This window comes from Grampus griseus (assembly GCF_964374135.1).
Source record: "Grampus griseus genome assembly, chromosome: 8".
Lineage (NCBI taxonomy): Eukaryota > Metazoa > Chordata > Mammalia > Artiodactyla > Delphinidae > Grampus > Grampus griseus.
Window position 1 is genome coordinate 55,666,304 of NC_139002.1, and position 71,353 is coordinate 55,737,656.

Below are 71,353 nucleotides of genomic sequence, written 5' to 3' on the forward strand. Positions count from 1 at the left end.
TAGAGCTTTTTTATGAGTGAAATCTTCATCAAGGAATAGAGCTCTTTGTTTTCAAAGTTTTGTATGTACTGTTAGAACCAACCCTTAATTTTTATTTGCTGGACACAACAGGAAGCAAATCATGCAATTAATGTGAAAAAACGTTTCTGTCAGTAATTTGCAATTTCATATCAAAACCTGACTCTCTCAGCCTTGCTACTGTTAACTGTGATTTTGGCCAAGTCACTTCCCCTCTCTGAGCCCCAATTTCTAATGAAGAAATTAGATCAGATAATTCTTGAGGTCTAAGACTTTTAACCCTCTGTGATTCTGTTATTGCTATGATTCATAAAAGGCACAAATAGGACAGATTTGATTGAAATGAAGCAGACTTGAAACACTTAACTAGTTAGGAAGACAGTTTTGTTAAACAAATAATATATTCTTGTTTAGGTATTAAAACATGTATCATCTCAGTTATTGGGATAGACATAAACTTGATTTGAAGGTACACTATATATTGTTATGCAGCAATTTATTTTGATATTTTTTTCAGATACATTTTGCAGAGGCATCAGAAAACTAAAGAATGATTGGGTTATTTTATTTCTCAAAATTAATTGAAGCAGATACTTGTGAAGTCATTGGGAGGTGAGCCAATTCCGGTTCAACAGTTTAATCACAAATATTTGAGGGATATTTTTGCCTTGCTTTGTTAAGAGGGTAATAATGATCAAAATAAGAGATTTCATATGTTTAAAAGGCAAACTTTATGTTCTTGACATTAAGTAAAAATATCCCAAATTATTTAAAATACACAAGCCGTATGCATTTTTACATTTTTATTTTATTAATAAATATGGTCTCTTAATTAGTTAATTCCAATAAGACTAATGTGAGAAATATAAAATATAGTTTACTCATATTCTTGCTTATAGTTAGAGGATAGAACAGAACTATTTTCGCTTTTTAAATTTCTACATAATTCTTTAATCTTGGATCAATTAATGCAAATGTGAGACATTTTCTTTCTACACATGTAGAAGATATTGCTGTTAAATCTGGATTATCTAATACTTATACCCAGATGTTTTAAGAGTTTTGACTTCATTAGTTTGGCATTTAAGATCTCCTCAGTAAACATTTGTGGCTAGTTCATCAAGAGCCAGATATTATCTTTGATGCTAGAGTAAGATCATTACTTTATGCTCAAACCTTAAATCAGCTTAATAAAGATTAAATCTTGATACTGAATAAAAATTATCATGCACATGAATTGAATATAACCCTTATTGGCATGTGTACTTATAAATAGATGTAAAAAATTGCATGTTTTTTATTCATATATTGTTTTCTGGTCTATAATATCTTTCCTTGGTAGCAAATTAATTTTATTTGAATTTTTAAAGTCTTTACAATGTTTTATCCCTCCTCTCTTTATTTAATTGGTAAAATATCAAGAATTTACTGTGTATGTGGATATCTTTGCTTTTTGAGATGTTTGCTAAGTAGGAAAGATGAGACACTTGGGGTATAGTATAGTTTTTGTTCCCTTCCCTGATTGTGTCCAAAATCAATCCCTGATTCAAACTCCGTAGTAGACTCAGGATATTTGGCCCAACACTAGAAGCTGAACATCCTTAAGAAATAGATTTTCTTCTTTGTGTTTTCTATGAGGCTTGGGATTGAACTAGAAAATATTGACTGTAAATAGAAATTCTTCCCAAATGTGTTTAACAACTCTTCAGATGAAACTTAAGATAGTGTGTTCCCTTTAATTATATATTTTTCCATCATATTTTCCTAACCTTTCCTTGGGTGCAAAAACATAGGAATTGTTATTTTTGTTTGGCATATATTTGAATACGCTTTATTAGTCATCTTTTTTTTTTTTTATATTTTTTTTTTTGCTGTACGCGGGCCTCTCACTGTTGTGGCCTCTCCCGTTGTGGAGCACAGGCTCCAGACGCACAGGCTCATCGGCCATGGCTCACGAGCCCAGCCGCTCCGCGGCACGTGGGATCCTCCTGGACCGGGGCACGAACCCGTGTCCCCTGCATCGGCAGGCGGACTCTCAACCACTGCGCCACCAGGGAAGCCCTATTAGTCATCTTTGAGACAATCACTGCTCCTACAAAAGCTTTTTAAACTGAAGTGTATTTTGTTTTTATCAGTGCAAATTTGGGAATAAATTTCAGTGCAAATTTGGGAAGAAATTAAAGGCACTGTTTCTTTGGACTAGCTAGGGAAATGTAGTAGCAGTTATTCATCTGTTACTCTACCTCTTAATAAACTTCTTGTCCCTACCTGACCTCCTCTGGTCTGGCTGTGGAAGACTGTCACCATCTAAGTATGCATCTAGCTTCTAGCCAGGTTGGATTAGGTTAAGAGGAATTAAGATAGAGAATGGTCATCCTTCAATGATAAGAACATTAGAATTAGAAGGGAATTTAGAAATACCTAGTTCAGTGTTTGCAGAAGTGTGATTATGTATATCACTTGTGGTATATGAGTGATTTCAGGTGGCACATGAACCAATTTTTATTTTAGAAGTTTTGTAATATGTGTTAAAAGTATAACTAGCTCATCAAATCATTATTGTATAGTTTTTATTGCTTAAGATAATGTTAACTAAAAAAGTGAGTGGATTATGAAAAAGTATAGATGGTTGTGTAACTGAAATGGCAAACATTATGATCATTAGTATGTGAATAACTTCATTTTGGGAAATACTGATCTAATTCAGTACCTGAGTTTTATTAAGAAGAGGAAACTGAGTCCAGAAAGGGAAAAGATTTAGTCAGGGTCTGAGAGTGAGTCACTGGTAGAATTTGGACTAGCCCCTAAGTCTCCTGTGTCCTAGTCCAATATTATTTCATGGTGCCTTGATGCTTCTCAGTAATAGTAGCAAAGGTGGAGTGAACAGCAGGTAAAGGAGGGAAGAATTATTACAAAACATACAGGCGGATAGATTATTTGAGAAACTTTTGTGCCTGCTGTGTTTTGTGGGCTCATAGAAGAACAGAAAAGTAGCTGGGAGATTGAATCAGAAAAATATATGTAAAGTGCAAATACATTTTATTTTTTATGCCTACCATCAATTCAGTTCCTTCATTTATAGTAGTAAGATTTCCAGAAGGGCAAATGCAAAAAGAGTTAGAAATAATAAGTGGATCTGGACTGACATCATCCATTCTACAAGTCTCTACACTTTAGAATTAGAGTTGAAGGAGTACTGGGGAAATCATTAACACTAGAATTTTATTTATGTGTGATACATTCTTAAGGACAGTCTCTGAATTAACACATTTTTCTTTTTCAGAGCCCTTATAGGACAGTTCTTCGAGATAATGCAATACCAACAATATTTGATCTTACCAGCCATTTGAATAATCCACACAGTAGACACAGAAAACGAATAAAAGAATTGGTATGTCAGTGTGCTTCCAGATTTCCTATCCTCTATAATATTATGAAATCAAATATAGATGCATTCATGTAAAAATGGAACCAAGTTACTATCTACTCCAGAGGTAGCATTATGGGAAATTAATGCTATGGTTATTGTTGAAGTAGTGTGGACATAAGATGATTAGTTTGTTTTAGTATTTACGTTGGAAAATCTTCTTCAAATTTAGCCAATTGATACTCGTTGACTTGAGCCAAAGTATGCGGCTAATTACAGGCTCCTAACTCATTCTCTTCCAGGGAAGAAGAAAAAAAAGAAACCCACCTTTTCTTTTGTAGTAAAGAAAATGGGGCTGAGGTATATATCCAGAATTAAGCACAAAGGGATAAGTGAAAGTTAAGACATGGGTAGTTTTACTAGAAATAAGGATTCTATCACTATTAAGTACTGACAGGGTTTACAAAAAGCTTTTAAATCTCTGTATGTGGCATCTTTGTGCATGTTTTTACAAACCTTTGATATCCTTGAAACCTGTCTGTTTTTTGTTGACCTCAAATGAACAGAATTAAATTACTCAGACTCCTCAGACCATTGCTTTCTGTCATCATTGCCACCAGGAAGCCCCTTGTTTGTTTATTTTCTTTCCTTCTTCCATTATTACCATTTCCTTTCCTCCCCTCCCTTTTGTATCCATGCTAGTGCCCTTAATATGTCATTTCAGTCCACCGACTATGTGCTTTTTTAAGATAACTGTCCAATTTTCCTCATTTTCTTCTCTGTTTACCTTTCATATTTAGATCTGTGATCCATTTAAATTTGTATGTGTGGTGTCCAGTAGAGACCTAATTTTATTTTTCTCTTAATAGAGATCAAGTTTTCCCAAATGGTCTGTTAATCCATCTGGTGTAAGGTGCCACCTCTGTCGTATACCAAGTTTACATATATGCAAGGCTGTTTCTGGGAACTCTGTTATGTTCCATTGGAAGATTTGTTTGTTTACAGCTATACCACACTTTTTAAAATTACCATCGCTTTATATTATATCTTATTTTCAAAAAGGATGATTTCTTAATTCTTCTTTTTCAAAATTGTCTTAGCTATTTGTAGACCTTTATTTGTCCATGTGAATTTGAGAATCCTTTTGTCATGTTCTAGAAATTCTGTTGAGATTTTCATTATAAGTACTTTGAATTAATATTTTTCCAATGTTAATTAGTCTTATCCATAAACTGAAAAAAAAAACCCAATAGAATAGCTATCAAGTAGTAGCAATCATTGACAAAACTACTGGTTCTTTGAAAAGACTATTAAAACACTTTCAGGAGTGCAAAAAGTAAAAAATTTGATAAAAATTCAGGGTTTTTGTTGCAGTTCTTTTTTTTTTTTTTGTGGTACTTGGGCCTCTCACTGTTGTGGCCTCTCCCGTTGCGGAGCACAGGCTCTAGATGTGCAGGCTCAGCAGCCATGGCTCACGGGCCTAGCCGCTCCGCGGCATGTGGGATCCTCCCGGACCGGGGCATGAACCCGTGTCCCCTGCATCGGCAGGTGGACCCTCAACCACTGTGCCACCAGGGAAGCCCTGTTGCAGTTCTTTAGAAGAGAACGTGTACATCCTTCCTTAGATTAATTTTTTTTTAATTTAATTTAATTTTTATACAGCAGGTTCTTATTAGTTATCTGTTTTATACATAGTAGTGTATATATGTCAATCCCAATCTCCCAATTACCTTAGATTAATTACTTCCTAAATACCTTATGGTTTTTGTTGATATAGATAATGTATTTCTGGTTGAGAGATTGTTTCCACCAATTTTGAAGATCCCTTTTTATTAATTCTAATAGTCTACTGAGTTTTCTATGTAGTTGATTGTATCATCTACAAATAAGGACAAATTTGCCTCTTCTTTCAGTTCTTCCAATTTTAATTTTTTCTGTAGCCTGTCGTTATTGTTTAGTCAAGATCATCTCTAGTACTGTATTGAGTAGTCCCAGTAATGTCACTGCTGGTACACTTGCCTTATTCCATTAAGTATGATAGTTTTGTTGGTATTGTTAGATAATTTTTATCAAGTTAAAGAAATTCCCTTCATTTCCTTCTAGTCCTCACATTCACAGTTTTTATCATAACTTGTTGAACTTATCAATACTTTCATTGCATCTGTTGAGTTCTCATTTTTTTTTGTTCTTTAATGCTGTGAATAACATTGATGGATTTTCTGTTGTTGAACCATCTTTGCATTCCTATGATGAACCCTAATTGATTGCAGTATATCTCCCTTCATTTTCATACACTGTTTGATTCAGTTGGTCAGTATTTTATCTACGGTTTTGCATTTATAAGTGTTGGCCTATAATTTCTTTTCATGTATTCCTTTTATCCAGTTATGATATCAAGGTTCTGTTAGCCTCATAAAATAATTTAGATAGCTTTTCTTTTTTCCCTCTCCTAATTTTTCCAGAAAAACTTGTATAAGGTAGCTATTGTCTGCTCTTGAAAGTTAGGTTGAACTTTGGTAAAACCATCAGAGCTTTGGGTGGATGAGGGAATATTTTGATTACCATTTCTGTTTGTTTATTAGTAGTTTCTCTTTCTTCTTGTGTTCTATATGTTTCCAAAAGTTTATGAACTTCATCTAGGATTTTAGGACGCTTGCCTTTCTCTGCTCCTAAAATTACTTTAGTAGTCTTTTCGAAGAAACAGTAGTGAGTTTTATCACTGATTGCCTTACTTATGAGCTGTTTTATTGGTTTCTTCTTGATTTGAAGGATTTACTTTTTGGCTCTTTTTTAGCTTCTTGAATGTTTAACTCATTTATGTGTATTCAAAGCTATAAATGTCTAAATATATTTTAGCTATATCCTACAATTTTAGACATATAGTGCTTTTATTGTTCATCTGTGAGTATTTTGTAATTTCCCCTATTTCTTTAGTATAAGATTATTTTTGTTCTTAGTTTCTAGACATGGGTTTATTTTTTAAAACTTTTTTCCCCCAAATGTTGTTAACTGATGCATAGAGGGTATGTATAGTCTATGTGATATTCTTTCTAGTTTTTTTGCATCCATCATTGGTATTAAAGTCTGATGCCAGCCTGATTCTTGTTCCTTTTTAGGTGATTGCGTTTTTCTCCTTCACAGCCTTCAGCATTTTTCTTTATATTTGATATTTCAAATTTCACTAAACTGTATCTAGATGGGAGGTTTTTTTCTTATCCAGATGTACATCTTAAAGTTCTGAGAAACCTTCAGTTTTTATTTCTTCATGCATTTCTTCTCCTCTATTTATTTGTTTTTTTCTGGGATTTCTTATAGTTGAATGCTGACACTACACAACAGTCTTCCACCTCAGCTTTTTTCTTAGTCATATGAACCAGGGGTGAAGAGCTCAACGACTTCCCATCCTGTAGCTACCATTTCCCTGCTCTGCCCCTCAAGGAACCTCAGATATCTTACAGCAGGCACACTCTTCCAGATATGCCATCCTTGTAACTCCACAGCCCATAGGATAAGGAGGGAATGTTTCAGATTGGCTAACCTGCTGACATTCTTGTTATCAATATCATGTCCTGTGCTACCCAGCAGGCACCTTGACGTCTCCAGCTGTCACTGGTACTGCTGCTTTCATGCCCCACAATAGTAATGGGATGGGTTATGATCTAAGAATTCTAGTGGGTTAGAGGGAGAGAAAAGGACATAATTGAAAAGTTCTTCCTCAGTCTAACCCTGTATATGTCACTTGGCTCTCTATGCTATATGTATCCATTTCTCTTCCATATTGACACTGTCACTTTCTGCTTCCCAGAGGTTTCTTATAGCTTTTGTATTAGGTTCTGGGATCCAGCAACTCCCTTTTACATGGCAATCCCAGGGGTTAGATTGGGCGGGGGGCATGGTTTATGGCCCCTTGGATTTGACCTCAAATGCCATCATATACTTTCATGCCTTTTATCAATATTAGCCAATACACACTTGTAACCCCAAATTATGATGATATAGGTATAAAAGTAAGTTAAATGATGTATTCTTTACCCTCTAGTATTTTATTATAAACTTGGAGTCATTAACAAATCATTGTTCCAGTTTTCCTGTCATCTGTCTGTTTGAAGAATGTATTCTTTATTAAGAATTCATGCTCTTAAAAGAGCTAAATTTGGGACTTCCCTGTTGGTCCAGTGGTTAAGACCCCACGCTTCCACTGCAGGGGGCACGGGTTTGATCCCTGGTTAGGGAACTAAGATCCCGCATGCCAAAAAAAAAAAAAAGAATTAAATTTGACTCATAATATGCTTTTTACTTGTGAGTCTGTGATGATAATACTAGAGTTCAGTTTTCTCAAAGTTATTTTTTTCTTGTCATTTAGAGTGAAGATGAAATCAGGACACTGAAACAGAAAAAAAGTAAGTGATAGTGTTAATGACTCAACTTCTGAATGCCTTTTTAAAAGCCCTTGACCTGGTAAGGACAAATAAATATGTTTTATGTCCAAAAACCTACTGTGAGAATGATGTAAGAGTGTGATAGGCATTGTCCTGTGGTCTGAATTGTCTGTGAGATAAAGTCTTAGTTTGTCTTTATTGAGTGCCACTATGGCATGCACTTGGCCTTCTCTCTCTCCACTAGGTGCTCCCAGTGTGGTAAGGATGGCAGGCACACAGGCAGAGTGTCCTAGTGTAGGGAAAGAAAGGAGCAGAATCTCTGTCCACCCAATGTGTAGTGCATACTAAGTTCTTGGTAAATATTTAAGGAATAAATGCTGTCGAGACACTTGGGCTTACAGAGAGTAGGAGTCACAATAGCTGTTCTCCAGGTACTGATGCCTGAGCTGTGTCACTAAAGAATGAGGACTGGAAGGTTTTTCTGTTCTTGTCAGTTATTACTATTACTCTTCCCTTCCTATCTCCTCCTCCTCCTACTATTATTATTAACATAACTTTTTTTATTGAGTGCTTACTGTGTGCCAAGTCATTATTATAAGTGCTTTACTTATATTAATTCATGTAATTCTCATAGTAGCCCTGAGGAAAGTACTATTATTTTCCCCCTTTATAGATGATGAGACATGGACTCAGGCAAAGAAAGGAGGGAAAGATAGTCTGTGCAGTGCCTTGAAACAGGATGCCAGATTTGGGAAACTACACACATTTTGTTGTTGGAGTGTCTAATAACCCGTGATGGTTAAAAAATAAACCTAAAGGGACCACAGGGGTCAGGACTTTCAGGGTTGTGTGTATGACTATGGTCAGGAGCCTTATTAACCTCAGGGCCGCAGTTTTCCCATCCAAATATGAAGAGATTAGGCTAAGATTTCTAATATTCTAATATAGCCCTAAAAATTGCATGAATATGCTTTATATTGTATTGTCTCATCTCCCATATAAAAGCGTAGATTAATGGTTTGATAGAAACAATGTCAGCAGGTACCTTGGAGCTAGAGAAGCTTGGATTTGAATTTCACCTCCATCTGTGACCTTGGACAATTATTTATTGTCCTCATTTGTCAAATGGGGTTGATACCACGTGCCTGTACAGGGAGCAGTGTGCTACGTATAAAATGCCAACGCAGTGCCTCAGTACATATTAGTTCTCTTCCCCTTCCTTTTTGTGAGGACGTGGACTATCTTTTATTACTCTGTATATATGATGTGCCTTATTAAGTTTATAAGAAATTGTTCCTCTCATGATAGCATTGACATACAGGATTAAAATATATCCATTCACAGTGTTTGTCTCCTCCACTAGAGTGTATCTTAACCTGTGTATCCTAGTCTGTGGTCCAGTAGGTACCCAATGAGTGTTGAATGAATGAATTTGTGGGTTTTAAATATTTAACCAATCAAAAATGTAATTTTTTTGTTTGTATGACTCCTTATGAGCCTGTTTATAAAATTAATTCTTTGTTTTCCAGTTGATGAAACTTCTGAACAGGAACCAAAACATAAGGAAATAAACAACAGCAATGCTCAGAACCCCAGTGCAGAAGAAGGGGGTGAAGAGCAGGATGAAGACATCTTACCTTTAACCCTTGAAGAGAAGGAAAACAAAGAATACTTAAAATCTTTATTTGAAATTTTGATTCTTATGGGAAAACAGAACATACCTCTGGATGGACATGAAGCTGATGAAATCCCAGAAGGTCTCTTTACTCCTGATAACTTTCAAGCACTGCTGGAGTGCCGGATCAATTCTGGTGAAGAGGTTCTGAGAAAGCGCTTTGAGACAACAGCAGTTAACACATTGTTCTGTTCAAAAACACAGCAGAAACAGATGCTAGAGATCTGTGAGAGCTGCATTCGGGAAGAAACCCTCAGGGAAGTGAGAGACTCTCACTTCTTTTCCATCGTCACTGACGACGTGGTGGACATAGCAGGGGAAGAGCACCTGCCTGTGTTGGTGAGGTTTGTTGACGAAGCTCACAACCTGAGAGAGGAATTTGTGGGCTTCCTGCCTTATGAAGCTGATGCAGAAATTTTGGCTGTGAAATTTCACACTACGATAACTGAGAAGTGGGGATTAAACATGGAGTACTGTCGTGGCCAGGCTTACATTGTGTCCAGTGGATTTTCTTCCAAAATGAAAGTTGTTGCTTCTAGACTTTTAGAGAAATATCCCCAAGCTATCTACACACTCTGCTCTTCCTGTGCCTTAAATATGTGGTTGGCAAAATCAGTGCCTGTTATGGGAGTATCTGTCGCGTTAGGAACAATTGAGGAAGTTTGTTCTTTTTTCCATCGATCACCACAACTGCTTTTAGAACTTGACAATGTAATTTCTGTCCTATTTCAGAACAATGAAGAAAGGGGCAAAGAACTGAAGGAAATTTGCCATTCTCAGTGGACAGGCAGGCACGATGCTTTTGAAATCTTAGTGGACCTCCTACAAGCACTTGTTTTATGTTTAGATGGTATAAATAGTGACACAAATGTTAGATGGAATAACTGTATAGCTGGCCGAGCATTTGTACTCTGCAGTGCAGTAACAGATTTTGATTTCATCGTTACCATTGTTGTTCTTAAAAATGTTCTATCTTTTACAAGAGCCTTTGGGAAAAATCTTCAGGGGCAAACTTCTGATGTCTTCTTTGCAGCCAGTAGTTTGACTGCAGTGCTGCATTCACTAAATGAAGTGATGGAAAATATCGAAGTTTATCATGAATTTTGGTTTGAGGAAGCCACAAATTTGGCAGCCAAACTTGATATTCAGATGAAACTCCCAGGGAAATTTCGCAGAGCTCAGCACAGTAACCTGGAATCTCAGCTAACCTCTGAGAGTTACTATAAAGAAACTCTAAGTGTTCCAACAGTGGAACACATTATTCAGGAACTGAAAGATATATTCTCAGAACAACACCTCAAAGCTCTTAAATGCTTATCTCTCGTACCCTCAGTCATGGGACAGCTTAAATTCAATACATCAGAGGAGCATCATGCTGACATGTACAGAAGTGATTTACCTAATCCTGACACACTGTCTGCTGAGCTGCATTGTTGGAGAATCAAGTGGAAACACAGAGGGAAAGATATAGAACTTCCATCCACTATTTATGAAGCCCTTCATCTGCCAGACATCAAGTTTTTTCCTAATGTTTATGCATTGCTGAAGGTCCTGTGTATTCTTCCTGTGATGAAGGTTGAGAATGAACGCTATGAAAATGGACGAAAGCGTCTCAAAGCATACCTGAGGAACACTTTGACAGACCAAAGGTCAAGTAACTTGGCTTTGCTTAACATAAATTTTGATATAAAACACGATTTGGATTTAATGGTGGATACATATATCAAACTCTATACAAGTAAGTCAGAACTTCCTACAGATAATTCAGAAACCATTGAAAATACCTAAGAGACTTTTAACATAGGCTTTCTCTTATATTTGATATTTGAAAAAATCTGTAAGAAATTTGAAAATATCTTACAGAAAAGTTGTAAGGTGTACGTAGGCCACTTAATCACTGAATATCTTGACCTGTAGGCCTCCCTTTGAGTACATTAGTCATTGATAATCTGCCTGTTTAAATGGCCCGTTTGAAGGCCCATGCTTTGGAGACCTAACTGTTCTTCCAGAAGATAGCATTGAAAGTACCATGTTACACTCTGTGTGATCTCTGCTAATGGCACTTTGAAATTGTATTAGTTAAGTCATTTTAGATATAACATTTGTCACTGTGGATCCAGTTGTCAGGTACTTAGTTATCATTTCTTTGAAGAAATAAATTTTGAGGAGGTATGGGAGGAAGGAATACATTTTATAAAACATTACAGTGAAGCTCATGACTGACCTTTGAATAGTAGGAATTTTAAGTATGCTGTTAAAAATCTGTAAGGGACCGTTAAAATGATCAGACTGTAAGAGAAACGTGTGAGCTCACCAAACAGGGATTTCAGTGTAGATTTTGCCTTTATCAAATGAAGTTGAAGGAACAAGTTATAGTTAAAGTTTGAATGGAAGAGCCTGCCATTGTTGTTCCACATCTGATTGTTGCTGTTTACATTCCTTTATTGAGCCTACATCTTCATAAGCTTTTTGACAGGTATACGTTGAACACTTCTGTTTCATGGTCAAGACAGGATCAGAGACCATGGATACTGACAACTGATTTGTCTGTTTTCTTCTGTCTTTTTCCATGACTATATCTACTGCCTCATCTTGATTTACAAACAAAACCTAGAAAACCTACAAAAATAAGTGTTTTGTGGTTTATCTAGGAATAATATAGAAAATATTGCTGTTATTTTTGGTGAAGAAAATCAATTTTGTATAGTTTATTTCAACCTAAATAAAATGTGAATTTTGTTTAAAGTTCAGGTACATTGTTTTTGATGGGGACAAAACAGATTCTTGTGGTAAATTCTCTTTTCAAAAATATTTCTCACCTTCACAATTGAAGATCAGGTCTTTTTTTTTTTCTTTTGGTGTATGGTTTACTACTTGGGGGAATAAAAAAAAGCCATTTTAATTGTGAAATTATTAAATGTAAGATTTATCTAACATTTTAAGTATTATATGCTGTATGACCCCTGATATAAATTGTTAGTGTTTGCGTAATTGTTGCTGGCTAAAATGTAAATGAATGAATATTGCAAAGATGTCATTGCATTATTTTATGTTGGGATAAGTTAGTGTTATTTGAGTTTCAGAAAACAGGATGGGGGTATATTTGCGGAGTGCTGGGTCTTACTGATAGCAGTGCATTTCCCTGTTGTGGACAAACCTGGCAGATGTGTCAAATCAGGACACATTTCCCATGCAGGCTGTAAAAAAGATAACAGAGTTTATCTTATATCCAGAGCTCTAAGAGGTGCCTCTGTCCTTGACAGAAAGAACTGATGGGTTCATGATGGCAGGATGACCGAAAAAGAGACACAGAGCTGGCCTTTTAATCGCTGCATACAGTTCTTAGGACACTTAATAGTGGTGTGACCTTGGCAGATTATATAATCTGGGTATATTTCCTCAACTATAAAACCACACTTAAGCTTGTGCTATGAGGGTTAAGGTAATTTATTATCAATTATCTATTACTACTTAATTGGTGCCTCAAAACCTAGTGGCTTAGAAAAAAAGTTTACAGTTTTGTGGTTTAGTTGAGTGGTTCTTTTGCTGGTCTCATCTGGACTCTGCATTCAGCTGGTGGATTGGCTGGGGGCCTAGATGGGACAGCTGGGCCTGTCATGTGGTCTTTCATCTTGGGCTTATGGCACGGTGGTCTCAGAGTACCAAGAAGGCAAAGGCAATAGCTTCAAAGCCTGGGCTCAAGAACTCACAGAACGTCACTTTCACCACATCTTTTGGTCAAAGCAAGTCATGAGGCTGGCCCAGAAGGGGTAAGGATAATAGACACCTTGTCTTGATGGGCAGAGCTATAAAATAGGGCCCTGTTTTCAGTCAACTATACTAATTTATCCAAAACATTCATGCTGCAAGCATTGGTTAAGCTTTAAAGGTGCCCACCACTTGTTTTTATAATCTCTGTATGTTCTCAAAGTTAATTTGAGAATTTATTGAAAGCTTGAAAACCCTAATTTGTTAAGAAGCATCTTCACAAACTCTGGTCTTTGAAGATAGATTGAGTCAATGGTAGTCTCCCCATAGATGAAACAGATTATCGTTTTTGCGAGTTAGATAGTCAGAAAGAGGTTGATGTAGTGACTGTTTATTCCTCAAATATTAGTTGAATGCTTACTGTGTGCCACGCTTCTTCCTGGGTTAAGTGCTGGCAATAACATGCACTTTCTTACAGAGCTTACAGCCTAGGGTTGGCCCATAGGACTACAGTTGTACTTATTTATAACCACACACACACAAACACACATACCTTATAGTTAAGTGGATCAGATTATTGAAATTAAAAGAAAATAACACATTAGGGTGTCTATAAAAGCCTTGTGCGATTTAAAAAAAAATTCTGGGGACTTCCCTGGTGGTCCAGTGGTTAAGAGTCTGCGCTCCCAATGCAGGGGGCCCGGGTTTGATCCCTGGTCGGGGAATTAGATTCCACGTGCCGCAACTAAAGATCTCACACATGGCAATGAAGACCCTGCGTGCAGCAACTAAGACCCGGCACAGCCAAATAAATAAATAAATATTAAAAATTTTCTGTATCATATCTAAACAGTTTTCAAAAGATACTAGGAAATACATTCAAGATTTAATATATATAATTGGGGGAATTTTTGCTTTTGACATATCCACTCTCGTTTTGGGGGAAAAAAAGCTGAAGCCTAACATAGAATTTGTTACCTGTAAATTGATGAGAACAAATGCGTTATTAATAATTTTATGTAATTTTTATTTAATTCTTAACAATGGCCCCTTGAAGTAAATAGTAGTTGATTGAGTTGAAAGAGACCCCCCCACTGCCCACTCCTCTTGTGGCCATTTCCTCTGCAGTAACTTCGTTGGATCTGGTTTTTGTTTCATATTAGGGACAGCCACTTTTTAAGTGCTATTTAAAGTGAGTAATTCATAAAACAGGAAAGTTGTACTTGCAGTGTTTATTAATATTTATACGATACTCTAGAGCTTACAAAGCACCTTGATTGTATCATTCAAGTTCTAAGAAAAATTCAGGCAAGAATTATCCCCATTTTTCAGTTGAGAAGTTCAAGCTCACAGAGGTAAATGAATTGCCCCGAATTATAGCTATTAAGTGCCAGAGCCAGGTACTTCAATCCAATCCTTCAATCTTAAAACTGATTATGAAAGCCACTTCATTCTTAAGGTTTTGTAAGAAAAATATTTGCTTTAGGAATAGGCTTCTTTTATGTTCTTGCTTTATCCATTGCCAACCTTCAGCACAGCATCTCTAAAATGTGCTCATTATAGTCAACGTGGGTTCCTTGCAAAACAAAAAAACAAGTCTGAAACTTCTGAGACTCTGCAAACTAGGTGTAGAAATGCTGCCACCTTTGTTTGGCTGCCAAGACACTACCACAAAGGGCTGTAGATCCAGGTCCATTTACTTCACTAGAGTGGCTGCAGCTGTCTTCTTGCTGTAATCAAATGTTCCTCTGTAGCCAGCTTTTTGTGGCCAGAAAAAGCAAAGTAATTTTTAGTACAGATTAGCATAAAAATCTCTACTAGATCAGTTTCAGGAAACAATTACTAGCTTAGAAACAAGTGTGATCTATAGGTTGGCTAAACTGGCAGTTAATTTCCAGACCTTTTAAAATGCCCCTTATTTCTCACCGTGAATACTATATAAATAGAATACACTACCTGCCACTGTATTTGGTTTCATAAATTATTCGGACAGGGTGAACAACAGACTTCAAAATTAAGTAGAGGTAGTAAATCTGCCCTTTTTAATGAGTTTGAATTTACAGTAGTAGTTTAAACATCTGGAAGTTTAAAGTCTTAATTCATTCCAAATGTTCAAGAAGGATATACTGCAAAGAGGATATTGTAATTGAGGGATAAAGAAAACTACTGTTGACTCAATCTGAAGCCTTTTCTAATTTTCTCTATATACATTAATCACATAAAACTTGAGAGGCTGACAGTTCAAAAAGAGAAGAGATGGACCAAAATATCCAAGTTGGCATGCTTGTAGAAAAATAACTTTTAAAAGAGGTCATAGTTATAACAAGGATGAAGTTTAAATGCTGTTAATTAACATGTCTAGGATATGGCCAGATAGTGCTGCTGTGTTGTATGTTCTGTTCTTGTGGATATGAGGTGCGGTTTTCTTTTGTTATTATTTAAACTGGACTTAGAAGAGTCAAACCGTTTGACTTATAAATTGTAATTTTTTTCTTTTTCTTTTTGGCCGCAGCATGTGGGATCTTAGTTCCCCTACCAGGGAATAAACCCGTGCCCCCTGCAGTGAAAGCATGGAGTCTTGACCACTGGACCGCCAGGGAAGTCCCACTAAATTATAATTTTGATTAATGCATTTTGTAATCCAAGAATCTGGTCTGCTGCCAGCTTGGTCTAGCATAAGACCTAGTATTCGTTTAGTGCACACTTATTGAGTGCCTACTGGATGCTTGTTAGGTGTTGGTTTACGTTTCTTAGAGCAGAGTTGCGGCAGCAGGAGTGTTCATCATTGTCTGGTAGCAGCTGCTGCTAGGGAAGAGTGCTCGCTGTATTCCAGTGCTGTGCTCAAGCACCTTACCTGAATTATCTCATTTAAACTTTTTCACCCTATGAAAAAGGTAATATTGTCCGTATTTTTTTCAGGTGAAAACCTAACGATTAGAAGGCCACACAGCTAGTGAAAGGTGGAACCGTGATTCTAACGTGATGTAAAGATTTGCAAATCTAATTCCTTGTCTCATATTTGCTTTTCATTTTATTTCAAATATTGTATTGAATGCCTGTGGTGCTTAATCTAAATTTAGCCTCAGGCATGAGGCTAGGGTCATGGGTACAAAGATGAATGAGATGAATCCCATGCCATGGATGCAAAGGTAAGACTGAGCCCGTACCCTCAGTGAGCTCAGTCACATGGGGGAGCCAGACATGCAAGCCAGGAGCTGCCAGGAGCAGGGCTAAGGGTAGGGTAATCCTATCACTCATCATCCCAACTGGGACACTTTTGATAGTGTAAGGGTACGATTATTAGTTATGCCAGAACAACAGATAAAGCAGGACTGTCTGGAACAAACCAGGACGTATGGTCACCCTAGCTGGCGGAAAACCCACGGTGTGAAGGGAGGGCCCTGAGTGACTAGAGGAGGTGATGCCCTAGCTAGACCTAGAAAAGTGTGAGACATGCTCTTGTCTCCAGTCATCACCTGCTATTTAAGGCTTTCAAGATACCCGATTAAGTTGTGATACTTCTTCCTTAAACCAGTATTATACATATTAAATTAAAATCTGCATGGTAGAGTTTAGAGCAGTAGAGTTACACAGATGACGCTTCATTTTACAGAGGACTAGACAGGACAGCTTGCTCAGGATCACACCACTCGGTGGTGGCAGAGGCCAGGGGAGAACCAAAGTGTCCCAACAGTGCTGTGCTCTGTCCTACCACACAGACGAAACTGAAGATGGAAAGCCTGAAAGAATCATTTCTTGGCAGGTGAGCAGAGTCCACCCTTCAAACTTATTAATGTAAACAGTAATCCCATAAGTATGTCAGCTTTATAGGAGAGAGGTTTATTAAACAGGCCAGGGTCTCGGGTTAGTTCTTGGCACACTGCTGTTTTGCATACCGTAAAATTTTGGTTTCAAAAATATTTGATATTGCTACATCTTATTTGGCAAATTCCTATTCTTGGTATGATTATTTTTCTTTGGAAGGATACATGTGGTTACAGTGTGGGTTTTCAAAGCCTTTTTCCTAAAAAATGAGATGTTGAAAGCTTTCCTTATAATTGTGCCTTGTGGGATTTGGACTTCCTTTTATTAATAGCAGCTACTATGTACTGAGCACTTACTATGCTCCAAGCATCATATTAGGTACTTTGTATGAATCATTTTATTTAGGCTCACAGTAACCTGAGGCGGTAGGTGTTACTGTCCTCATTTTATGGATCTGAAAGTGACTTGTAAAAGGCCATGCAGCTGTGGAGTGGCAGTCAACCCGGCCAGCTATTGCTGGTAGAGCAGGCTGCTCCTCAGAGTGGAAATCCTCACCTTTAAAGAAAAATCTGTGTGAAAAGACTGGGGTGGGAGGAAGTACACCAAAATACTACTGTTCGTCTCTAGGTAGGTGGTGGGAGTATGGGGGATTAAAATTTTTCCTTATTTTCTACAATGTATTTATTTTTCTCATTTTCAGAAGGATTGTATAGCATTCTGAAATGGAAAACTCAAGATTAGTTACATGAAAATATTTTTCTTCCAAAAGATTTGTTGCTACTTTTCCAGTTCCATTTAACACACATCATGCCAAGCGTTATTCCAAGTGTTTGGGCTACAAAGATAAGTCATTGGCCCTGATGGCAAGTTGTTAGGCTGCTGATTCTTCAAGGCCCAGCTCAAGTGTCTGTCGCCAGTGCATCCCCATCACCTGTGCCCAGTTGCTTCTCACCGCCTCTGCTGTTACCACCTCAGTTCAAACCACTATCACCTCTCACTTTGTCTTTTTCTCCAAGTCTGTTTTCCATGTAACAGGCAGAGTTATCATGAACCTCCTTTTCTCAGACCCTTCCAGTGGTCTTAGGCCAGAATCCAAACTCCGACCATGACCTAAGACCCTACGCAATCTAGTCCATGCCTACCCCTGGCCACATCTCCTAGTCTGATTCTTGTTCACTCTGCCCAGCTACTACGGTCTTTTTTGTTTCTCCCACTCACCAGGCACATTCAGAGAAGCTTGTTCACGACCTTTACACTTGCTGTGCCATGACAGCTGTTAGCCCAATTAGTTCCTAGCTCATTTTTCACATCATTCAGATCTTTGCTTAAACATTATCTCCAAAGAGCAGCTTTCTCTGATGATGCTTTTGAAACTAGCTTATCTTTTCTAAAAATAAGTTGACTTCCTGCACTAGTATATAAGTTCTACAAGGGCCGGGACCTTGTAATGTTTGCTGTGGTTGTATCCCATTGCCTTTAATAGTGCTGGCAGGTAGCTGGTGCTCCATATTTGTTGAATGAATGGACACATGATGTGTTCCAGGACCAATGGGAAATTCAGAGTGGCTGGAAGATTGAGGGAAGGGGAAAGCAACTGGAGATAAAGATGTAAAGGCAGTTAGGGGCCAATCCATGAAAACCCTTGAAATTCCCACTCAGGAGTTGGCCATCACCCTCTGGTCAGGGGAATCTTCCAAGAAATGCTGAACCTCAACCCCTTGTCTGTGTGAACTGGCCATAGGAATAGAGCCTTTCAAAGGTGAGGTGTGTGGTGAAGTCTGGCCTGCAGCTTCTGGGCATGTTTAGAAAATGAGAGAACATGGTTGAACTAAAAAAGCAAACCCCACATTGGTCACTGTTAATCATAATTAGTAATGTCTGTGATTTGTATGATCTTTTTTCCAAAGTGTTCCAGGTCTTGAGACATGTTCCCTTTGGTCCCCCCAGGCCCTGCCACAATAACAACCTTGGCATGTGACTCACCACCCTCCCCTGCCATATAATACCCTTCTATTTATCACCTGTCTTACCCCTTCCTTTCTATGTCAAGTAATTTCTGCCTTGCTTTTTTCTTCTCTTCCTTCCCTTCTCAAACCACAGCCCATATAATTTTCATTGCCCTCTTTAGAACCTTCTTGTGTCTCAGCTCCAGCCTTTTTATAGGGAAGTGGAGCAGACCTGAAACAGTGTGGAGAGGGAGATGTACATTGTTAATTTACCTCCATTACATAGTGGCGTTTTCCTCTGGACTGCAGTTCCTTTTCCAGCTTTGCAGTCCCCCTGGAAGATAGATGACTAAACACAAAGGTGGTTGCTGGTGCTTTAAAGTCATTGGTAATCTCAGTGCTCATTTGAGGTTAGCGTTGCTACCCATAGCGTGAGATTTGTCAGTGTGCTTAAATAATAGAATTGAAGTATTGATTTCTGCTGTGCTTCATGTAATGCTGCTTATACTTAGGGAGGAATTGAATATTTATTGAGTGCCTCCTGTATGCCAGGCACTGTGTGAGATGCTTTATGCGTATATTCGTATTTAAGACTCATATTTTGATGAGGTTGATATATTATCCCCATGAGAGAACTGAATTTCAAAGAAATTATTTGCCCGCCGTCACACAGTCCACGTCTGTCTAAAGCCAGAGCCTGTGTCCTTGCATACACTGCACAGCCAGCCCCAGCCCTGCCACAGCACTTGACAGTGCATAAAGGGTCTTCACAGGCATCATCATTTCAGTCTTCATAACAACCTGTAGGGTTGGCAGGGTCGTCCCCAACTGACTTGTGAAAATGCACCATCACGGGGACCTCCTGCAGCCCTCTTGCTCTCTGGTTTGGAGTCTGGGGCTTGGGCAGGGTCCTGTGCTCGTCACTGTGCTGGATGCAGGATTCGAATCCAGCTCTAGAAGAGTTAGATCATTGGTGGGCAATGCTGGAGGGGCCAGACCACAACCCCTGTGACATCATGAGAGCAGGGCTGTGGGTGCTCGTTCTCTGAGGGAGGCCTGGAAGAGCTGCTGTCCTTTTCCTGCTTGTGAGAGTGGATGCAGGCCTGCCCAGGAGCTGGAAGCATCGGAGTGAGAGAAGGTTGGACAAGCCAGCAGTAAGGAACAGGGGAAAGAGCAGAGGTTTGGTGTGAGGAGACCCAGTCTGAAGGCTGCTACTTGGGAGTTGTGGGGCCTTAGGCAAACCACTTCACCACTCTGAGCACAGATACCACGGCGTTTATTGTACAGTCATGGTCAAACCTCACCACAGCATGGAATACTGTTTTCTCCAAGGGAAAGTCTCTGCTAACCTGACTGCTAACCAGCTGGTTATGGTTAACTATCCCAGAACAAGCTTGAGTACTGATATGAAGGACCTGGAGACTCACTTCTCTTCCCTGCCCTTGAGAGAGAGGCTAGGCAAGTTGCTGCCCCTCTCTGGGCCTCAGTCTTCTCATCTGTAAAGCAAGGATGCTAGTATCACCCATGATTAAGGAGAAAGTGTTTAGTCAGCTATATGTTCTATCATGTCCCTGAAATGCTCTGAAAGAAGAAAAGTCTGTAGATGAAATTAGAAAGGGTGAGCTTCATGCCAAAGGACCTGGAAAGACTTCTCGGAGGAGTGTGGTATGAGCTAGGTTACAAAGGCTGGATAGGGGTCAGCAGGGAAGGAGGCAGGGTTTTGGTGGAACGGCTGGCGTAGAGGACCAGGCAACATCCCAGTACAGGAAGGGCTACTGCTCTGTCTTTCCTTCCCGTCTGACTCCATCAGCATCTCTCACATTCACAGCTCCTGCCCTCAATTCTCAATTCTAAGAGGCTATTAGTTATGAGACGCAATTTTAATTAAATAGCAGCTTTGGGGAGAATAAAAAATTTTCTATGTAAACAAATATTGGTTTTAGTTGCATCTCAATTTCCAAACTATTAAATTGTGGGGAGAAAATGTATCTTAGGATTGAGAAGATACAGAATATGTCACTTTAGAATGAATACTACCAGAAAAGTTTGTCATGTGGACCTTGAGACTGATGTTCGTGTTCTTGTTCTGCGACATACCAGCTTTGTTATTCTGGGCAAGTTGCTTGATTTTCCTAAGCATCAATTCATTTTTTAAATGGTCTATAAATTGCCTGGGCATAGGAGGTGAGCAGTTAAGGTTGTTTGAATCTGAATGTTGATTCATTTTGGAAAGAGGTCTACAGAACATATTTTGTCTGAAATCAGAGGTTGCTATAGTAAAAAAAAAAACTGTACATATTATCACTTTAGAATAGCATAACAGAGCAGTAGTTTTCAACCAGAGGCGATTTTACCTCCCAAGTGACATTTGGCAATGTTTGGAGGCATTTTTGGTTGTCACCACTATGGTGGTAGTGGTGGTGGGGAAGCTACTGGCGTGTAGTGTGTAGAGCCTAGAGATGCTGCTGAACATCCTACATCGCACAGAATAGGCCCCCAGAACAGAGGATTTTCTGGCCCCAAATGTCCGTAGCACAAGGCTGAGAAACCCTGACGTAGAGATTAAGAATGGGGATTATGGAGCCCACCTATCTGGATTTGAACCCTAGCTCTGCCACCTGCTAGAGCTGTGTATCCTTGGGTCAGTTACTTGTCCTCTGTCATCTGGGAAAGAATAGTAAGTTTCTGCCACAGAGGGTGCTTGTGAGGGTTACCGGGACTTAATGTTGGTAGAGCATTTCGAATGGAGACTGGCTTCCATGAGGCACCTAGTGAGTATCCGCTTTTATTTTAAGTCATTGAATAAACGCTAGAGTTTGTGACAATACCTTGCCTGGTACCAGGACCTCAGGTAAGTTACTTAACTCCTTGTGCCTCAGTTTCTCCATCTGTTAAAAAATGTTGTGGAGGTCAGATGAAATTAAGGATATGACAGCACGATGGAATCTGGAAAATCTTACAAATACACTTGTATCATTATTATTGCCTCAGACTCCAGTAAGAGAATGTTCTGGGGCTGAAGTAATAAACTCTCCTGGGCCAGGCTGTAACTCAGCAGAAGGGACAGCCAGAGAGAGGAGGTGCTCAGAGCAGAATATCTCAGGCCCAGCAGTGGATTGCATCTTAAGTACATCCTCAGCTGTGAATCCCGGAAGTTGCCTTTATTGCACTGTTATGTGCAGGCTGCGCCCCAGCTTTACATACCACTTTCCCCAGAGGAGTACTTGGCGAATCGGCATGCATGCCTGCTCTGCAGGCTCTAAGCTTAGGGAAAAACAACAGCTCAGATGGAAAGAGTGCCCTGAAAGCCCCTGGCCGGGGATCTGTTCCTGTTCCTCCTCTGTCTCCCCTGGTCCCAGTTTTTTCAGCTCTCAGATGAAGGAACTGGATTGCTGGCCTGGACTCCAAGGCTTGTTGGGGCCCTGGCTCTACCCACACAGGATTGAGTCAGGATTATTATTATCTTTAACAATTATATCTGTAAACAGTAATCTAGCAGGAACTGTGTCAAGCAATTTACATAAATAAACTGATATAATTCTCAGAACAACCTTGTGAAACATTGACCTTACTGCTGATGCTATCACTGAGGCTCAGAGACGTTAAGCAACTTGCCCGAGAACGCATAGAGCCAGATCCACATCACTCTTGACCAATACCCTGCAGTATCACAAGCCAGAACGTGCAGAGAGCCTGGCGAACACTAGGCACTTAATATTTGTTCATTGTGTTGAATGAATGAATGCCCAAGGGCAGATCACAAAGTAGCTTGTCCCTCATCCAGCTCTGTCCATCCCTGCCTCTCACAACCTCATCCCTTCTCCTTGCCTGGGCTACCAGCGCCTGCTCTCTCTTGCCGAGAGCTTGGCACCCTCTCGGCAGCAAGTAAAACTGTTCTTTAAGGGACCGTCAGTGACAACTGAAGAGACTAGCCTTTTCCACTACTCCGTCTGGTGAGCCTGCTCTGTGCCAAGCACTGAGGGGGGCTTGGGGACCTAGAGGTGAGTCATCCCCAGCACCTGATCTGAGGGGAATCTACATCTGCGGAAGGTGGGTGGGGGTGAGAGGGGAGACTGACGAGAAAACCAGCTGGTCACAAGCCGAATGATCAAAGCAGCCCTTGAAGGGAAAGGCTCAGGGAAGCCTTCCCTGGGGCTGAGGCTGCTTTTGAAATTTGCCTACCTGTACTTGGCACAGACTGGGCCACAGCTGCCTTCTCCCATCCGTCCCAATTTATCCTTCTTTCAGTGTCCTGACACCACACAATGGAAAACGAAGAAGCAGTCTCTAGCAGCTCAGAATCCACACTGGGGAAAAAGGGAGAGAGAAACTGCTGCAAAAACCCTACTATGTGCCAGATACTTTCATCTACTTTGTTTAACTTATATTCATAAGTAGTCAATGAGGTAGACATGCCCATTGTGGAGTGAGGGGAAAATAGGGTTCAAAGAAGTTAGGCACTTTGCTGAAGGTTCCAGAGGAAATTGCTTATGAGGAAGCTTGCTTAAAGATAAGCAGGTGAATTGGCCTCTCCATTTTGGATCCCTGTGCCGGTCTACTCTCATAGGGCCCCCTAGAGGCACAGTGTTGGGGTGTCTAGCAGGCTGCAGAGTCGGGTGGGGAGTGAGGAAACCTCAGTTTCTACAGACCCCCACAGGTTCTCTGTTCAAAACAACTCAGGGGATGCCCACTTCCTAGGGAGTGCCCATGCAGACAAGGGCAGGAACACATAATGTGGCAAGACATCCCCAGATCCACATCCAAAGGTGGGCATTTTTCTTGGTGGGGCTTTGGATAGGGATGAGGGCCCAGGGGAGAGGCTTGGGAGAGAGGGACCTCTCCCCTCTTCCTGGGACTGCCCAAGAACAGGCCAACAAGCTGCTTTGGGGCAATCAGTCAGATCTACAGAGCTGAAGTTCTGCCGGCGCCATCCACGATGAACAGATTTGTGGACACAGGTATAACAAGCTACTGCATCCCCACTCATTAACCCAATCACAATCACCCACAGCAGTCTAGCCCTCCACCCATCCAGCCCTCTGTCCCTTTCTCCTCCCTCCCTCAGGCATTCCTCTATTGCACTCAGTAATTTCTTTCTTTCTTTCAGCAAGGGTCTGGGACCCTTGTCAGGCATCTTTAGGATTTTGCCAGGATCCAAGAAGTCTTCATCATGATGCAGAAAGCATGAGACCCAAGCCTCGACAGATAAGCTGGAACTTGGCAGGAAGAAGTGGGTTAAAACAAAGAGCAGTCCAGATGGAAGGGATGGTGTGAGCAAAGGCAGAGAAGCTGTAAAATCTGTGAGAAGTGTAAGCGATAATTTATCATCCGCATTGGCAGAACAGCGTTTCCCAAGAATATGTGACCACGGAGCATCTCATGAGATCAGTCACCTGAGGAATGCCCTTAAGGAGGTTCTTTGGTACCTTATGTGTGTGTGAGTGTGTGTATGTGTGTGTGTAAGTGTGTGTGTGTGTGTGTGTGTGTGAGAGAGAGAGAGAGAGAGGGAGAGAGAGAGAGAGGGAGAGAGGGAGAGGGGGAGAGAGGGGGAGGGAGGAGGGAGGGAGGGAGGGAGAGAGAATATAGTGAGGGTGAAGGCATTTGTGCTTGCTCTTAGAGGTCTAGTCACAGAATAGTAGACCCCAGAGATGCTCTGTGGAAACATGGTACCACAATAAGCATAGGAAGTGCCACATATAGTGTCTTCCTTGGGAGTCACAAGGCACAGCAGCATATTAAAGGCCACACACACCCCCACACCCCTGCCCCAAGTCCTGCGCAAAGACACTTTAACTTTGCTTAACCCTGTATGGACCGAACTTATTTCACCACAGGTCCGTTTATTTCAGGGAACATTTTTGTTTGGACTAGGGGACTAATTCTGTTTTTAAGTTAATGTGTGTTTACAGTATGCGTACATTTCAAACTGAGCAATGGGGTATGCTTTGCAAAGCTTTCCTCCCACACTTGCTCCCTTGGACTCCCAGTTTCCTCCTTCCAGAGGAAGTTATTTGTGGCTCTTCTGTATTTTCCTAGGGAGTTCTAGGTTACACAGGATGTGTTCCTTTCAAAATGTAGTTGGAGACAACTGATGAGCACATTTCTTCTGCAGGCATGTTCCATCCTAGGGATATGTCATGTGTGTTTAGCCGTTCTTCTACTGATGGACATGGAGATCATTTCTAATCTTTTATTAATCTGAACCAGGGGTTGGCAAACTGTGGCCTGCTGACTAAATCTGGCCCACTGCCTATTCTTGTAGCAATGAGCCCGTATGGTCCTCAAGCCTAAAATGGTTACTATCTGGTCCATTATTGTTCTAAAAAATACTGCAACGAATATCCTTATCCATTATTGCAAACACATGCAAGTAGATCTCATAAATAGCATTCTATTTCATCTAAGCCAATCTGAGGGCCATAGCTCAAAAAGGACATTTCACTGTTATTTTTAGTTGATTTTTCTTTTGTTTTGAGTGAGGTTAAGCATCTTTTCACAGGTATAAATGTTTACTTTTCTCTTTTTTGTAGGTTTTACTTCTTTCCAATTGGATAAAAAAATGTGAACAAAGGTATTTTTCCTATCACTTTATAAAATGTTAAGGGAATTAGCATTCTGGCTTGTGTATGTTTTCTCCATTTGTCATTTGTCTGACTTTATGATTTTTTTTCATGTTGAAACGCTTACTTATCAGTGACGTGAAGGTGGGTTTGGTTGCTGACAACAAAGGGGGTGGAGGTCCTGGGCCAGGCAGACTGTTCTTGTTTTTGAGCCCCTACCTTCTTCTAGACCCTGGGAATCCAGTGGTGAAGGAGATAGGCAGAGGCTCTGCCGTGGCGGCAGTGATGGGCAGTAGGGCAGTGTTCAGCGAGAATGTCACAGGGGCACCTCCGCAGCTGGACCTGATGAATGAGGAGGGACTACCCAGGGTCCAAGCTGCAGGGGGAGAGTTCTGAGCAGTGACTCATACAAGCCTAAACCTCAGAGAGATGGAGGTTTCAGAGTCAGGTTTCTGGAGCCCAAGCTGTCCTTGGGTGGTGATGAGGCACCTGGCACAGCCATTCCTGGGTTGTGGTGGGGGGGCCAGGATAGAGTCTAAGGGGTCTCCTCGAGTCCCTGAGTGGACAGAAAGCTGCTCCACTAGGCCCTGCTCTAGGCAGGGATTTCCTCTCTCTGTACAAGGGAAGAAAGAGACTCTCGGGCCTGCAGCCATCCAGCCAGTGGAGACTTAAACTGAGGTCTGAGTGGTTAGGACCGGCCAGGGTAGCGATGAAGTGTGTTGTTCTAAGAGCAGCAGAGGATGGGGACACAATGCTGACCTCTCCTGGAGTGACGGCCTCTTCCTGCCTCTCCACAGCCCTGGCCCTGTGAACATCTCTCCAGAGAATCAAAGACCAGGTGTCAGCCCGGGAGGGGAGGAGGGGCCCTGAAGGGAGATGTGACTGGAGGGCGGGCTGAGACCAGACCCTCGAGCCTTGAATGCCAGGCTCAGGCAGTTAGCGATTGTTGGAGGTGATGGGGACCAGGGAGCCTGGGAACTGCTCTGCTCCCCTGCCTGGAGCCCCGCCCCAGGGCTCCTTGCAGGTGATGACAGGATGAGGCGGGGAGCTGTGGGGAGAGCCAAGAGCTCACAAAGGTTCTGCTGTGCTTGGCCAGGGCCTCCACCAGGGCCGGCTTGCTTGCTTGGAGGGAAGGATATGATTTAGAAAGGTGATTGCCGGGGGCTCAGGGCCAGGCCTGCTGGCTGCCAGCCAAGCACAGCACCCTCACTCCAAGCTCCGCATCTTGGGGCCTCCTCATTTCCCTTTATTTTGGTGCTCCTTATTAGACCCAAGTAGGATTCCACAGCCTTGAACTGAGGACTTACTACACACAAGGAGCAAGTGCTTACCTGAGGACCTGGGAGGCGGGAGTGTGCAGGGCGTGGGGGAAGGGTAGGAGTACAGCACTGGCCCAGTGGGCACTTCATGGAGAAAGAAATGCAAGGCTGCCCTTCACTGAGCACCATATGCCAAACACTGGGTGTTTATAGTGTTCATATTTAATCCTCTCAACTACCCAGCAAGGTAGTTATTAATATCTCCATTTTACAGATGAGAAAAGAGAGTCCTAGAAAGGCTACGTGACTTGCCAGGGTCACATAGTGAGTCAGTGGTAGGGCAGGGCCAGAATTCTAACTCAGATCGGCCCTGCCTGCCTGTGAATCTAATTTCCGCTTAACCCCTACCCTGCTTTGTGCAAGAAATGATCCTGTGTCTCACATGTGTCTGGCAAAGAGTAAGGGGGGGTGTCCCATAAATGTTGAGTTTATCATGCACTCTCTCTGCTAGAGCTTGTGAACCTCACAGCAACCCTTCAGGATCAGTAATGTTTCTCTCAATTTAATGATGCAAGCTCAGAGAAGCTGAGCAACTTCCTCAAGGTCACACAGCTTACAGCAGAAGATGGGGAACTTGGGGGAAATTCAAAAGAAGGGGGTGTAGAGTGGAGCAAGCTAGCCCAAGGAATGACAGGGAATTTTCAAGAAGCTCAGGGTGCCCACTGAAGACTGAGAGTGTCCCTGGAAGCTACAGATTTGAGGGTGGAGTAGTGGGGTTGTTCATTCAGCCCTGACCCTCGATGGGCTGTCACCCATCAGAAGAGCAGCACTCAAAGAGCTGGGCTCAGGGCACCTGCCTGGACCCATGTATATTCCCTGTGTGACCTTTAACAAGAAAGGACCTTCATCAGGACTATTTCCTTTTTGTCAGATGAGCACAGCTGGACTAGGTCTTTGATTCTCTTTTTTTTTTTTTTTTGCTGTACGCAGGCCTCTCACTGTTGTGGCCTCTCCCGTTGTGGAGCACAGGCTCTGGGTGCGCAGGCTCAGCGGCCATGGCTCACGGGCCTAGCCACTCCGTGGCATGTGGGATCCTCCCAGACCGGGGCACAAACCCGTGCTCCCTGCATTGGCAGGTGGACTCTCAACCACTGCGCCACCAGGGAAGCCCTGATTCTCTTTTTTAAAGTGGCACCTTTCTTAAACATAACCTTATGCTAAACCTTAATATTCTTTCATCCATTCGACAAATATTTATTGATACCTTCCAGGTGCCTGGAACATATGGTTAACAGGCTTTTCTTCCTGATTTGAGGCACTGACATAAGGTAGAAAAACTAAGGGTAGCTACTCCTCCGCTCAGGGTAGGAATCAGCCATCTGGGCTGCCAAGTGTCCACGTCCTCATCTGGGAGCGCACCCACCACAGAACTGACCTGAGAGGCTCAATGTCTGTGCTGACAGGACCCTTAGAGATATTCCCATGCTCACAACTGTCCATTTCACAGATTAGGTGACGGAGGCCCAAAATGTAGACCAGACCTCAGGTCCCCAGTCAAAGAGGCTTTGTGGAGGCAGGCGTGTCTAAGAGGAAACAGAAGCAGGAAAAAGGCATAGCCTAAGCAAAGCCCTCGAGGAGGAGGGAAAGAAGCCGCCTTGCAGAGGCCAAGCCCTCCCACCCCCTTCCCTCCCATACCTGGCAGAGCCTTCTGAACAACCAGACCCCACGCCCCTACCCACCCCTGCCATCCTCTGCCCAGAGCCAGGGTGTCAGCTTGGATTTGGTGACAGTAGCCCCAAAGGAGGTGTTGGATCGCTGAAGCCCTCCATTGTAGAAGCTCTGGCATCTTCCATGAGCCCAGCCTCGCCTAACTGTCCTCCTGCCAAGCTGGAGAGCGGCTGGCTCCTGGGAGGGACCCACTCCAAGCAGGTAACTTGATCCTCTGCAGCCCAGCAGCAGCCTATCTCTGGCCTCCAGAGCTGGAACCCTGAAGAGTTTATGGCAACATGGCAGGACCTGTGAGCCTCTTTCAGGGTCAGGAAAGGAGACTACCGGGAGCCCCAGAGCCCAGAGGGGTGGCGAGAATGTGGAGCTGACAGGCCAGAGACCCAGGTTCTAGCCCCAGCTCTTCACTGATTTTCTGTGTGACTTTGGGTAAACCACCTCCTCTCTCTGGGCCTCAGTGTTCACATAAAGGAGTCTGATAGAAGGGTGGTTTCCAAAAGCCTGCAGATGCACTGATGGGCCAGGGTCTCTAACAAAAGTCTCCTTGGTCTGCAGCATTCCTTTCAGGTAAACGTCTTGCTACGCTGTGCTGGGTGATCAGGGTGCCCGCTGGCTCTGAGTCCCACCACCTGGCCACCTGCCCCCTCAGGCAGTAGGGGGAGGAGGGGCTGGTGGTTGCTCTCTTGGTCCTCAGCCTCTCTCAGCTCTGGTGGAACATTCCAAATTCAGTGGAACTATGTTGGGTGTGGCTTCCCTTTCCCACAAGATAACCAAAATGAAACAGGGTTTTTCTCAAGAACCATGATAAAGCTTAAGAACAAGCTAGATATAGACTCCTAAATTGACAAAACCAATGAATGAGTAATACAGTAATATAAAGTTTTGTTTCTCCCCTGGAATTTGTTTTACTGTCATACATGCAAACTATGCTATTGTAAATTTACCACTGCCCCTTTTTAGAAGGACTGACCTTTATTGAGATTATGCCTTTCCCATTTTATAGCATTAAAATGTCTTTTAAGATGAATAATGGTGTGATAGTACATGATATTATTTTTATTTATTGTTTTGGTTAATATTTATTTATGGCTGCGTCAGGTCTTCATTGCGGTGCACAGGCTTCTCTCTAGTCGTGGCACGCAGGCTATGTAGTTTTGGCACGTGGGCTTAGTTGCCCCGCGGCATGTGGGATCTTACTTCCCCAACCATGGATCGAACCCACGTCCCCTGCATTGGAAGGTGAATTGTTAAACACTGGACCACCAGGGAAGTCCCCATGATAGTTCTTTGAGTAAACTTTTTACAAATTCTAACATATAGAGTAGTCACACTCACAAGTGTCCAGACTGATGCATTTCCACGAAGTGAACAAACTCTGTAACCACCACCCAGATTAAGAAACAGAAGGTTGTGGTAATTCTTTTTTTTAATTTTCTTTACCGAGCAAAATAAAATGTTAGCAACTTTACCCTGGTCTCCCCCATCTTTATTTAAAATTTACTCATCTGTAAGACTTAAAATTTGGCTAGATGATCTCATGTCCCGTGCAGTGTGAGCACTCTGTGGTTCTACCTGAGTCCCTAGAACTGGCATCTTTGGAGATGCTCCAACCAGAGGGAGGCAGGCCTGGCCTGGGGTTCCACCGCCCAGTCCTAGGGGATAGGGAGGATCTGGACAAATGTCCCTCCAGATGCGGGACTCAGCACCGCTGGCTGCTGGAAGCCAGGGCCAGGGGACGGCGAGGAGGAGTGGCTTTGGGCAGGAGATGCCAGGGATGAATCGTTCCTCCCATCCAGGCCTCTCTCTAGCTGCTTTTCATTAGCTATAACTCTTCCCTTCCACCCACCCGCCCTCCTGGACACCTAAGAATCCCCAGGGGCTCTTTTGTGCACCATCATTGCCACCTCCTCTCTCCCCAGACCCAGAAAATCATTCTCTACCTCTTTTTTTCTCTTTATTGATCTATGGGGAAATCCTGGCATCTTTCTGAAAGGTTAAGACATTTGTTAAAATCATACAGCAGGCTGGGAGTCCAGGAGGCCATATTCGCTCCACTGAGCACATTTATCAAGGACTTGCTTTGTACTAAAAACACAGGTGAAAGTGATTCTAAGGAAGAAGATCCTTTCTGTTCAATTAATTATTATTCTGTTCAATAAGTATGTCCCCAGGCCTCACTAGGTGCTGACCATGCATGCACACAGCAAGTATGTATCGAGCAGCTTCTCTGTGTCACTTGGCTGAAGTCACTGTCCTTAGGGAGTTCACAGCCTGGTGGGACAGACAGAATATCTACAGCTGAAGACAGGCAGTGATCACAGTAATGACAATGGGTTAAGGGATGAGGGAGAAGGAAGAATCCATGAGGTTGCAGGGGCCACAGGAGGCTTCAGGAAGGCGTGGTATTTGAATTTGCCCTCGACAGATGAATTGTATTCCACCTACTCAGCTTAGCTCCCCTGAATCCCCCAGAATGTTCTTCTCCTGCTCGCATTTCAGAGGTGGTCAGTGTTAGCCTAAGCCTTCTGCTGAAAACGACTGCCCTCCAGCCACTAGTGACCTTGGCTAAGGGGCTTTTTGTCACTCACTCAATGTTTAAAAACTTTAGTTGTACCTGCACATAGTTTAGAAAGTCTATAAGGCTTGTAGTGGAAAACAGTAGTCCCCCATTCAACACATACACACACACAGACAGACCACTTCTCACTCTGCAGAGGCAATTGCTTTCAGTTCTGAATTATTTCCTCATGATGCTACTTCTTGATTTCTTTTTAGTTTTAAGTACCTTTCTCCCACCCACCCACCACCTTTCTCCTTGCTCTCTCCACACCCACATGTCCATTTTGTGTTCCCTGTCATCCTCCCAGTATAATTACATCACAAGTGTGGTTGGAACAGTATTCACTGTTTGCATTATTAGGCAATATAAATGCTGTTGACAAGTGAGCCATGTAATACGCGCTGATTACTTTTCCTTTCCTGCATAACAATTACAGTTATGTAATCTCCTCTCGATATGCTTAAATTCTTTGGATAGTCTACCAATTTCATCTTCTGGAGTCTTTCAACCTGCTTCAGTCAGGATTAGTTACTTTCTACCTCTCTACCATTGGCCTGGGGATTCCTCTGCCTCCTGCTTTGTGGCGTCTTCTCTTCCTTCGATGCCGTGTCCTCCTCTTTCTTGGTTTACTCACTCATTTCTGTTGAAGCACATTCTCCAGTAGCTTCCTGACAAAATGTGCAAAGAGACCTTACATGACTAAATATGTCTTTATCTGCACCCTTGATAATTATTTGGCTGGGATGGAAATAATTTCCCTCAGAATTTTGAAGGCACATTGTCTCCTAGTTCCCACCTTACTCTTGAGAAATCCAATGTCAGTGTGATTCTTAAAGCTTTGTTTGAAGCCTGCTTATTTTTTCTTCTATCTGGAAGCTTTTGTGATGTTTTTGTTCTCAGGGTTCTGTAATTTTGATGTCTTGGTGTCAGTCTGCTTTCATCAATTGTGCTAAATCCTCAACGGGGCATTTCAATCTGAAACTGATGTATTTCAATTCTAGGACATTTTCTCTAATCCATCTTTCTAAAATTCCTGTTATTCAGATGTTGAGTTCCCTTGACTAGCCCTCAAACTATCATGTCTTTTCTGTTTTCCATCTCTTAGCCTTTTTGCTCTATTTTCTCAAATTTATATTCCAACCACTTTGTATTTTTTTAGTTTTTCATTTTCTGCTGTTGAAGTTTTCCAAGAGTTCTTCTTCTTCTTTTTTTTTCCCTGTAGCATCCCATTCTTGTTCATGGATGCAATATCTTATCTCTTAGGACGTTAATGACAGTTTTCTCTTTTAAGTCTTCTACTTTTTGCATAGTCCCTATCTTTCACGTTCCTTTTTTTTTCCCCCTGATGTTTGTTTTAACCTCATTCGTTTTCTTATAAATTTATTTATTTATTTTTGGCTGCATTGGGTCATTGTTGCTTGCGCGGGCTTTCTCTAGTTGCGGTCAGCAGGGGCCACTCTTTGCTGCGGTGCATGGGCCTCTCACTGTGGTGGCTTCTCCTGTTGCAGAGCACAGGCTCTAGGCATGAGGGCTTCAGCAGTTGTGGCTCGCGGGCTCTAGAGCACAGGCTCAGTAGTTGTGGCACATGGGTTTAGTTGCTCCGTGGCATGTGGGATCCTCCCGGACCAGGGCTCGAACCTGTGTCCCCTACATTGGCAGGCGGATTCTTAACCACTGCACCACGTGGGAAGTCCCTTAACCTCTTTCTTATTAGAGGCTTCCCTCAAATGTTTATTCATCCTTTGCTGTCTTCTTATATTTAAGAATGGGACACTAAAAGACTTGATACATGATGATCATGGCTGGGGCTGTGTACAGGGATCTGTTGGGCCATTCCATGTCTTTTTTTGTTGAACTGGTCAAGAGAAAATCTCTTCCAATCTCCTGCCTGGAGGGTACTCTCCTGGCAGCCAGAGTTTGGGTAGCCTAATGGAGAAAGAAGGCTAGAGGCCTCAATATTGAGTACAAAGTGTTCACTTTATTCCTGTTGTCAGAGTGCCCCCAGAATAGAGATCCTCTGTTAGCCTCTTCTGAGAATAGACCTTCAGTATTCGACCAGGTGGGGAGGGTATCTGGAGTCTGATTGCTTCTTAAATATATTTTCAAACAATTTTCCTGTTTTTAAGCCTCCCTACCCATCTAATTTCCAGAAATACCTGGGACAGCCAATTCCTAAACTATATGGGGGTTTCACAGTGTAAACTGGGCTGCTCCTCAACTTTCTTTATTGCCTGTTTAGGATTCAGTCAGTTACCATTCTTTGTTGGCTGTGTCTGGTTTCCAATATTTTGATAAATCCCTTTACTGTTGTTCTAGTTGGTTTCAGGAAAGACCACAGTGTGTGTTCAACTTGTTATCTTTATCCCATTTCAATTTTTAAATGAACAGCAACATATTTCAAAGCAGGAATTCTCTGCTTCCAATTTACAGAAGTAAATAGAGTGTAACCAGAATATGGAAGAGGGCCTGCAGGGGCCTTCCCCACCAGTTCTTTACCTGTTAAGATCTTTCCCGGCTTAAAAAAAAAAAAAAAAAAGATCTTTCCTGGCTTTAAAAGCCCAGGTCAAAAGCCACTCTTTGTGATGCCTTTCTCAGTCTCCCAAGCTTGTATCTTGTTTTGCCCAAGTTGGACTTACTGAGTGATAGACATTACAGAACCTTACAGACATTTTTCCACTTAAACCTTTATACTTTATAGCTATAGAGGCTCAGAGAGGTGGATCCATAGATCAAGATCCCATGACTAATGAGTGACAGGACTGAACTCCTGTCTCCACTACCCAGGCCCTCTGACATTATCCCTAACTCAGGGGCTCCTCAAAGGAGGGGCTCACATTCTGGTGAAAAAAAAATTGGCACATGTACTGCAAAGTCAGCCCCAGGCACAGAAAAGGAGTACCGAATAGGGATAAAGAAGTTGAGTGGTGTGCAGTCCAGAGGAAGGAGGGCTTCATCCCAAGTGACTGAATCAGGGTGGGCTTAACATAGGAGGTGGCATCTGAGCTCATCACCACCACCACCTCAGGCTGGCTTCTCTCCTTGCCTAGAGGATTGGCAGCGACAGCGAATAATAATGATGGTGGTGGTTTAGCGTGCAAAGCATTTTTACACAGATCTCTTTGATATTACAGAACTCTGGGGGCTGAATGTTATTTCCATTTTCGGCAAGAGGAAAATGAAGGCACAGAGAGGTTAATCACCAGCTCCTGGTAACCCAGCAGAAAATGTTGGTTTCAGGATTCAAATCCATCCCTTCCAATTCTAGGTTCCCTGCTTCTCCCACCCTGTTCACTCTTGCTTCATCCTGGCCATCAGTTGAGGGGAGCCTTCCTATTCCGAAATATCTCTTCACCATTGTTTCACAATGTGTGTGTATGACCCGCCTGTTTTTAAAAGCCAGTTATTGGGTCCCACCCTAGACATACCTAATCAGTAGAAGATGGGGCCCTGGAACCCGCATTTTAACAACTGTCCCTGTGATTCTTGTGCTCACCTAAGAGTGAACCGCCCTGGGCCCACAGTGATGCTGAACAGCGCAGTGGGCAGAGCGGGGACCCTGGAATCAGCACTGCCCTTCTTGTCTCTGTTTAGGGACCACCTCTGTTTCCCGCCTTCTAAGTGGGCGAGTCACGCGAGACTCCGAGGGCCGACGCGCCGCGGGCTGCCCGCCCCAGTAGCACAGGCACGCTCCACACCTCCCTCCCTCCCCAGGCTCCTTCCCGCCTTCATCCGCTTCGCCCCGCCCCAAGTGGAAGGAAACAGCTGGGGGCTCTTTGCTTCCAGGCTGCGGTCGCCTCTAATCGACTACTGACGCGCCCTGAGGTTGGGGTCTCGGGGTCCCCATTCCGCATGCGCCGGCCCCCCACCGGGACCCGAGGGCACGGCGCTCCCCGCCGGCCCGGGCAGCCGAGGCCGCCTCCCTCCGTCCACCCCTACAGCAGCCCATAAATATTCCGTGGGTCCGGAGGGGGCGGAAACGGACTTTCCAGCTCCCCTTCTGGCCCTGGCCCACCTTCCCCCCGCGCGAACCATGGGAGGAGAAGCCTGGACTCGAGTCTTAACCTCTCCGGCCCGCGAAGCCTGAGGGGCGCACGTGCGACCCGGGACTGGGCAGCGGATTAGCTCCCGCGCCCCAGCTCGCCGGTGCTGCCCAAGTGCGGGACCTGGGCAGCGGAGGCAAACAGACGCACCATGGAAATCTGCAGGAGGGCTCTGCACTCGACAGGCTTCCTGGGGATATTTAAGATAAGCTCTGAAAGGTGAACGCATGCGATGGACAGAGGGAATAGAATATGCAAAGGCCAAGAGGGCGGCAGTCGGGGAAATTACAGGTATATTGTGTTAATGAAGTATTGAGTTAAGGTGAAATGTCACAAGGCAGGGCTGGAGAGAGTGGCAGGGACCAATCCAAGCAGGGCCTTGTAAACAGTGCGGGGCAAGCACTGTAGGATTCTAAGCAGGACCTGTGCTTCGGCCAGATTATTTGCTTTTAAGAAAGACCACTCTGGGGCTTCCCTGGTGGTGCAGTGGTTGAGAGTCCGTCTGCCGATGCTGGGGACACGGGTTCGTGCCCCGGTCCGGGGAAGATCCCACATGCCGCGGAGCGGTTAGGCCCGTGAGCCATGGCCGCTGAGCCTGCGCGTCCGGAGCCTGTGCTCTGCACCGGGAGAGGCCACAACAGTGAGAGGCCCGCGTACCGCAAAAAAAAAAAAAAAAAAAAGGAAAGAAAGACCACTCTGGCTTGGTGTGGGAGGTGGAATAGAGGGGTTGCAGGACATGAGTGAGGAATCTGTAGACAGAGGTCATGGTGCCTGGCCAAAGTAGCTACAGTGGGAATGGAAAAAAGGGGATGGAGAATTCTGAGTGTTATGGGTAGGACTCAGTGATAGACTGGATGAGATGATGGGTGGATGGCCCAGCCTTTCCCAAGTAGGAAGCAAGGGGGAGCAGGGTTCCTCCTCCCACAGTGTGTCCCTCCTTCTCTATCCATCCAGCTTGGATCCAAGGCCTCATTCAGTGCCTGACCCCTCCACCTCCAGGAAGCCTTCCCTGCTCCTTTATGGATTTCAGAACGTCAAAACTTGTGTTTGGTTAAATACTGTCTTGCATTGTTCTAGAATAATGTGTGTGCATCAGCCTTCAAGGGAGCTCAGCATAGTGGTTAAGATCACATTAGGATCCTAGCAGTCCTGCTCTGTAACCTGGGAAAGTCATTTATTCTCTCTGAGCCTTGCTTTCTTCATCCATACAGTGGGGCTAAGAATCCCTCCCTTGAAGGATTCTATGTGCCAGGCATGTGGTGTGTGCTCAGTGAGCGAGCTCTTCTTTCCACTAAAGTTGGTCAGCCTGGAAAACCAAACAAAGCTCTCTAGAGTATCTCCTGAAACTTCTTTTCTGGAGCTTTTGGATAGAAGTGACAGAGTGGGGTAATAGAAAGATTTTAAGGCTGGGATTGGAAGGCACGAGGCCCTGCTTGGACTTCCCATGTGACTTCAGGCAAGTCAGGGCCCCCTTACCCACCTTGGACAACAGGGAGTGGATAAGATGCCACCTGGAGTCCCTGCTGCTGCCCCTCGGTCATCCAGTTTCCAGTGGAGTTCCGTAGCTCCCAGAAAGCCCTGAGCACTGAGGGCTTAGCGGTGCTCATTCCCAGGCTGCCATGACCTCCCCCCGGCCTGTGGGTCTGGCTTCCCCCTACAGCCATCCTAATGGGGAAGCAAAAGCATCCCCCTCCTACAGACCTCTAGAGACCAGAGCTGGGGCTGGTCCTCCAGCAGGGTTTGGGGGCTAGTGGGATTGGGCCTGGGTTTCCTTGGGAGACCAAGGCACCTGGAACACAAGCCCAGAGCTGCAGTTCCAAGAGGACAAACTAGCAAGGGCCTGGCTCGGAGCAGCTGCAGCAGGTGTCAGGGCATGGGAGGTAGGCATCTTGGGAACAGCAGGATGAGACACATGTGAGCAAAGCCATGGGATTTGGGTAGGTCCCAGCTGAAGGAGCCATAGCAGTGGTGTTATCACACCCTTCTCTTTGCCCAAATGAAAATTAAGTGAGCCACCATGGTCATGCAGCAGGCTACTGGCAGGAACAAAGTGGTAAAGCCTTCTGTGTTCAACACAGGTGAACTGAGTCACTGTCATGGGATAAGGCATGGGAAAGCATCTAGTCCAATGGCACTGAGTAGATGCTTAATAAATGCTACTTAATTGAACACCAGACCCTATCCTGGGAAGCAATGGGTCACACCCACTCTCTGTTTCATCAAGGAGCTCAGAGCCTGGGAAGACCAAAAGATGTACACAGAAACATTCCTGGCTTATGCAGAGATAAAGGGCAGCCCAGGGACTAGCAGGGGGTACCCAGAAGAAGACAGGCTTGAATCTCTGCTGTGGGGCAGGCTTGGGGCTCAGTGGTGAACTTGGGATAAAAGGCATGTTAAGGAAGGCTTCACCGAGGCGGTGACATCTGCAGTGGTCTTTGATGGCTATGCACGAGTTTTCTAAGCCAAGAAGTCAGAGAAGTATATTTTAAGCAAAGGCAAGAGCACATGCAAAGCCATGGGGGAGGGGAAAATATGAAGTGTTTAGGGAGCTGGTGAGTGTTTTGCTGTTTAGGAAATGAGGCTGTAGTAGTCAGGAGGGGGGGGGAATGGGAAGGGCCTTGAACGTTAGGCTGAGTGTGCACGGAACCCCAGGGCAATGGGGAGCCATGAAATGTTTCTGAGCAAGAGAACGATGTGGTCAGAATCCATTAGAGAAGGGAACATTCTGTGTTTGGTAAGCCACCTGGAGAGGCTGGGGGAAGGGGAACTGGGGCAGAGGGCCCATTAGGAACCCCTGCCTGTGCTTCAGTCCCCTGGGACTTGTTTAGGTCAGAGCCAGGCTCCTGGGACTGGTGGCCTCTTCCCACAAGGACAGTAGGTGGCGCTGCATCCCTGTGCATCCAGCCTCATGGGCGGTGCTACCTGCTCCTCACCTAGGCGGTGAGACCCCTAGCCCTGCTTGGGCCCTATTTCTGCTGATGGGCACTACCTCTGCTGATGAGGCCCCCGTGAAAGGGTGGGGTGGGGCTGGGCTTTACTCCCCCTCCTCCAAGAGTAAAGAGGGCCACTTGCTTTGCTTTACAGAACCACAGGACCTGTGAGCAGGGAGGGCCTCCAGGGCTCCTCGGGTCCATTTCACAGGTAGGGTGACTAACGTCCAGAGAGGGAGGGGCTTGCTGGAGCCCCTGCGTGGGTTAGTAGCTCCGGGGTTGTTCCGCGGGAAGTATTCCTGTCCCTCTTCCTGCATCTCTCACCAGTTCGCCTCCGCCTTGCCATCCCCACTGCCTCTTTTCCACTCAGTCCTCGACCATCTGCCTGGCCTGGATCACTGTCCCAGTCTCCTCACAGGTCCCTGCACGGTGGTCTCTTCCGTGCCTGCCTGTGCCCCTCCCCGCCCCACGCAGCCCGCACCCATCCAAGGATTCTTCTCACACACAGATCCAACCTTCACCCACCCTGTCTCGTGGGGCTTCTGAGACGTGGAGGTTTAGGTACCCCTCCTGGGCTCCCGTGGCTGTGACTGCACCGTGTGACTGGGCGCCCCTGTGCCCGGCTCCTCTGCCGGGTGACCCAGAGGGCCTCCAGGCGGGGACCCCCAGCTGGAGTTCAGTGCAGCCTCTCCGGGTGACCGAACGACCAATAGGAACGCTCTGGGAGGAGCGTTACCAGGTCAGCGCACGCTGCGAGCCAGGCGCCATGCTAGGCGCTTTTGCACGCTCACAGCCTCTCTGTCCACACCACAAGCCGGATGGGTCAGAGGCTGCAGTTATTATCCCGGTTTTGCAGAACAGGAAACAGAAGTGCAGAAGGTCAGGCAGTGAGTAAGTGGAACAGGGCTCAGCAGGCTGCGGGCAGGGCAAGGCCTCGGGCCACAGCTGAAGGGTAGCGGGAGCCACACGTACCCAGTGGTCTGAGTAAGGCTAGTGTAGGGCTATCAGGCGGCCACTCAGGGTGCCTGGGGTGGACGGTCCTCAAAAGTGAGCTCCCTTCCTGGCGCTTGGGGAGCCCCCTGCCGTTCTGAGTCAGGCAAGGACCTAAGGCCTGAGTACCAGACGTGTTCACGTGGCGGCTATGAGGCAGAGATCAGTGGCCAAGGCCGGGGAAGAGGCTGACCTGGTGATCCAGGGAGGGGCAGGCAGCTCATGGTCTGAGATCAGGCCGGGCCAAAATACCAAGATTTTCCAAGGAGCCCTGTGGTGAGAAGGCCAGATGCCAGGAAGCCGGAGGTAAGGCTGCCCACAGAAGACAGGCGGGCAGGACGGGCAGGACGTGGTAACGAGCTGCAAATATTTGCTGCAGAGAATCCCAGGGCTGGGGATGGGCAAAAGGAGGGGCCCACAGAGTGTCTCAGGCTTCTGGGTCACAGTATCAATGATGGGAGTGTCCTCAGCTTGCTGTGCGACCTTGGCTTGGTCTAGGTACCAGTGAGGAAACTTCTAGCCTGGAGTCCGCCCGGGGACCCCTGTGTCTGGTGCCCAGTCTTGAAGCTATGCAGAAGTCGGAGATAGAAGGGCCCTCGGTGTCTAATCCTGGGCCCTGTGTTGTCTGAAGGAGAAACTGAGGTGTAGAGAGGGACTGCGCCTGCCCAGTCCCACAAGGCAGGCCCAGAACCCAGGTCTCCCGATTCCCAGTCTGGATTGGTGATGACTCTAAGCACATTCCCTCCTGTTCTTCTAAGACTTGTGCTCAGATTCTTTGGGGGAACCTTCTGGGGGTCATTTGGTACAGCCCCTGTGGCTGGACTTAATCCTTACTCTCTAGGAGATAGTGTTCAGAATGCCTTCCTGGCCTAAATCCACTCCAGACAGCGCTGGAGAACTTCCTTGAGGCTACCACTGCCCTCTCTAGCTGCAGTCAGGCTGCTTGGGGATGTGTTTGAGCAGTTGCTGGTGAGGAGAGGGGTGTCTGCCTAGCTCAGGCTGACACATGCCCACCCGATGGCATCGCTCAGCTTGGTGAGGTCATCCGCTCTCTGGGAGGTTTGCTCCCGGGGCCTCCCATGGGGTCCCACTCAAGTCTTCTCCCAGGCTCAGCAAGGGGCCCTGCCACTTCTAGAAGGCAACTCTTCCCCTGGGTCATCAATCTCAGGGTGGGGCACCTCTTCCAGCCATCCAGTTCTGGATGACAGGGTTTCTGGTCACTGCTCCCCAGCTGTGGGCTGCAGAGAGAATCCTTGCTGGTTTCCTGGGGGGGGGGGGATGTCTGATCAGCCACTGGGATGATGCCACCAGCTCCCCTTGGGGGACTTGAGGGGAAAAGCATCATCCCCCCCGCAAGTGAGGAAATCAGACGAGTCTCAACACGCCCCAGAGCCTCTGCTTCTGGCCTCCTGGCTCTTCCTCAGGCCCTGCCTCATTCCTGAAACATCCTCTCCCTTCCCGGGGAAGGGCGCACTGAAGGTGCTCGCCCTGATGGTCAGGGGAGAGGGGACAAGCAGTTACCGAGCTCCTGCTCGTGCTTGGTGTGAAGGCCTTCTCTGGCAGTCCTTGTAGCCACTCTATGTGGTATGGGTGTCACCACCCCCAATGACCAGCTGAGACCCCAAATTTCCAAGCCACTAAGCGGGGGAACCAGGACTTTAATTAAGTCTCTCCAAATCCTTACAGAATCAGAAGCTGTCTCCATTCGTGTATAGGGAAAGACCATTATTGCTGTTTCTTAAAATGATTGGAACTAGTGAGAATAAATATATATTTCAGCTAGCACCTAGTAGGGGCTCAAGAAGTATTTGTTGAGGGAAGGAGTGAGTGAATGAACTAGCTCTCAGGGATGGGGGGCTGGATGAGAGGACCTGCCCTTAATGGTGTTCAGTCCCCACTCAGGGAGGGGGCTGCCCCTTGGGACCCTGAAAGCAGAACCACCTTTGTCCCTCACATCTGGCTGGGGTGTCATTTCCTCTCTCTCGCCCTCCACCATTGAGGGGTAAGCAAAGCAAGTCCGAGAACCAGGATTTGCGTGGGGACTGAATTAACAGTGGGGTTTCCCCTCTGTGGGCTCCCGTATCTTGCCCTCTCGTGTGGCTCTCCTACCTCTGTGCCCTCACTCAGCTGGGAATATACCCCTGGGGGCCCCTCCTCTCCCATAGTCTCGACCTACTCCAGGAAGCCTCTTTGTTCCCAAGCCTGGACTGGGCTTTGCTCTCTGCTCCCCAGCCTTGTGAATTGTTGTCACAAAAGTTCCATGTTGTCATTGACTAGTTATGTGGTTGTTTGCCCATCAGACTGGGAGTTCCCTGAGGGCAGGCCTTGACTGATTCCTCTCTGAGTCTGCAGCTCCCGTGACACAGCCAGGAAGGAAGGTTGTTGAATGAGTGAATAAATGAATGAATGAACGAAAGAATGAATGGATAAAAGAAACAGGCAGTGAAAGTCTCCCCAGTTGGCAAGCCTTGGGCCTCAGTTCTACCACCAGCTGCCGGGTGATGTGGGGCAGAGCCCTGTTCCACTCCGGTTTCAAATCTCCCATCTGTCCACTGGGGTGATGGGACCCTCCAGCCACCGCTCAGGAACTGGGAGTGAGGGCAGGGCTGCGTGCACAGGTGCGTGCTCAGCATGAAGCTGCCCCCCACTCCCTGCTCCCTCCTTGTCCCCTCAGCCCTGAGCTCCACGGGGCAGGGTGCGGGAAGGACCCATCAAGTTGCTTTAGCCCCATGCTGCTTCACCTCGCCTCGTCTCAGAAATGCTCCACCCTGAGCAAGTCTGCTTGGCCAGCGGACCCATTGACAGCAGCCAGGGCTTGCTGGGGACAGGTCCTGAAATCCACTCCCAGGATCGGATGGTGTCTGCGATGCTCTGCAGGTCACCAGGCCTGTGCCCCTCCCTGCAGCCTGGGGGCCAGCCTCTCTGTGAGGAAGGTAGGACCTGCAGAGGGAGGGGCCAGACTGGCCCTTAGCACTGAGTGACCAGTGGCCCAGCTGGGAATCTGAAATCAAGTCTTAAACTCCAAACTGGTTTACTTCAATACCCAGATCTGCCTGAAGGTGTGAATTTGGGCAAGTGAGTGATTTCTTCTGGGGCTCATTTCTTTATCTGTTTCAGGAAGATAACTGTTGCCCAGTATTCCTGAAGGTGCCTGTAGAAATGGAGAAGCTGCTTGTGGAAAAAAAACTCTAGACCGGGAGCCAGGCCTGGCTCTTCCTCTCTCTGGGCCTCAGCAACTTGTCTGTACCTGGGTACCGGCTGAGAGCCAGCAGGTGAGGTAAGTATATGTTTTAGCGGAAAGACGGGTGAGCCAGAGCTGGGCCCTGCCATTCCCAGGATCATGGGTTAGACAGGATAAACAACAAAGCAAAACAAACAAACCACCCAACTCACCAGCCATCTAGAAGTATTTGTCAAGTGCTTTACCTGAGCTCTGTATACACTGCAGGTAGTTCTCACAACTCTGTGAGGAGGTACGATTTATTAGCCCATTTTAAAGATGAAGAAACTGAGGCTTGGAGAGCTGCAGTGACTTGCACAGCGGTGTCCAGTGAATAAATGGTGGGCAGTAGGAACCCGGACGGGAGGAAGAGAATTCAGAATGGAGAGTAGGAGTGGGAGCCAGGAGGGAGTCCCTGACTTGAGCCACCGCCACTTTCCTGGAGCCCTGGCAGCCCTCTGGGAGGGTGGAGAGGAAGCCCCACAAGGCCAGGCCTGGCCAGGCCATCTTGAGTCCATGCCTGGAGGTGTGTTGAGGTGGGACAGGTTAAAGCGGCCTCAGCCACAGAGCCCTAGATGAATCTTGTCTGAACTTTCTTCTGCTTCTGCTGAGCCCTGGGTGTTGGGGGAAGAGACTAAGGGGGAGTAGACCCCCTCCCCCCACCAGCAGGGCCATTAGCTACAGAACAAGGAAAGTTCCATCCTGGGTAAGGAGGCTGGGGGCCTGATTTCCCACGTCCCAGCCCTGGGTGGAGATTCTCCTTCTAGGGCTAGATGTAGGAGGCAGGGATTTAGTATCAAGAAACCTCTTCTTACCAGAGGCTGGAACTTGTCAGGACGACCTGAGTGTTGTCCTAACTTGGCAGCTCTGGGGCCGTGCTCACACGCTGCTTTATCTTGCATGTGCTGAGCCCTACGTGGAGGTTTGTAATCAGTGGTCTCATCCAATCCACACAAGGGCCCAGTGGGAGAGAGATTATCACTCCCATTGCTCTGATGGAGAGATTGAGGTACAGAGACATGAAGGGATTTACTCAGATGACCTAACTCCCAGCCCAAGCTTCTCTCTTTTACTAGTTACTGCCCCAAAACACAACTCCCATCTCGTATAATCCCTGAATTAGGGAGCAAATATCCGTGGGCAGGAACCTTTGGTTTGACTTTGTTTTTGCTGGGGAGAGATTTTGGTTGGACCTGCCAACCATTATTTTCCCCATCTGTTAAATCAGTATTAATACTAGGAGTAGCGCTAATAAACTCTGCTTTCTGGATGCTGTATGGCTCAAGGGTTAGCGCAGGCCCAGGGCCCGGAGCACAGGGGGGCCCTACAAAGGTTGGTTGGTATTTCAGGGTGGTTAAGGGAAGGAGCAGGCAGACCCGTAAATCCTCAGCTACCCCACCCCCTTTAGGGCCTGTGTCCCTTGCCTCTCCCTGAGAGGTTCCTTTGCAGGGCTTGGGCCCCCTGTGAGTGTGTGGTGTGCGCACTTGCATTCATGCATGAGTATGCTGCTTCTGCCCTCAGACCAGGGCCCCCAGGGGCCCCCAAGGCCATGTCTCTCTTTTAGATTGGGGCTCACTCTGTTCATGGTGACTGATTGCTTAATGAGCTTGGCATCAGGGTATGAATAATTGCGCCATAAATTATGTAAATCTAATCATAACAACACTGAGCTGGGCAACTTGCATTCTCTCAGCTCTCGGGGTGCCCTGCTCCTGGGATAAAACTTCCGTGGGAACTGCACCACCCAGCTCCCTCCTACTTTTCTGAAATTATAACTATGATGCGTACCTTGGCCTCAGCAATTACAGTAGCACAGAGGGCTCCCTGCCCCTATCCCATCGGAATCTCACAGCTCTAATGGGAGAACATTGATGGAGCGCGTACAGTTTGTCAGGCAGAGTTCTAATCATTTTACATATGTTAACTCATTTAATCCCCCTCATAACCCAATGAGATAAGCATTACTGGATTTCACAGATGAGGAAGCTGAGTCTCAGAGGGGTTTAATAACTTGCCTGAGGTCACACAGCTGCTAAAGTGAGAAGTCAGGAAATTTGGTAGGATGGGAAACTAAGGCACAGAAGGGAGAGAAAGACTTGTCCAAGCTCTTGTAGTCATTGGGGGTTCACCCAGGTCTCCTGGGACCTCTTCAGCCATCTTTGGGATCTGCAAGGCCCGAGTGTCACCCCAATGTGTGCCTGTGTGGCTGACTGCGTGTGTGTTGGAGGTGTGGACCAGGGCCTTGTTCTGGGAAAGTCAGGGGACGCAGCCAAAGCAAAGAGCTATTTTAAGGCCTCCCCTGCTCGCCCTGCTCCCCACACAGCCCCTCTGCTGAGCCAGGCTGCAGTGGCCCGGAGCCTGGGCCAAGCATGGAGAGTTTTGTTCCGAGAACAGAGGGAAGTCTTGGCTCCAGAACATTCACACTCAATGAATTACTTCAATGCTAGATTATACTTGCAGGCTTGGAACAAAGTGATAATAGGGCCCAATTAAATTAATTTATATGGACTCTATGCTCTGGGCCCCTCCCTCGGTGGAGGGGCAGGCCTGAGGCACCGCACCTCCTCCCCTGGGCCCAGCCCACGCTGGGAGATCTGGAAGGCAGCGGGCAGATGGCTGTGAGGGCTGCTCCTTCCTTGGTGGGAAGGCAGTGCTGGAGCTGCAGAGGGAGAGGCCAGGATTGTGGTTTTGTTTTTGTTTTCAGTCTGATGTGCAGGTCGGGAGAAAATGACCCTCATTAAATAAAGACTTCAGGAAGCGAATTCCTGGTTAGAGAAGGTAAGGACTGGCAGGTCTGGCTAAGGCCCGATTCCCAAGGTCTAAGGGGGAAACCTTGAAGGGGTCACTTGGAGAGGTCCTCACCCATGGCCAAGCCTCTGTCCTCACTACACCAGGCAAGGGGACATGTGGCTCTCTGTGGTAAGTGGGTGGGTGCAAGAGAGGGCTGGGCACCTGGGTCTCAGTCTGGGCTCTGTAGGCAACTTGCTGTGTGAAGGTCAAGCATATTTGAACCCCTTTGGGCTCAGGATGAAGCCCACCTCCTTAACAGGCTCACAGAGCCCTCCGGATCCAGCCCCTGACCCTCTTCCTTCCACCCCACCAGACACTGTAGATGCCCTGAATCCACCTGTGGTTCTCTGGCTGGTGAGCTTTCCCAACACCCCCTGGGCCTTTGTACTTGTGGTTTCCTGGTCCAGGATGTCTTTTCCCCCCACTTTCCCTAGACAGCACCTGATCCTTTCCCAACACCCTGGATGTGGTGATCTGTCTCTCCGGGAAATGGAAGGCAGGGGCAGATCTGATCATCCCCGTGGCCCCAGGGCCAGGAAAGTCCTGGCACAGAGGTAGCATCGAGGAAGGTTAGATAGTCTTGACTCTCCCCTGCAGCGCTAATGCCATGACTCTTGTCACGGTTCTAGTCCAGGCACCGGGAGATCACTGAGCTGCACGGGCCACATGGGGTGAAGAACCAAGGGCCTCATTCATGACTCAGCTTAGCCACTGGCCTGAGACAAGTTACTTCCTGCCCCTTTTGGTTTCCCATTCTGCAAAACGTGGGACTCAGTGTCCTGTATCTGGTTATCGGGGATTGCAGCAGTTTCTGGTGTAGGTCTTACTGCACCAAGTAGAGGCCAGTGCGGATGCTTTGCAGCTGAGCATGGCAGAGGTGGGTCCTCGGGGCTCAGTCCCAGCTCACAGGCAGCATGAGGGATTTCCCAGGACCTGGGCCTACTGCCTGTCTTCTCCTGCGGAGGCAGGGCTCTCTCCACAGATGTTTCTCAAATTGCTCATTGTGCTTGGTCCCTGGCACTGCTTCTGCCAGGGACACTCCCCTTTGGGGTCCTGGCTGCCATCTGCAGGACTGGGAGCTTTGGCCAGGCCTGCAGGGCTCTGAGCCCCAGAGAGCCCACCAGAGAGCCCGGGGGTAAGGAGTCAACTTCCCCTCTCCCCCAGCCCAACCCTCTGTTTTTTGAATCCAGATAAAAGAGCTTGAATGTCACCTTAGAAATGTGGGAGTCCATGCCAGGCAGGAAATGGCTTGGTCAGATGGGGGCTCAGGCGATAAGCCTGCTTTGCAACTCCTCCACATGGGGTCCCTGGGGCCAACCCCACCCCCCAGGCCCAGCATGGACAAAGCTCTTTATCTCCCTCAGGCTTTCCAACAAGTCATTGACTCTGTAGGGCCATGGGGCCAACCACGGAAAAACTCTCCCTCCCCACCCCACTCCCGTCCGAAAACGCTGGGCCTTTTGGGGGTTGTGAATTTGCGGGGGAAGCTGAGGGTCGGCGCCTACCGCAGGCAGCCTCTGAACCTCGGCCCCACACTCAGCACCCATGGCGGGGGTCTTTCCTCCAGCCAGCGGGAGCAGGCCCTTGGCCTGGAAAATGAAAGGCATCTGTGGGGAGGCCAGAGCCTGAGTAACTCCCCTGACCCTCGGCTCACCCAGGCCTGGCTAGCTGAGCTGCGGGCTGGGCTGATGTGTGGGGATGCCTGGGGCCAGCTCCGGCCCTCTGCCTCTAGAGGCCTCCTCTCCACGTTTCTCTGGTCAGGACAGCCAATGGACGGGGACTCAGAGCCTGGAATCCCACCTTCCCCACTCTGCCTTCTCCGGGCCTCAGGTTCCTTTTCTGTACCAATAGGAGGTTAGATCAGAAAGGTCATCTGTATTATTATTAGGGATCTCACATTCCATTGCATTGCACATTCCTTTCTGACTCCCTCCTCTGCCAATGCTGGGGTCTAGAGAGATGCCAGGGGCCTGTTAGTGTATCGAGGGGAGGCGGGGGGCCAGGGAATGGGGCTGAGGGAGCCCAGAGCTAGCTGGCTCATCTGGAGGCAGGAGGCAAGGATGAAGAGTTTTGTTGAGGACTGGAATTATTATTATTTTTTCAATATTATTGTTATTTTTTAAAATAAATTTATGTATTTATTTATTTTTGGCTGCGTTGGGTCTTCGTTGCTGTGCATGGGCTTTCTCTAGTTGTGGTGAGCAGGGGCTACTCTTCGTTGTGGTGTGTAGGCTTCTCATTGCAGTGGCTTCTCTTGTTGTGGAGCACGGGCTGTAGGTGCACGGGCTTCAGTAGTTGTGGCTCGCAGGCTCTAGAGCACAGGCTCAGTAGTTGTGGCTCACCGGCTTAGTTTCTCTGTGGCATGTGGGATCTTCCCAGACCAGGGCTCGAACGGGTGTGCCCTGCATTGGCGGGTGGATTCTTAACCGCTGCGCCACCAGGGAAGTCCCGAGGACTGGACTTATTGGTGCATTTGTGTATTGATTAGATAAACATGGAGTGCCTACTGTATGTCTTAAAACACACTAGATGATGATGACGATGATGTGTGTGTGTGTGTTAAACAGAGATGAAGAGAGACATAACCCTGAGAACAGAAGTTTTCAAATGCATGTGGAGGGAGGGCAATTCCTGGCAGAAGGAGCACAAGGCAAAGACAGTGACTCATGAAAGAACATCGTGGGTTTGGACAGGGACACAAAGTTCTGTGTGGCTGAATCAGGAAAGAGGTGACTGCTTTCTGGTGTAAATAGCTCTGGAACCAGAGAGAGCCAAGATCAGCTCTGCTGTTACTAGCTGTGAGACTTACAGGGTTGTTTGATTTGTCTGAGCCTAGCAGTTTGTAGAGAAAGGGATATAATTCTAACTTCTCGAGGCTGTGGGAATTAAATAAAAGAAGGTAGGTAAAGCATGCCACCCGGGTCAGCGCAGAGGTCAGCGCAGAGGTAGCCAGAGGGGGCACCACCAGTAAGCAGAGCTTTCTATCCTCCAGAGTCTTCTTACCATGGAAACAGCTGCCAGGTGGGGATTAAACTCCGTGTCACAGGAGGTGTGTGCCCTGCATTAGGGTTTATCAGTTTATCATCAGTCAGGGAGGCTATGGGAAGAGAGCTTGAACCAGAAATCTCTGAAGTCGTCTAGTTCTCAGGTCTGTAATGCCACCGAACACGTACGGCCATCTATCCCCCACATCCTCGTAGAGGTGTGGGACTAGTACCTTTGTCCCCTGAGTTTTCTTTTCTCCAGGTTCTAGAACTCTCACCTCCCTGATTACCTCCTCTGGTCACAAAGTTCTACTCTCACACTGGTCATCACTCTCTAGGAATGTTGTCAGTACGGAGTAGATTGAGAAAATCACCTCCTTGGATTTGGCACCATCTCTACTGATATGGCCAAAGAAGTCAGTGGTTATTTGGCAGCCTGCCTTTCACTCAGGTGCAGCAGGGAGACCCACCCACTTTGGCTAGATGCTCTCAGACATCTCAAGATTTGTAGAAGCGCAGAGCATTCCAGGGAAGTGATAAATCCTTGTGGGATGAATGAATGAAGTGTCTGACTTTTGGCTCAGGCCAGCCCTCAGGAGGGAAATCCAGAGAATTAGGGGGTGCAGAAGGATCCCTGCAGCTGGGGGCTGTGTTGCAGGCTTTCCTTGGGAGCTCAAAATGCTTCCTGTCTCCCCATTCGTGATCACCCCACCCTGCTGCTTGCTGTCTTCACAATACCCCTCTTTGGGGGATGGGACAGCAGGCTTAAAAGACTTACGGACTCACAGGTTGTCAGCACTGGGGGGCCTCTACAGAGGGTCCAGTTCAACCTCCTCATCATAGAGATGGTGAAACCAAGGCTGGATAGAGGGAGGCTGGCCAGGTTTCCTAGAGTCACTCAGTGAGTCCCTGATGCAAGGCAATTCAGGCAAGTGGTGAGGACCACATTGGATGATGTAAGCGCAGGTGGCCCCTGACCTGGGGCTGACAGCTATTTGCGAGGCTTCCAGGTTAACCCCATTCACCACCACCACCCAAGAGCCGTGCGGAAATTCTAAACATCTCTGGCCTCAGTGACCCCGGCAGATCCCCAGACCCCAGGCCTCACTGGAAGGCCCTGGCAGGGAAAGCGTCCATCCTGGGATGTGATCACAAAGCTGGTACAGGGACAGGGCCTCCAGCTCAGGTTCTGGTTCTGGCTTTGCTCCCGTTCTCTGTGTGATCCTCAGCAGAACCTACCACTCTCTGGGCCTCAGTTTCCCCATCTCTGAAGTGATGGCGCCAAACTGGACCCAGAGGCCTCTGAGCTCTCACCTGCCGTCTATCTGAATGCTTTCGCAGGGAGGAATCTGCACTCACCTTCCGCATTACCTGCCTTGGCACACGCCAAGCCCCCTATCTAATCCTGGGGTCCCAGACCTGCCCTCTGGGGAGAAATTGCTGTGATTTAAGGTTCCAGATTTCCTGGACCATTAGTGTCATGATACTTGATATCTGGGCCTCGATTGCTTTTTAATTAAAAACGAATCCCTCCCAATCCTTGGTTTTACATGCATCTCTGGGAGCCTGTGGCAGGCTCCGCGCTGCCTGATGCTTTGTGTAGCCCTGCTTTTGGCTCTTCTGCTTCCTTCCTTGAATCCCCAGCTCCCCTTGTTTCAGGAAGAGAAGGGCCTGGAATTCTTTATGGACACCTTCTCTGAGTTAGGTGCTGAGGCCCCAAATTGCATACCACAATCCCCAGCACCCCACATTTCAAAGCATCTGTGCAGGACAAGAAAAAGGAATGGCCCCAAACCAATTCTGTGTCTGGCACCCGCTTCCAGCCCAAGTAGGGGCTGGAAGGACAAACTTGGTGTGCAAGGACTGTCCCTTCCTCGTGTAGGTCCTGGAGTTCGCGGGCAGAGGGCTGTGTGTCTGATTCTCGCCTGAAACACCGTCTGAAGCCTTGAGGCTGGAGAGAGAGGACAGGGGACTGCAGAGTCAAGCACGCCCTGCTAGGGTTTGCAGACAAAGAAACAAGATTCCTGTGGGCCCAAGTGGGCGCTCTGGAATGAATCGGGACACGAATCATGTAGCAAGGTCCAGTTGAGGGTCTGCTGCCTGCCAGTGTCATGTGACCCAAACCGAAGGTGTCTGCCTGGGATTGAGGGGAGAGTGGGAGACATCAACTGGAAGAGGGGGCATTACCCATGTCAGTAAATTTTTCTTAGCAAGGGTGGGGGTCATTGAAAAATCCACAATATACCCCAAAGAGAGAAAGCTGGGTTTGGGTCATTGCCGCTGCAAAAGGAGTGAGTCCCCAAGCCAGGTCCCGGCAGCCTCAGGCCAGTCCTACTGTCATCATTTTGCGTCTACCCTCCCACTCCCCCCTCCACACTGTCCCCCGCATCCAGACCTAGTTCTGAAGGCAGCGGACGACACAGAGTGGAGGGAGGTGAGGAAATAGAAGAAGCCCCCAAGCCCCTTCCCTCTCCCAGCAGCTAAATCTGGAAATGGGCCTGAGTAGGGGGAGGAGGAATTTTGAATCAGATATGAGAGTGACCTAGTGAGGTCAGACTGGGTGCATCTGTCACCACCTGGGAATGAGACTGTCACTTTATCCCTAACCTAGAGCAGGAAGGCTGGGGTCCACCCTAGATCCCAGTTAGGGCTGGAGAGGGAGAGCCCACAGGGCAGGTTTGAGAGACAGGGGTGAAAAATTAAGTTTTTTTCACTTGCACACCACAGAATTTAGCCTGTTCCACATGCCAGTTATACATCCATTATTTCATTGGCTCTCACAGCCATCCCTGGGGTCAATTTCTCATTCCCTAATACAGATGAGAAAATGGAGGTTCAGAGAAAATCAGTGACTTGCCCAGGGGCCCTTGATTCAGGATTTGAATGGATTCCAGTGTCTGGGCAGAACTTTTGGGGGGGGGGCAGTGCCACACAGCTTGTGGGATCTTAGTTCCCTCACCAGGGATTGAACCGGGACCACGGCAGTGAAAGTGCCGAGTCCTAACCACTGGACCACCAGGGAATTCCCTGGGCAGAACTTTCTAGTCTAGTGGGTTTTGTTTTTTGACCTTCAAGCTCAACCCCCCAAAACTCTGATTCAGATCAGGAGTGGGGCACAGGATTCTGCATTTTCATAAGCACCTGGGAGGCTCCGGTGCAGGTAGGTGGTCCAGAGAGCACGTCCTGGGAAACACCACCCTCACCTTGATGACTCTGTGGTGAGAATAACTTTGCAGACGATGGGGCAGCTCCAGAATGCCCAGGCCAGACATCACCCCTCATCCCCATGTTCTCTGTGCCCTCCAGTCTCATGAAGGAACACAATAGCATGAGCTAAGAATGGTCATTCTGGGGCTCTGGAGCCAGACTTCACCAGCTCGAAACCCAGCTCTGCTCCCTCTTAGTTGTGTGACCTTTGGGCAAGTTACTTCTCTCTGTGCCTCAGTGACCTCATCTGTAATATGGGATAATTTGGGTACTTACCACATAAGGTGGTTGTGAGGATTAATTGCATTGGTTCATGTAACTCAGTGATAGGTCACATGTAATATACAGGGAGTGAGCACTCCATAAATGCTAGTTATTATTATTACTAATATGAGTAATAGTAGTAACATGACCTGTGTGAGTGAAGCACGTTGGGTCCTTCTGGTTGGGGGAACTGGAGGGCAATGATAGGTCTACATGGGCTGGGTGGAGGACAACCCTGAAAGTCAGGTTAGAGAGTTTGAGGGGGGGCTACTGGGTATGGGTAGAGGACACTGGAGCCAAGGTTTCTGTTGGAAGATCTTGGCAATCCAGGAAAAAGAAGACCGTCAGTGAGAGTGGGGTAAGTCGCAGAGAGAAGCAACCATGGTGAGGACAGGACGTGCCCATCCGTTGAGTCAGCGGTTGGCGCCCTCTTACCTGGAGGGGAAAGCCGGGACCAAATAATAGCCCCAGTTGGGTACCATGTTTGACTCCCACACACCACATAAGGTAGAAATAGCTGCCCTGGTCATTATCACTGAAGGGATGAGAAAATTGGGAGCTGGCTTGCTGGTGCCTTAAGGTCACAGGGCTAACAGCAGAAGCAGGATCAAACCCGGGGCTCACCGTAAAGCCTGAGCCTCTCCGGCTCCCTCTCTATAATAGGTCTCCAAGAGCCACACAGGCTCAGCCTGGGTTTGGGGACAAAGGCCATCCTTTAGCTCACCCAGCACACAGGTGAGCAGTCTTGCAGCACCTTCTCAGTCGGGTCTGGCTGGTTTGAGAGCCACTCCCCAAGTCCGTCAGGCCACAGGGGCCGCGAGGCAGGCGGAAGATTTATCTTGGTGGTCCAGTCCCATCGGCCCCGGAGTCTCGTCCTTTGGTTTTGGGGCCCAGTCGCTCCCCGGTGAGCTCAGGATTCCCTGGGTCAGGCGATCCTGGATGGTCTTGGGGCTTGTAAGCCATCTGAAGTGACTTTATGGGGCTGCTGTGTTCTCAGGGCCCATAAAACACATGGAGTCTGAGGCTCTCAGAATTTCCATGTCTTCCCAGCCCAGGGCCAAAGTGAGAGAAGCAAACAGCTTCAGAAGCGTCACTTGGTGGGGCTACTCCTGCTGGCGCCTAACCCGGGGGCACAGGGGGTGTCCACGGCAGCCAGGCCCAGGGTGGGCGTCTTCCAGGCAACTTGTCAGCCCTCAAAGTCCCCAGAGCATCCCTTTCCTTTTTTTTTTTTTAATAAATTTATTTATTTTATTTTTGGCTGCGTTGGGTCTTTGTTGCTGTTGCTGTGCATGGGCTTTCTCTAGTTGCAGCGAGCGGGGGCTACTCTTTGTTGTGGTGCGCGGGCTTCTCATTGTGGTGGCTTCTCTTGTACAGCACGGGCTATAGGCATGCAGGCTTCAGTAGTTGTGGCACCCAGGCTCAGTAGTTGTGGCTCGTGGGCCCAGTAGCTGTGGCTCACGGGCTCTAGAGCGCAGGCTCAGTAGTTGCGGCGCACGGGCTTAGTTGCTCCGTGGCATGTGGGAATCTTCCTGGAACAGGGATCAAACCCGTGTCCCCTGCACTGACAGGCAGATTCTTAACCACTGTGCCACCAAGGAAGTCCCCATCCCTTTCTTAAGAACTTTTTGTGGTTTGTTTTGATTTTGTAAAATAGTTTATAGTCTCATTTCACAGAAGATGAAACTGATGTTCAGAGAGGTGAAGGGACTTGAATAGTGAGATGGCTCTGGGGACGATGAGGATGAGAACGGGCCTATTCTGGGGGCCACTTCCCACTCCACCCCCAACTATAGTGGGAGATTCTTGTACCTAAGAAATTGTACCCAAAGCTGAGTTGTGGTTTTTTTTTCCCCACTCTATATAAATGGAATAATGTAAACATGTTTTTATGTTGCAAAGTGTGGAGGGAAATAGGAATTGTTTTGGCCTCAGAATAGCCCTGAGAGCCTACAGGGCAGATGAGGGCCCTGAGGGGTCGAGACTTACAGGAAGCCACACAGTGAGCTGGAGGCTGTCTGGCGTGGAGGCCTCAAGCTCTCAGCAGGCTCCCGCCTCTCCCGGACCTTCAGCGGGGTCACCTTTCAGCTGGCTGGATCTCCAGCCTGCCAGCACTTTCGTCCTCCTCGTGGGAACTGGCTCTTGTCCCCAGCAGCAAGGTGGAAAGAATCTCAGAACCAGAGATACCATTTCCTCAGGAGCCAGAACCCTGGCTCTAGCAGTCCTGACCACGGGCCCTTCACAGAGTGACTTTCCCTCTGTCCCCTGATGGGGAGCTCACTCCTCCCGGGGCAGCGCCCTCGTGTGGGACCGCTCTCCTGGGAGAAGGTCCTTGCAGACACTGGTTCAGACATTTACCTCTCTGTGCCACCTATCTATTGGCCCTCACTTTGCCCACTGGGACCCCACTCACTCATTCATTCGTTCATTTATTCAGCAAATACTTTTTTTTTTCAATATTTATGTATTTATTTGGCTGTGCCCGGTCTTAGTTGCCACACACGGGATCTTCGACCTTCGTTGCGGCATGCGGGATCTTTAGTTGTGGCACGTGGGATCTTTAGTTGTGGCACATGGGATCTAGTTCCCTGGCCAGGGATCGAACCTGGGCCCCCTGCTTTGGGAACATGGAATCTTAGCCACTGGACCACCAGGTAAGTCCTTCAGCAAATAATTATGAGCCTAGTGTGGGTAGCGCCTGTGTCTGCCATCCCCGTTGCCCAGTCGGCCCCTCTGGGATATGAGCACCCCGACTGGGCCCTCTTGAGGCTGCCCCCAGTGTCAACGGTCAGTTCTTTCTCTGCCCCAGCTTCTTGCCCCCTGGCTGCACCTCTGAACAGTTATCAAAGGCCCAGAGGAAGCTGCAGGCGAAGAACAGGCCAGGCCCCTAGGCGGGATGTGAGGGCTGGGGTTACAGGTGCTGCTCTGCTCCAGCTCCCTGCATCCCTCTGTGGGGCATGTATGTCTCTCTTCTGTATAACGGGTGATCCAAAGCAGATGATCTTGAGGGGTCATCCTCTCTCCCCGGCCCTCGAAGCTCTGCACAAAGGCCACCTCTAGCCCTCTAATGCCCCCAGTTCAGATTCTTCCAGCTCCTTCTCTGGGAGTGGCTACCTCCTCTTAGCATTGTCTGTGTATGAGGCTAACCTTCCCTGGCAGAGCCCTGCAGGTTTATCTTGTACCTCCAGCCCCAGCACCAGGTTGGGCAGAGGAGGGTTTCGTTAACATGGATGTACACTGAGAGCTGGGTGGCCCTGGCAGGGCAACAGCGCACACTTGAGGATTACATGGTGGGGCTCAAACCCTGACCACAGTACATGCCTTCTCTGTGACCTTGAGCAAATTTTAACCTCCCCGAGCCTCAGTTTCTCCACCTGTAAAATGGGAATAGTGCTCAGAGAGAGTGTTAAATAATACAAATATGTCTCGTTATTGTAGGCACTCAATAAATGGCTGGTATTGTATTATTTCACTTTTCCCATTTAGGGCCAGATGTATCTATGTGCCCATAGAATGTAACTATTCAGCTCACCTGGCATTGGCTTGGTACCCACTCTGTGTCCATCCTGTCACATTGGGCTCCTAACCATGTACACCAAGCCTCAAGAACTCCATGCAGGCTGCGTGGCCAGTGGCAGACAGGCCTTGGAATGCCCTGTTGTTGGATGCTGGCAGCCACACGGGCAGGCTTCGGGGGACCAGGCCGCCTGCCAAGCCTGGGCAGGCTTGATTGCCTCCACTCACCCTCCGGTCCTGGCCCAATTAAAAGGTTCTGCCCCACTGGACTTGGAGCCTGCGGGGCTGAGGAACTCGTGGGAGAGGGGAGGCCCCAGCTTGGGACAGGCTCTGCATGCAGAGGCTCCGTCCCTTTCCAAGCCAGTTCAGTTCATTCTCCAGCCCTTTCCTGAGCACCTATTATTCCTGTTTTAGAGACGAGGCTCAGAGAGGGAAAGTGATTTGCCCATAGTTTCTTTTTTTTTAATATTTATTTATTTGGCTGCACCGGGTCTTAGTTGTGGCACGCGGGATCTTTGTTGCCACCTGCGGGATTTTTTTACGGTATGTGGGATCTAGTTCCCTGGCCAGGGATTGAACCCGGAACCCCTGCATTGGGAGCACGGAGTCTTAACCACTGGACCGCCAGGGAAGTCCCTGCCCATAGTTTCATAGTTGGCAGGCTGTGGAGGCAAGATTCGAACCTGGGTGTGTGTCAGTCCAGAGCCCGAGAGTGCTCTGACACACACCCTGCGTGACGGGTTGTGACATAGGCCATCCTTTCCTCCCTCCCCTCCTTCTTTCCATAATCATGTAGTGAGAACTTGCCCTGTCTGGGGAGAGTGCTAGATGGGTACATACGGCCCCTGCTCATCATCCAGTGGGGAAAGCAGACAGGGAGCTGAAAATTATCCCATGAAGGGGGGAGGGAGGGAACGAGAATTGTGAAGAGGACTGGGCTGGGCAAGAGGACGTGTGTTTGGAGGATCCTTCATTCAACACAGTTTTGTGTTGATGAATTTATTTCTAGCCCACCTCATTTCAAAAGGAGGTGGACTGCAGACATACAGAATTTAACCAGTTTTTAAAGGAACAAGGGACCAAAAGGGAAGAAAAAAATACAAGGATGCAAGGGGTGAGGTCAACTCACAAAATGCCTGCTGGGAGTGTCTCTCTACTTACCAAGCACGAGCCTGGAGCACAGCTCTGTGCTTCCTACAGTGCACAGGAGGGAGGAGCACACCAGTGCTTTTCCATCCTGTTTCTCACATTGCAACACATTTTCCAGATGAACGCTTATGTGACCCGTAACGCTATGACCCAGCCAATGCATCCAACAAAAGGGAAGGTGCTCTGGTTGAAGGAAGGTGAGGGGGTCTTAGAACCCTAACCCCTCAGCCTTCCCTCCACCCTCTTGGCCGCTCCTGGGGCCCCTCTGAGGGTCCCGAGGGCTCAGTTTAACACCACCAAGCTACACTCTTCTCTTTCCATCAGGTGAAAAGTGAAGGAAGCCAGGGGCACCCAGCTGTGGCTGACACTGAGTCCAAGACAGATCCCTCCTGTGAGATCAAGGACCTCATCCCTGCCAGGCTTGTGCTGGGCACTGGGGACCCAAAGGAGTCAGACACGTCTTTGCCTGGGAGCCTCCCTTCTGGTGGGAGAGACAGATGTGTGACAGGGATATTGGCTGGCTGTGCCAGCATTGACACTGCATCTGCCCTGAAATCTGCTGCCATGTATCTGTTTATAATTGCAACGTGGGTAGGGGGCGTTGGGTTCAATGGTGGGAGGAGGGGGAAGACCTTGACTGGCCTCCCGGCTAGAGCAAGAGGACCAAGTCAGAAATTTCCAGCACTACTGAGCACTTACTATGTGCTAGGCAGGGCCTGATCAAGTTTTCAGGGACCCGAAACTTATACGATTTGGGGAGCCCTCTTTAAGAAGAAAATACCAAAAAAAAAAAACAAAAAACAAAAACAACCAAGTACAAAAGTAAATAATCAGGGCTTCCCTGGTGGTGCAGTGGTTGGGGGTCTGCCTGCTGATGCAGGGGACACGGGTTCGTGCCCCGGTCCGGGAGGATCCCACATGCCGCGGAGCGGCTGGGCCCGTGAGCCATGGCCACTGAGCCTGCGCATCGGGAGCCTGTGCTCCGCAACGGGGAAGCCACAACAGTGAGAGGCCCGCGTACCACAAAAAAAAAAAAAAAAAAGTAAATAATCAGAATGAGAAAAGAAGTCATAATTAATTACAAATTTTTTAAAGCGGCTGAATACCACAAACATCAACAAATTCAGAAAAGTAATACAATCTTTTTTAAAAATTAAGTGTCAGAAATACCTTCATAACACTTTTTTCTTGTAATTTTGGACTGCGTACTCTTTCTCTGCCTCCTCATAATAACAGTTGGGGTTCATAAAATAAGCAACTTTAGACACAAAGGTACTTGCTGTTTGTATACTGCTACAGATGGTGCCCTGCAAACACAGAACTTCTAATCAGTTCTATTCCACGTGATTCCCAGCAAGAAAAAAAAGATACATTTATCATTTCTAATTATTCAGGCCACAGTGCCATTACTGACAGGAGAGAGTTTCTATTTTGATAAGGCCCAAATTATTCGCCTACAATTTGGCACAACCGATGCTTGAAAGAATATTCCACAGACTAACCTCTGGGTGCATTCGTGTCAAACCTTGTTTCTCTCCCACCATCCACATGCTTCCAGGGCCGGTTGCAGTTCCAACGCTAAATGAGTCTGCACGGTGCGCAGCAGGGTTCTTCATGCCGGAAGCTGTTCCTATGCTAGGACGGCTAACAATAACTATACCCGTAAGTGACTGCAAAGCATATACGTATACGCCACTAATCCCCCAATACAGTAAATATACCCTCAACTCAACTTCCCATTAGCCGGATCCCTAAATGCCTCTGCCACTCAACACTACTCAACAGGAAAGGAAGACGGAGGGGGATTCAGGAAGAAAAAGTACCATCAACCGTTGGTGGCTAAAAACTCTTACTTCTTACAAAATTTTATAAAAATATATGACCATGAGAACACATTTCGAGAGTATCTTCCAGAGAAGAGACAAGCGTAAGCAAAGGGCCCCTAAACGCAGATTTCATTACCTTCCAGGTAAGTCTGCCTCAGTGCAGGCACTGTTCTCATCAGTTTGCCTGTCTTGTCTCAGGGAATCTCATAACTACCCTCTGAGGTAGGTTTTTCAATGAGGAGGAAACTGAGGCCCAGAGAGGTCATGCAATGGGGGACAGTTCTGAACTCAGAACCACGTGACCCCAAAGCCTGTGCTTATAGCTTTGCTCCCCAGAAGCTGATGGGACTATTGTCAAGAGATGGATGGATAGATGGTTGGATGGATGGATGGATGGGTAGATGGAGGGATGGAGGGTGGGTGGGTGGATGGATGGAGGGATGGACTCCTGACTTATCCTCTGATGCATTGGGTACCCAGGTGCTTTTCCTCCTAGACATAAGTGACCCAAAGGAAAGACTGAGTCTGATGCTTCCTCGGTCCAAAGAGCTCAGCACAGGGCAGGGCACAGAGGAGGAACTTAGAAAAGGGCCAGGCTGGGGACAGAGGGATAAGGAGACTCAAGTTCCTGACCTCAGGAACTCAGCAACTCAGTACGGAAAGAAGCCACAGACTGGGTAGAGGTGGCGTGTCAGAGAGCCATGCCTCCTGGGTACTAGTGCAGGGCTCTGCTGAGAGGCAGCACGCAGGACAGGTCCTTCTTCCCTTAGGCCATAATGCAGCCTGCAGGGCATCCTTGCATGGGACCGGGGGCTGGACAAGTTGACCTCTCAGGTCCCCAAGTCCTGCAAACCCAACCTTGTCTACTCCTCTGCTCCAAGGCCTTGCCAGGCTTCCCTCTGGAGTTTTTCAAGGTGTCTAGGGAATGAGATGTCCACCCAGGTGGTCCATTCCAAGGTTCAAGAGCTGGAACGGACAATGCCAGATAGCTCCAAGCCAAGCTCAGTTCCGCTTGAGACATTTTATGGGCCCAGCCTGGGTAAACACAAGCGCCATTAATGCGCCGGGGGTTCCACCTCTGCTGCTGTCGGTCTCACCTCCCAGAGCCACAGGCGCTGGAGCGTGAGGCCCAAGGGCAGCTTGGAGAAGACATGGCAAGGGCAGAAATGGCTGCCTGGCAAGGACCCTCAGACACTTTCTGGTCTCCAATCACAGATCGGGGACTGAAGTTTTGGGGAGTGGAGGGAATGGGGACCCACTGAGGCAGAACCAGAGCTCAAACCTCAACTCAAGCCACACAGCCCACTGTGTACCCCACGACCCCAGGCCCTGCGCCCACCTGGAGATGGGGACGGTGCTTTCCGAAACATCAGTAGAGACACATGGTCTGCCAATAGCTGAGTTCTTATGGGGACAACTGGAAAGAAACTGTGAAATCAGAACCGCCTAGAAAACTCCAGGACTCTGCTCCCTTGGCTCATTTATCACCCGATTCCTCCACTCACTCCACACAGTTTATTTGTTTTTTTGGCCACGCCATGCACCATGTGGGATCTTAGTTCCCCGACCAGGGATCAAACCCAGGCCCCCTGCAGTGGAAGCTCAGAGTCTTAACTACTGGATTGCCAGGGAAGTCCCTCCACACACCTTTCCTGATGCCAGCTCCACTCCAGGCCCTGAGGTGGGGCTGGGGACCGCAAGATGAGTCAGACCTGGCCTTTGTCCAGGATGAGGTCACAGTCTGGTGGGGAGACAGGTGTGGACACAGGCAATGACAATGACAAACCGGGGTGCTCAGTGCTGGGACAAAGGGAAGCTCAGGGGGGCCCTTAACACAACCTGGGGTCAGGGAGTTCCGTGGGAGGATGGGGAGATGAAGCCTGGCCTGAAGTTTGAAGATGAGTTCTCAGGCAACTGAGCTATGGAAGGCCCTTACGACAGAGGAACAGCGTGTGCAAAATGACAGTCCTTAAGAGGGCACAGCGCGGCTGGAGAAGAGGGCCTGGCGCATGGTAAGCACTCAGTGACTATCTCTTGAATGAATGTTAAGAAATTTGGTGCTACTATAGTTAAAAATTCTGTATTGTATATTTGAAAGTGGCTAAGAGAGTAGATCTTAAAAGTTCTGATCACGGGCTTCCCTGACGGCGCAGTGGCTGAGAGTCCGCCTGCCGATGCAGGGGACACGGGTTCGTGCCCCGGTCCAGGAAGATCCCACATGCCGCGGAGCGGCTGGGCCCGTGAGCCATGGCCACTGAGCCTGCGCATCCGGAGCCTGTGCTCTGCAACGGGAGAGGCCACAGCAGTGAGAGGCCTGCATACTGCAAAAAAAAAAAAAAGTTCTGATCACAAGAAAAAAAATTTTGTAACAGTATATGGTGACAGATGCTAACTCCACTTACTGTGGTGATCGTTTCACAATAGATACAAGTAGTGAATGATTATGTACACCTGAAACTAATATACTGTCATATGCCAATTATATCTCAATATAAAAAAGGAAAAAAAATGGATAAAAGCTCTGTCCATTGATATGCTATGAGGAAAAAAAGAAGTTTGGTGGAGCTAGAGCGTGGGTGGCCTGGGGCAGCCGAGGGGGTTGGGTGGTGGTGGTGTTTTCATGAAAACTCGTTACTGAAGTATAACATGATACAGGAAAGTGCACAAATCATAGATACAGGGCTCAGCAAATTATCAAAAGTGAACACACCTGAGTAACCACCAAGCAGGTCCAGAAACAGGACAGCGTCCTGTGCCCTGTCCCAGCAGGACCTCCTTCCAGGGTGACCGATATCCTGCCCTCTGTCACTGCAGGTTTATTTTGTCTGTGTTGGGGCTTCTTAGCACAGTGTGTACCCATTTGTGTCCGGCTGCTCTTGTTCAACACAGAACAAGTGGCGGTCACCCAGGATGCTGCACGTAGCCCCAGTGGCTTGTCCCCTCGCGTGGCTGCATGATATTCCATTGTGTGAACAGACCACAGTTTATTTACTGTTTCTACTGCAGGTGGGCATGTGGTAGCGTGAGTTTGGGGCTATTAGGAGCAGTGCTGTGTGAATATTCTAGTCCTTTGTGTGGGATATATCTCGTGGTGCCAGCACTAGGGCCCGTTATGTGCTTCTCTCCCCAACTCTGCATTCGGTGACATCACCTTGGTACATAGTTCAAAACGGACCCTGGGGAAATATTTACACCATAGGAATTAGCAAATGCTACAGATTGGGGCTTTTTAAAAAGAGCTGGCTGGTCAACATTTACCAGCCCTTCGCTGGGTCCATCCCCAGCGCTGGCTCACAGGAGCCGTAACTCACAATATTCATCTTGAATGGCAGCACTGTTTTCCAAAGTGCTTGTGCCAGTTCCTGCTCCTCCAGCAGCGAGTGAGAGTTACGGGTGCTCCCACCTTCACCATCCAGAGGTTTTCAGGAGGCGGAGCCACCAGCCTCACTGTAGGGTGGAAGGGAGAGGCAGGACATTCGGGGAATGGCTGAACTCTGGCTGGGCTTCGGGAGGGTAGGATCACCCTGCCGAGAGAGAGAGAACCCCGGGAGAGCGGGGCTGAGGGTGGGTGGTGAGGGTTTTGGACAGGTTGGGTCTGCAGGGCCTGCGGGATGTCCAGGGGCTGTTAGACTTTTCATCAGCCCCCTGGACTCCATGCCGGTGCGGCCACCCTGCCACCGATTCCTCTGCAGATCTCCCCCTCCTTTCTCACCCTCCTCTTCCGCCTCACCTGGCATTGTGGGGACACCTACAGTGAACCCGGGTTCAGTGCCCCTCCTGCCCCAGCCGCTCTGAACCACAATCTACTGAGACAAGTTCCCGCTCCTCTCTGAACCTCAGTTCTCCCTTCTGTCCAATGGGAGGCCTGGGCTGCGGGCCCTCCTGGAGGGAGTGAGAAGCAGACTCCAGGCTCCCACCTCCAGGGGTTCTGGGCAATCTCACCCACTTGGGAAACTCTTCCGTACTTCCTAGAGTGAATTGTTCCCTCAGCCCCGAGTACTTGTCGCCTTGTAGCCTGCTCATTAACTAAGGACTGTGTAGGTTGTACGGAGTACAAGCCCCCCTGAGAACACCTTGTGGCATCTGCTCACCGCCTCTGCTCCTCCACACAGCCCAGCCCTGTGCCATCGGCACTCAGGGACAAGGTCCTGGGATTTGTCCTGGCCACACAGCCCTGTGAGTGGCCAAGTCAGGATGCAAACCCAGATGTGGGGTTACAGGATCTGACTTTTCTCCATACCTCAGTGTTCCCATCCAGACTGACAGAGTCTTAGGGCAGGGCCAGGGCATGCCCACCTGACACCCCAGTGCCCAGCCCAGGCCCTGGCATGGAAAAGATGCTTGGTGAGAGTCTATTGCATAAAAGAACACTCTGCACCTGTCCCAGTCCTCTGTGTAGGGCTGGACACTTGGGAGGCCTGGGGTCGAGACTGGGGAGGGGCTGAGTGTGTATGCCTGTGGGGAGGTATATGAGCCGGGATGGGGGATGGGAGGGGGTGATGGGGAGAGGAGAGAAAAGGGCCAGGTCACATCCCTGACCAGCTGGGCAGTGGAGAGGGGTGCACAGACTATTCTGAGACCATGGCCCATTTCACCCGGGCAGTTCTCTGCAAAGCCAGGAAGTGGTTTGTATTTTCAGAAGGAAATGAGTGGGTTTTGTTCATGGGGAGCAGACAGCTCTGGGAAAGGGCTCCAAGGGAAACAGGCCACGGAGGGAGGCCAGAGCCAGGCAGGTGTCGACCAGGGGGATGACGAATGGGCTGACTGAGCTGACCGTGTCCCTTTCCTGATGCTGTTGAGAGATGCCTCCTCTGAGGAGGTTCTCTGTCTCAGAGCCTCCAAGAGGTGCATGTGGGCCAAACAGGAAGGGGAAGGGGCCCAGGCTCCTTTCACCACCTCAGGGACCCCCACACATCAGGCCAGCAAGGGCAGGATGAGGCCCGCTCACCGGGAGGGGCCGGGAGGACTGGCTGGAGGCCATTTGGAGATGGGTGTGTTCCTTCTGTCACCCCACTCATCCGTCCGCCTTCCCCCATCCAACCACAGTCAACACTAAACCCAACTGAGGTCCCCTGGCTGGGAGTGGGGAACTCGGAGACAGAGGCAGGCTCAGGCCCTGCCGTCAAGAGGCCCCAGACCTCATATGGGGAGGAGAGGCTGACTGGTAGACAGCTAATGAATGACACAGGGGTGTCCTGAGGCAGGGGTGGCCAACCCTGCCTGGAGGTCGGCAACAGCTTCAGGGAGAGGGTACCATCTGAGTTGGGTCTTGGTGGGAAAAGGAGATGTCACAGGAGAAGGTGGGGATGTGGCCCTCCCGGCAGTGTGGGTGGAAAGCCTCAGGCCTCAGGGAGAACTAGGGGCAGGAAGGTGGCCGTATGGCCCTGGGCTGGCCTCGGTTCAGTCCCGCCTCTGCCCGAGTCTCTTTGTGAGGCCCACCAGGAGGACCCTGCCCAGTGCAGCCCGTGGAGGCTGAGAGGGGCTCTGGAAACATCCCTGAGCAAGGGCCTAGGAGTGTGAGGCTCAGCTCCCCGCTCTGTCTAACTCGCTCTGTGGCCCAAGCTGTACTGCTCTCTGCCCCGGTGGAACTTACACCCTGGAGGGAGCCGTCATCTAACTTCACAAAAGCCTGTGGAGGCTGAAGAAGAAGGAGCAGGCAGCGCAAGTTCAAGGCCGGCACAGCTGGAGAGCGGAGCCTGGGGAGAGGCGCCAGAGGCGGGGCGCCATCCTAGGTGGTGTCGGAATCACTGGAGGCTTTTTCTGTGACTGCATCTTCGCTGCCACTGCCCAGCTGGGCACGAAGGGGATGCCCCAGCCCTGCCCCAAGGCTTCGCCAGCCTGGATGGGACACTGAGGCTTGGAAAAGAGACTTAAAAAAATTCACCTGGACTCCTGGGTAGAGCAGCCTGCAGGGGCAGAGGGACGAGTGAGGAGGATTTTGCAGGTCCAGGTGAGGGGTGGGGATGAGATGGCCCAGGAGGAGAAGTGCCAGGAGAGTCTAGAAGAGGCTCAGCCCAGAGCCTGAGAAGCTCCCATGAATGCTTCTTACTTCCTCCCTCATTTAAGCTCCCTTATTCCCTCCACAGTGGGACTTGGGCTGGGCCCCTGCCGCCCCTCGGGCCTCCAGTCTCACCCCTTCCGACCCATATGCCGCCAGCAGCCAATCACATCTGTCCAGCCGCCCCCCAGTGCCTGAGCCTGTCCCATGCCCCCCTTTTCGATCCAGCCTCCACTGCCTCCCCAGACCTCCCCCTTCTCCCAGCCCTCCCACCTGTGCACCTCAGCCCTCCCTGTGGCTTCAGGCTTTGGGGCATGGCTTGTGTTCTCCCACTGTGAGGCAGGACCCCTCACCCCTTGTCTGCCTGAAGAGTCGTGCTCACCACTCAAAACCGAGCTCAGCACCGCCTCCTCTGAGAAGCCTTCTTGGATCATCCCCTTCCGGGACAGAGCTAAGGCCCCTCCTTGGGGAGCTCCTGGCCTCCCACATGCTCAGATCATTGTGTTTCAGAAGGTGTCACGTGCCTGTCTTCCCAACAGACCTCCCAACTCCCCTTCCTTCCCAGCAGGGAGGAACCTGAGGGCAGCTCCAGGAGAGGAGCTCAGCAGGAGAGCTGAATTGTAAAGCAGAGAATGTCTCTGTCAGCCAGGATTCCGGTCAAGGAGGTGTGCTGGAGGGGGTATGTGTCCTGGTGTGTGTGTGTGTGTGGTGTGTACTGTGCTAGGTCCATGGGGCTCAATGAAGAGACGGGGAGGTCGACGTGGGAGAGGGCAGGGTGGGATGGGCAGGGCCAGCAAGGCTCTGGGGAGACAAATGCTGTAGAGGGGAAAAGGATGCTAGGCAGGGGGACAGTGTGGGGAAAGGCACAGGGCAGGACCGCATGGACAGTCCGCGATGGGGAGCGAAGAGTGGCAGGAGGTGACACGGGTGAGGGGTACTTTTGGAAGGCCCCTTAGGGATGGCTGTTCCCCTTTTCGCTCACCAGACCAGGCCCTGAGCTGGGTGGCGTGTCTACATCACTCATCTAAACCACACAGCCACCCGTGAGGTAGGTGCTGGTACCATCTGCATTTGATGAAGGAGGAAACTGAGGCATACAGAGGCCTCACGACCTGCACAGGTCAAAGCCAGGATCAGGGCCCGAGGCATCTGACTGCGAAGCCAAAGCCGAAGCTTGGGACCACCACGCCCTGCTGCCTCTGACAGGCTTTATTTCTGTAAATCTCAGGGAAACTGAGTTCCCAAGAGGGCAGTGGCTTCACTGGGGCTGCCCGAGCTCTGGGCCTGGCTTGAGCTCCACCATCCCAGCCAGGCTTCCCTAGCTGCGCCCTCCGCAGCACGGGCCCCTCCTCAGCACCCCTGGAAGAACTTCAGAAGCAGCTGAGCTGGTAAAGCCTGAGGGGCGTGGGAGGGGCATGCGGCCTGGCACCTCTGTGAAGAGGACCCCAGTTCCAGTGCCCTCTTTGAAGGAGGCTGAGGGCAGAGGTAGGGGCTATGGAATCCTTGGAATGAGCGTTTTCTCCAGAGCTCCAGACTGAGAGCAGGATCCCAGGTGGAAGGGCCCTGAGGACAATGGGGGCCTGGGTGGGGGGCAGCTTCTGGGACAGACAGGGCAGGGCACGAGCTGGGCAGAGCCCTCAGGGTGCAGGTGGCTCAGATGAAACCACAGACCAGACAGGGAGCAGCCTCCCTTCTTCTGGTCCCAGTGGGTGCCAGGCACATGTAGCACCTGCACCCCAGGGGATGCTTGGTGATGACATGGCTCCTTGGGCAGGATACTTAGAACACCCAGAAACGCTCTCACCTACAGTCTGCACAGGCCCTGGGCAGCCTGTGCGATGGGCCTGATGATGACCATCACACTACTTTACAGACTGAGAAACTAAGGCTCAGAGACACACGAATTACCCACAGTCACCCAGTACCTTGGGGACACACACCCCTGATTCAGTCACACCCAGGAGTCCCAGACTTCAGGGTGATCCTGGGAGCACAGGGCAAAGGACAAAGACTCAGATGTTGGACTTCCCTGGTGGCGCAGTGGTTAAGAATCTGCCTGCAGATGCAGGGGACACGGGTTCGAGCCCTGGTCCGGGAAGATCCCACATGCCGCGGAGCACCTAAGCCCATGTGCCGCAACTACTGAGCCCACATGCTCCAGGGCTCGTGCTCCACCATAAGAGAAGCCACTGCAACGAGAAGCCCACGCACCACTACGAAGAGTAGCCCCCACTTGGCACAGTTAGAGAAAGCCCCTGCACAGCAATGAAGACCCAACGCAGCCAAAAATAATTAATCAATTATTTATTAAAATTAATAATTAATTTAATAATGAATGATTAAAACAATTAATTAATTAATTTTTAAAAAGACTCAGATGTTGCCAACACAGTATGACAGAGCTGGAAGCCCAGGAATCCTGGGAACCCAGAGCAGGGAAGGCTCAAGGGAGGCTGCCTGGAAGAAATATCATTGATCCCAGCCTTGAAGCATGGAGATCAGTTCTGGGGAGATCAGGGCGGGAGGCACTGGTGGGCAGGAGGCTCTGGGTGTCAGAGAGGGATGGGACAGGGGCTATGTCAGTCTCCAGCTGAGGCAGAAGCCCTCAGCCCAGGGAACCCCAGTTCCACACTGGCCAAGCTTGTCTTGGGGTGGCTGGTGACTGCCCTTGCCCCAGGCCACCCCAGGTGGCCTTCCCTAGACTAAGCCCCGGCCCCCCCGCCCCCCAGGGCTGCATCGGGCTCCAGGCACTGAAGCTACTGAACCCCAGCACCACTCCTGTCTCTGCCCTGTGGTGGGAGACCCCAGGGCCCAGCAAGGCCCCCATCCAGCGGGGCGGGCACCAATTCTGTGACCATCCTAGCACTTCTGTGAAGGCTCTGGAATCTCTCCCACGCCCGCCATACTCTCCAGGCCCACTGCCCCTGGTCTCTCCCTCATTTCCTGGCTCCGTGCTGTGGGCTCCACACTGTGGACACGGGGCTCCTTCCTAGAACAAATGTGTCCTGTGCAGCGGCCTCCCCGACACCAGGTCTCAGCCCAGCATTCAAGGCCCTCTCAGTCTACTCCAAATGCCCACTCTAGCTCCTTCTTCTCCCACTTCTGTGCCCAGCCCATCTCGGTCCCTGAACCGTACCAGGGACATGCTGGGGTCCAAGTGGGCCAGGTCTCCTCCGGCTCTGAGCACTTCCCGTGCTGTTCTCTCTGCCTGGAGTTGGTCCTTCAGCAAACATCTCCCAGTACGTCCTCCGTGCCAGGCACCTGCCAGAGACCTGCCCTTGAGGAGCACTTTTTGTTGCATGGGGGTGAGGTCTGCACACCCTGGAGGGGGTGAGGCAGGTGCAGGGAGACAGGGACTCTGGGGGACGATGTGGCAAAGTCCAGATGAGGGGCATTAAGGAACAGGCCACAGACGTGGGGCTGGAGTGATCTGCAGAGGCCTGAACGGGCGGCCCTAACTCGCCACCTCAGCCTATTCCCAGCGCAGGGCCCTGCAAACATCAACCCTCAGCCTCTGTCAGGATCACCCATCTTGGAGAAGCAGTCAGAAGGAAATCCTTCATCTACAGGTGGGAACCCTAATGTCCAGAGAGGGCCGAGGACCCCCAAGGTCCCTCCAGAGACAGGGGTCTATCCTAGTCCAGCCCAGCTCAGCCCAGCCCCCTCTCACGCACTGGTGCCCATCCTGGGGGTGGGAGGCGGGAGGCACAATTAGCTGAGACCAGCCCTGGGCTGGGGCTTTCCCCATGGATATCCACCTACGGAACAGGCAGGCACAAGGGCAAGTGGCCCTCACCAGCACACCCCACTCCCGCCATGCCACGCAGTCCCACCCTGCTCTCTCCCAGCTGCGATCTCTGGCGGCAGGAAGGAGCAGGCCGTGTTATTATTTTCCTGGCTCACCTGACTGTTCTGACGGCCCCTATAATCACACGGTGGTGCCCCTGCCATCTGGTCAGGGAGCCAGGGGACCCCTTATCTGAGCAGAGCATACCTCTGCCCCCCATCTGAGCCCTGCCCGGACAGACTCAAGAGTGCCCTGAGGTTACGTATCAACAACAATGACAGTAAGAAAACAGAGAGGGCGCTCCCCCATCCCCCCAAGGGCATTCACACACATTGTCTCTCTGGACACTTCTGCAGCTCAAAGCGTCAGCGGGCAGAAACTGAGGCTCTGAGAGGGGGCAGGGCTTGCCAAGGCCACCTCACCGGTCCCAGGGTCCGAGACCCACGCCTGGCACCCTTTCCTCTGCACCCAACCCAGACGCTGAGCAGGGGAGGTTCCATGCAGGGGCCTCGGTCCCACTGCTGAAGACCTGGCTGGCCCTCCTCCCTGCCTCTCCTTCCCTGGGCGCGGCTGGAAGCTAGCTGCGGGCAGGAGGCCAGGTCCTCACCCGTCCCCGGACGTGCAGCAAGCTGTGGGAGCTCCTCTCTGAGCCTTGGACTCTTGGCTGCTCTGCAGACCCCTCCCCAGCCATGACCTCCCACACCCAGGCCCTCATCTCTCCACAGGGACGCGAGGCCGCCCAGTCTCTCCCCGTCGAGAGTGGGAGAGCGGCGGTGGGGGGAGTGGACAGAGTCTCTGCCCACAGGACCAGTGGGAAACCCAGGACACCACTTCTGAATTGTTCTACGGTGGTAGGTGGTTCTGGGGCAGACGAGTGACCCAGGCGGCCAGCTGCAGGGGGCGAACTGCTACAGGATGGACAGGGTCCTGCAGCATGACCCGCAGGCCCCAGAGTCCCTTGTCACAGGCTGGCTTTGCACCGCGGCAAGTCCCACCAGCTCCCAGTCTCGGGATCCTTGTCTTTAAAGGGATGGTGATAGCAGCGCCTACTTGATGACCTTGCCTTGCGGATCCAGTGTGAGGGATTGCCAAGCACTTAACGAGCGGTGGCGCTTACTAGATGCAGCCACTAATATTATGAATATTTTTAAACAAGCGGTAAACAGGCCAGCTTCACTCAGGTGCAGCCCCAGAGGTGAAGGCTGGGCCTGATTTAGAGACAGGGGTGAGCTCCTCTCTACGGAACACCCGCTGCATATCCCTCATCACCTCTGGTCGGATGCCCTTGCAGGGGAGGAGGACCTCAGAGAGGGGGAGTGTCCTGCTGAGGCTGAACAGATGTGCGGGGTGGAATGGGGCGTCTATGGGACCCTTTGTCCAGCACACGGCACAGCCACAGCCCCTCCCCAGGCGGACACTGATAGTCCTGTTCCCTCCGGCCCCTCGTGCTCAGCACCCCTCGGGTCTCTGGATATCCAGGCTTTCCCAGGGAGCTGCTGGTGCCCTTGCCTCTGATCTGGAGCTGTCTTCTCATGCCCAGCTCTTCCCTGCTCAGACGCAGCTGTGGAGCTGTCATCCTGGCCTTTGATGACATCTTCACTCGTACCCTGTTGCTTAAGGGTCCCATCTGGCCCGGTCGTCTCCCTCAGTCTTTGAACTTGACTGGGGTTGGAGGTGGGTCACATACTGTCTGGGCCTCCCCACAGGTGTGAGTTTTTGGGCAATTCCTTCCCCAGCCACTGCTCCCTGTTTCACCTCCTACGCAGGCAGACACCTGCTGAGTGGCTTCAGGGACAGTGCATTCCCTCGGTCAGCAAATATTTGCTGCCTGTGGCTCAGCGCATCTGCAGGCCACCCAGGATGGGGGCAGAGGGGAGGGTGGCCACAAGCCAACAGTGTGAGGCTGCAAAGGATGCCAGTATCCTCTGGCTCCATCACCAGAGGCGTAGGGACCAGGACCACAAGAGGGGATGTCCTGCTCTGGAAAACTGCCCCCTCTGGGCTCCGCGGACAGACTGGAGCTTGTTCAGAGGAGACAAAATGTTGGCTAGGTCCTCAAGTGTATCCTGTGAAATGTGGCTGAGACGGCAGGGGTGCCCGCCTGGAGAAGGGCAGTCTTGGAGGTGAGGGTGGGAGGCCACCCTTGCCAGCTGTCTCTCTCTGGATGAACTGGGACTCCCTAGCGTGTCATATCACAGCTCCATGTGATAAATGACATTCTCCTGGATGGAGCCAGCTCACAGTGGGAAGGGGCGCTGGGAGGCTGACCTCCCTCCATGGAAGCCATGCAAGGCGATGGATGTGAATTCCTGCCTCAGGGTATTGAATCCTCACAGTTGGTGAGTCCCACGGGGCAGCTGGTTGCAGGGAAAGCGCTGCAAGGGAGCCTAACCCGTGGCCTCCAGGTCTGGCGCCATCATGGACTGTGGGATCGGACGCTGGTCCCCCGTCCTGCTGAGCTTCAGTTTCCTGATCTGTAACGTGGGTGTGCTCATGCTTACCTCTCGTGGCCGTGGGACAGTCTATGAGATGGGGCCCAGCACACAGTAGGTGCTCTGGAATGCCTACCCTACCCCACAGAAAATCTGGTACGTGAAAATGTCATCATTCCTGCTTTATAAAACTCTTAGGTTTGATGATCTGTTTTAGGACGCCCAGCCGCTGGGCCAGGCTCTCCCTCCAGAGGACATTGCCGCTGGTGCTCCCTGACTGAGGGACATGGAAGCTGTGTGCTGCAGATGGGCTGGGCCTCCCTGGGGATGGGCAGCAGTTCTGCACTGGGGGTGCCTGGAAGCGTACTCTCTCCTCAGAAGGAAGTTGCAACCTGTCAGATGAATGCAGAGTGGGAGGTGGATGAGCACCCCTTCCCCCCACACCTCTTCCCTGATTCCCCACCCCTGCCCCTGCTGAAACCCATCTCCCATCTGACCACTGCCTGCTCCAGAGCCTTCTGTGGCTCCCCAGTGCCCACGGCATTTTTCTAAATCTATAGGATGCAGCTGTCTCCTGGGCCTGGCCTCCCTCTCCATCCTCACTCTGGCCACACCCAGCTCCATCTCTTCCAGGCACCTCCTGGTCCTTTCTCTTGCTGTTCCCTTCACTTGCAATGCCCTTTGCACCCCATCTCAGGCTGTTAAAAATCCCATCACCAGAGACTGGAGAAGGCTTGAAATAGGCACTGTGGATAGAGGGGAAATGAGTTAACTAGGTCATTCTATTTGTAGTTTGAGTCATTGTTGACTGTTTGGAGTGTGGTATGAAACTAGTGAAAACAATTTCTGCCCCTGTGTGGTTTCTTTCTTCAACAGTTGCTTGGGTCTAGGCATTAAAAAGGGGATAGCTGGGTTCATCCACCACTGGATTTATTTTAGATTTGGTGCAAAGAGAAAAGGGAACAGGGTTGGGGTATTAGCAAGGGTGTTATTGAAATGATGGACTGTGGATCAGGAGGAAAGCAAAGAAAGGAGAAAGCTTATGGACTGGGAGGAAGTAGAGAGATCAACTGATGGAAAGGCGCTGTGAGGTCAGAGAACCATTAACTAGGGCACTGACCGCACAGATGAACGGGAAGGAAGAGTCGGGGTTTAAATCAGTGCTTTGAAGGTGGAGCCATAGTGGGTGGTGGCAAGGTCTGAGGTAAGACTGTGGGAATGAAGGCTGGAGGGGGTGGAGAAAGGGAGTGGAGACAACAGT

General features: G+C 48.7%; 1 protein-coding gene and 1 long non-coding RNA gene across 2 annotated transcripts in view; both read left to right on the plus strand.

Moving 5' to 3' along the window:
- Window positions 1-3,409, plus strand: part of LOC309825565 — a 17,252-nt gene extending 13,843 nt beyond the window's left edge. Inside the window, exon 3 of the long non-coding RNA XR_014297050.1 lies at window positions 3,302-3,409. This is a non-coding gene — a long non-coding RNA (uncharacterized lncRNA). The remainder of the gene's footprint in view (window positions 1-3,301) is intronic.
- Window positions 3,410-9,466: 6,057 nt separating this feature from the next.
- On the plus strand, window positions 9,467-34,910 carry THAP12 (THAP domain containing 12; the record flags this gene model as incomplete). The annotated part of the gene is made up of 2 exons (XM_082660071.1): window positions 9,467-11,177; window positions 34,582-34,910. 2 exons carry the CDS (start codon window positions 9,467-9,469, stop codon window positions 34,908-34,910), a joined length of 2,040 nt encoding a protein of 679 aa, XP_082516197.1.
- Between the last annotated feature and the right edge of the window lie 36,443 nt (window positions 34,911-71,353).